Here is a 72,089-nt window from a genome sequence, read left to right as displayed (position 1 = left end):
CATTGTATTGCCTTATATCTTTCCTTGCCTCACTTTCCTTTTTCCTTTTCTCACTGACCTAGGTTTATACTTTCTGAATAAAGTAGTAGTATCTTTCTTTTTTTTCTTTTTCCGAGAGAGGGTGCAACCCAAAGTGGGGCTCGATGAACCAAACCGTGAGGTCATCATGCCCTGAGCCAAAGTCAGATGCTTAACCCGCTGAGCAACCCTGGGCGCCCTAAAGTAGTAGTATCTTAATCCTTGCCCCAGGTTCTGTTTTCTGAAGGACTCAGGCTAAGATACTTAAAATTCTTCTAGTTCCAAACTGCAGACTCTTAACATATGTGCCCAGGGAGGTATCTATATTAATTACAGCCATGTTTATAATAGTGAAAATTTATAAATAATTGGCTATTATAAATAGCCAATTGGATAAATTGGATAAATAGCCATTGGATAAATAATTGGTTATCCCTTGTTCACACAGAGGGATAACACAGCCCACTGAAAATAAAGGAACTAGAGCCGTATGTGTGGCATGGCTAGTTCTCAAAGTCATACAGTAGAGTAAAAAAAGTAGTAGTAGGGAAACGCATACTGTATACAGCCATTTTTATAAATCTTCCACACATATGAAAACATCATCATGGAAGTTCCTAGATATGTGCATTTGTAGTAGAAATAGAAAAATATTTTGGGGAATGACAAACACGTACTTCAAGATAGTACAGACAGTCACTGACTTATGAAGGCTTGATTTAGGATTTTTTGACTTCGTGATGGTGTGCAAGTGAGATGCATCCAGTAGAAACTGTACTTCAGATTTTGATTTTTGATCTCTTCCTTGCCTAGCAATATGTGGCATGATACTGTGGTAGTGATTCTGGGCAGTGGCAGTGAGCTGCAGTTTTGGTTCAGCCACGAGGTCCCGAGGATAAATGACCGACAACACTTACAATCATTCTGTTTTTCACTTTCGGTACAGTATTCAATAAAGTTATACGAGATACTCAGCACTTTATTGTAAAATGGGCTTTGTGTTAGTTGATTTTGCTATTGTTTAAGTATTCTGAGCATGTTTAAGGTAGGCTAGGCCAAGTTGTGATGTTTGGTAGGTCAGGTGTACTAAATGCATGTTCAACTTATGATACTTTCAACTTTTGATGGGTTGATAGAGATGTAGCCTTATTGTAAATCCAGGAAGATCTGTACCTGCCTTTGGAAAAGAAGGAAGGGAAATGAGATCTGAGTGGAATCTGTTGGGAGCTTCAATGATATCTGTAATGCTTTATTTCTTAAGTTGTATGGTGGAGTACAGATATAGTGGTCTGAAAAAAAGTTGTGCTGAATACCTTTATTTTGCTCCCCTAGATTCAAGGTCCCTTCTCTAGCCTTCTGTGTATCTTAAGAAACAGAGGTTGACCTATATGAACTGTATTAATGAGCTTCCAACTGGGTGCAGCTAGTGGGGAATATCCAAAGGAGATCAGAGAGTGGGATCAGCTTAGGTGTTACCCTAATGTTTCTCCTTTGCTTGGTGTTTTCTTATTTAACTTAAATATATTACATAAGTATGGAGAAGATATGGCAGATACTGTCCAGGTTGTTGACATGGGTTATGGTGGAGGTGGAGTGGAGTAGAGGTGCAGATACAAATGAAAGGGAAGGAAAGAGGGTAGGGGAGCCAAACTCAGGAGGAAAAATATATTTGCTTGTGAAAAAAAAAATCTGAAGCTCAGGCCTGGACGTTTTGTTAAAGCTCCATAGGGAATTGTGTTTCTTATCTAGATGGAACAGTCTTTGCAAACTCTTCTAGGTAGGAGTCCAGGGTGGCTGGATTTGAGTGACTGAGGGGCAGGGTAGTAGAAGCAGAGGTGAGAGGTAAGGGTGGGGTGGGTAAAGTGGGATACAATAAGAAATTGAAAGGACTTTGGCCCTTATTCTGATTTCTGAACTGACCCAAAAAATCACGTTCCTAATTTCATCTGCAAATTCTCTTATCACTTAGGAGGTAATTTGTCAAACCCTCTCCTTCACTCTCTCCACCATCCTCATGAGTCATTCTCACTATGTTTGAGGCTAAAGCGTGGAGTATCTCTAACCTTCGTGAGTGGTGCAAAGGACCAAGCGCATGGTGTTTAAGTCAAAATTGGAAGAACAAGCCAGATGTAGGTTGGCAGTCTAATAGGATACAGAAAGAAAAGGAATCCAAAATATGGAGCCAAGGGAAGCGCACTGGGCCTGGCAAGAGGGAGGAAGGGGCAGCAGTGCTGGCCAGGGAGAGGGAGGGTTCAGGAAATGAGGTGCAGATGTGGCCGCTTAGTGTGTGTGGGTCAGAAATCTTGAAATCATTTAGAGCAGCTACTTGCTCTGTCACAATCTTGCCATCAGTCTTGGGTTTCAATTTCCTTTGACCAATCTGCTTTTTTTTTTTTCTCTGAAGATATTCCTCTTGATAAAGAAAAAAGAAATGCAATTGTTAAAATGCCATTTTCGGTACGGTTTCTCAACACAGCCATCTCCAATCTATTTTCCTCTTGCAACCACGGTGATTTTTTCTACTAAGCAAATCTGATCATGTTTGGCTTTCTCTCACGGTGAGGATAAAATCTAATTTTTTTGTTGTTGTTGCCCATGGGCCTTTTCTAATTTTGTGCCCTCTTTATCATTTTGGCTTCATCTCTTGCCTCTTTCCTATCCTTCCCTGCAACTTAGCCATTCCAAGAGCTGCGGTTTGCCTCGAGGAGTTTCTCAGCAGTGTCTTCTGGGTCAGATAATCTATTTGCTGTGAGAGGGCTGTCTTGTGCATTGTATGATGTTAGCCTGCATACCTGACCTTTCCCACTAGATACTTGCAGCACCTACCCAGCTGTGACAACCAAAAATACGTTCAGACATGGCCTAATAACTCCTGGGAGATAGAATTGCCTTTGGTTAAACACTGGGACAGAGCATGTTGTTTTAAGTCTGTCCTCTGACCTTCCTTTCTACTTGGTATTCTTTCTGTGTGGAGGAGTAACCTTCTCTTGTGATAGTCCTGACCAACACCTGCTCATCTCTCAGAGTCTCTTCAGTCTCCCTTTCTTTGGTGAAGTCTTCTATGACTCCCAAGGTGGAGTTAGGTGACCTGGCCCTTACAGTTACATAGCACCTGGCTTTACTAGAGCAAGATCCAATTGTATTCTGATTCACTGGGTTTGCCTGTTTCCATATCAGACTGAGGGTTTAGAGGGCAAGACTATTTTTATTTATTTTTTAAATTTTTTAAATGTTTATTTTTGAGAGAGAGACAGACAGAGAATGAGTGGGGGGGGGGGGAGGCAGAGAATACGAAGCAGGCTCTAGGCTCTGAGCTGTCAGCACAGAGCCCGATGTGGGGCTCGAACCCACAAACCACAAGATCATGACCTGAGCCGAAGTTAGATGTCCAAACAACTGAGCCACCCAGGCGCCCCACAACCCAAACTTTTAAAACTTAACAATTCATACAAATCTTATAAAGACTACATAATACTATGTATATTTATAGATATGTGTCTCTTGACTTTGAGGATTTTATCAAAAAAGTACTAGGATATACATACTATTGAATAACCACCTTCATAGAGCCATACACTTATTTGACAGTAATTTAGTATTTCTGCATTTTGTTATTTTGTACCAAACATGCTTTAAAAGGTTTTTATTATTATTGTTATTTTTAGGAAGTTTATTATCCATCAGTGATAACTAAAAAATATTTTCAAGATTTCTGTGGTGCTATGCTTTACCAATGCTGCCATCTTCTGGATGCTCTTAAGTACTGTAATAATCAAAGAAGCTTCTAGTTCATAGTGGTATCCAAAAGTAATTGTGATACGTGATTATAAAAAAGCTTTTCTCTTCTTTTTTTGCTTAGTTTGAAGAAGGCCTGGATATATAATTTTTTCTGTCTTCCCCACCCTCCCTGCTAAAATATTTGACTATCTGCTTTTCCTCCTAACCATCTACTGCTGGAATCAGAATGGTATAGTAGTACTCAGGTCTACAATGAATATGCTAAATGCCTTGATTTTGCCACTCTAGATCTATTATTCACCCTCCTCTACTCTGCTTTGTGTCCTAGCAGGCAGAGGCTGACCTATATGAACTATATCAATAGGCTTCCTTGACTTTTAACTTCTAATTGGATCTGGGCAATAGGAAGCATTCAAAGGAAATCAAAGGAAAAGAATAAAGTAGAGCTAGAGTATTTATTTCCCCCAGCTTCCTTCTAATGATGTCATAGGGCTCTGTCCCTTAACTAAAGGGGCAAGGCCCTTATTCAAATAGCTCACTCAGTCTCAGGGAAATAGTAATCCCTTCCTCCCAGTATCCTTCAGGGCTAAGGATGTTAACAGTGCCTAAGTGTTGTGAAACTCAGAGCACTTAACTGTCCCCTGTGGTTACCCTCCATTCTGCTCACACCTTTGTAAGTGATCCTTTTATTAACATATACCTTAAAGCACCAAGCGCTAGTACATTTCCTGTGGGGCCCCTGAATAAAACAATGGGAATAAAGATAGCAGTTAGCCCACAGGTGTGCTATTAGGGCTTAATAAATGAATACCTGACTAATGTTTAAACAATGGCTGAGAAAAGAGACAAAGATGAAAGCAATTGGAAAGAAAATGATAGTGATAGAGGACAAAGATGATCCAATACTAGGATAATTGCTATTCTTTTAGTAGTTAGAAGCTCCTTAAATGGAATACTTATACTGAAATATCTTTATAGAAAGGATTCAGAGATATAAAAGAAGGATATAAAGGAGTAGCACATCTGCAGATCAATGACATGACAAAAAGAAATAATTCCTTTTTTAAAAATTTTTTTTAACATTTATTTTTTGAGAGATAGAAAGAGAAAGAGAGAGAGTGTGAGTGGTGGGGGAAGAGCAGAGAAAGAGAGGGGGAGACACAGAATCCGAAGCAGGCTCCAGGCTCTGAACTGTCAGCACAGAGCCCGACATGGGGCTTGAACTCATGAACCATGAGATCATGATCTGAGCCGAAGTCAGACACTCAACCAACTGAGCCACCCAGGTGCCCCCAAAAAGAAATAATTCTTAAAGCATCCAGCTCTCCCTAAAAAAAAAAAAAGTTCCCCAAGAGGAGAGAAAAGATTGGCTTTATACTAATAATTCAAGAAGACATCCAGGTTTACAAAGTTCTAAGGGAAAGAAATGTGATACAAGATTATAATCAAATACAACAGCCTTCCTTAACTACTGTCAGGGATTTCCTTGGTTGAAAAAAGACTAGACTAGGGCACCTAGGTGGCTCAGTCTGTTGAGCATCTGGCTTGATTTCAGCTCAGGGATGATCCCAGGGTCATGGGATAGAGCCCCACATTGGGCTCTGTGCTGAGTGTGGAGACTGCTTAAAATTCTCTCTCTCCCTCTGGTCCTACCCAGGTCACATGTGAATGCACTCTTTCTCATAAATAAAACAAATAAAAAGGCCTAGAGTATTTTATTTCACAATATTCATTTCCAAGGGAGTCTTACTTTCATCTGTGGGCACCAATGAATATTTTGGTATAATGGAAAAAAATTTACCTATTAGACAAGTTATAAACATATTTTCAGGAAATACCTGGTGAAATGATGTTGTAGCTTATAAACTAAATGATGCATTTGAGGGCATGCACCTCAAGTTTTATCAAACTTCAGCGATTTCAGCCAGGTGTCAGGGATATCATCTTTTGTTGTGATGAAAAAAAATCCCCAAATTTACATGGTGTCTTTTTACCTCTACTTGTTTATGCTCATTCATCTTCTTCATATGATGTGTTATTGTGGACCCAAATAAATAGGAGCACACAGACCAAATTATAGTCCGCTGTTAGGGGCTGAATTATGCCCCACCCCCCACATTCACATGTTAAAGTCCCAACCTCCAGTAACTCAGAATATGACTATATTTGGAGATAGGTCTTTAAAGGGGTAGTTAAGTTAAGATGAAGTTATTAGGATGCACCCTAATCAATATGACTGATGTCCTTATAAGAAGAGGCAACTTGGACACAGACCTGTTTAAAGGACAGATGATGTGAAGATACAGGCAATGGAGCAGGAGTAGGTGCCCTGGAAATCTGCTGCCACCTGCTTAAGCAACTCACTTAACCTTTTAACCTTCAGTATGTCTTTGAGACTGATATTGTATAGGCTATGATAATTCTTGTGTCTGCTGAACACCATATTTATGATGGACAGCTCAGTTCCCTTGGTCATTTGAAGGATGATGATCAGGCATTCAATCTCTATGAAGGCTCAGTGGATCTCCAGGGTATGTTTCTCCAAAGATATGTTATCTGCAGAAGAAAGCATAGCTCTACTCTCCCACTCTACTCTCCAACTGTACTTCTGGTGGTTCTACATTATGTTCAGTCTGCTGCAAAAGCTAAATATCATTGGATACACTAGGTCATAAGGCCTAAGTGACACAAGAGCTTTTTCATCTAAGAGCATCTAAGAGCATCTAAGACCTGTTGCAGAGCTCTTTGTGGCTCATGGGCACCTTCAGACTGGCAGTGCACTCAAATATGTATTTATTGTCCTTCAACTCAAGAGAGACCCTAGAGTGTCTCTTTCTTCTTGGTGGGAAGTGCAATGTTCAGCAACTGTTCTTTACTTTAGAAGAGCTATCCTAATATGACCCAGGCCACTCAATCTCTAGAAACTTCACTAAGGTGGCAGGGCTTTGAGTTTAGTGGAGTTTATCTCCCATCTGATGCTACATATGTATGTCATTCTGGCAAATAGGATACTTACTGTTTTGTTGCCTTATCGGTTCCACTCAGCATGGTGTCACCCATTTTGTGGACTGGCGTAAAGTTCAGTGGTATATCAAGGCAATCGAGGTCTCTGTGGACTAGATCAGAGGTTGACATTTTCTGTAAAGAGCCAGATAATGGATATTTTAGGCTTTGTGAACCATATGATTTCTGTTGCAACTATTCAACTCTGTAGTTGTAGTGGGAAAACAGCTATAAATAAGACATAGATAGCACACAAGTGTGGCTATGTTTCAATAACATTTTATTTGTCAATGCTAAAATTTGAATTTCGTATGATTTTTACATGTCATGAAATATTACTTATCTTTGGATTTTTGTTCAACAATTTAAAAATATAAATACCATTCTTAGCTTGTGAGCTTGGTTTGGTCTGTGGGTCGCAATTTGCTGCTGGCTGGATTAGATTATGGTAGAGAGCAAGAAAATGGACATAGATAACTGAGACAAAACCATGAAAGTATATTGCTGACCCTATCAAATGAAAGCAAACTGCTCCTGGTTATCTTTATATATTGTTATACAGAAATAAGAATACGACATGTCAGTGCTGCATACTAGATGCCAGGGGCTGTGTTGATTCTCTCCATTAAAGAAGCCAAGTCTAAAAAAGTAGCTGTAATTAAAATCACCACCTAATTAATGTCGTAATAATCCATGGTCATTCTCTAAGATGCTTCTTTCTTCTGAATATGCCATAAGGGCAAGTTAAATGGTAATAGAATAGGAATCCTTAGCTAAGGCCTTTCCAGTTTTTGAGGGTAGCACTAATTTCTTACATTTCCCCAGGGAATTTTAAAATGTAATAAGGAAAACATTCATTTATAAATTATTATGCAAAGTATAATAATAATTTCAATATATGTATATTTATATGTGTATAATATACATACGAATATATATTATTATGCTGTTGGAATGGTTATTACTTGGTTGTGTGATTATGGGTAATTTTTTTTATTTCTGTACTTTAAAAATTTTTTTTAAGTTTATTTATTTATTTTGGGAGAGAGAGAGAAAGAGAGAGATAGTGCGAGTGGGGGAAGGGCAGATAGAGAAGGAGACAGAATCCCAAGCAGTCTCTGCACTATCAGCACAGAGCCTGGTGTGGGGTTCGATCCCACCATGAACCGCGAGATCATGACCTGAGCTGAAACCAAGAGTCGGATGATGCTTAACCAACTGAGCCACCCAGGTGCCCCATCACTTCTGTACTTTTTAATATTTTCCATTATGTACGGTGAAAATATACTCCCTTTTGGCCAGATTAAAAAAAATCAAGTTTGTTTTTGGGAGGATCACTGTTAAAGTCAGAATGCTAAATTAATCTAGATGAGGTATGTGAACCTAATCCTGAGAATAGTTGATACCAGCACTAACCTCAGCAGATGTCAATCTTTGAGTTATAAGTCACTGTACTAATCACGCAATTTCAATTAGTTCAGGATTCTTATTATTTAATTAAATATTTGGATGAATGCGCATCCAGTCTATATATCTATCTATATACACACACACACACACACACACGCACACATATATATTCGCAAAGAGAATTCTAAAGCTCTAACTTCCAACTAAAAGCAAATTAATTAATGGAACCTATTTGTAAAGGCTTCCCAAGTTAGTATTAATGATGTGTGAAATATGTAACGGTAAACTATCCGGACAGTTCAGTGATGCTGTGTTCGAGCACCGTACTGTACAAGAAGATGTTTTCTTACTGCCCTGGTGTGGTAGGCATAGTGTGTTTGAAGGCTCAGTCACTGCTGCAGACCTTTAGCGCTACCCCTATTTAGAGTTAATTGGAGAAAGAGGAAAGAAAGATCATGAATGTTTTTCTTCTTTATTGTTTCCTTAAGTTTTCCTCTATTTTTGGTGGCTTTAAAATCCTAGACTTGGAATCATAGCTCATTCCTGGAGTCCCAGTGGTTTTATTGCTGATCAGCACAATGAACATAAAGCCAAAAGTATAAAGATTTCCAGCATGTGCTTTCTTCAGTAATGCCTTTCTAGGCTTCTCTCACTTGGGTATATTAACCGGTCTCTCAGTGGGAATGCAAGCGAGGTATTGTCAGAGAAGAGAAGTTCAGGGAAAGACTATGACCGCCTGCAGACGACTAGGCCTTAGACACTTAGACAAGTTATATGAAGTGGCAAAAGTCTTCCACAGTCCCTTGTGTTTGGAGGAGAAAGTACATAGACACAGGAAGGGAGCATTGGGCTGGGCGTAGGAGTTCTTGGTTTCAGTCAGACTCTACTAATAATTAGACTCTCTAATAATAAGTAGACGTGTGACCTTGAGTTACCACCAAATTTCGTTTTGTCTCAGCTTTTTTATGTTCAAAAACATGATGAATTATGTGCTTTCTTGTGCTCTTTAGGGTTTTAGCACCTCAATTCTCTGGCACCCTGGGCTTACCTCTCTCTAACATTAACCATGCTGTGTCCTAATTACTGATAAACGGGTTGGCACCTACACTTGCGCCCCCACCTGCTCACCAAACTGTAAGCTGTTTGAGATCAGGACCATGTGTTATTCAACTTTCTTTCCCTGTATCTAACAACTGGCATGAACAGGGCATGTGAAAACACAGCTTCTATAATGATCAGTTTGTGAGGACTCTGTTTGTGAGGACTCTGTTCTGGGAGAACTCTAGACATAGGCTTGATCTTCCTGAGTAGTGGGTGTTATCAGCGTAAGAGGAAGAAAGCGAACAAGTATCTACTGAGCTCCTACATTTATCCATTAAGCATTTTTATTTAATACATCTAAGATATGATATAGGTATGATCATGGCAATTTCACAGCACATGCCGTTTGCCTCAGCAAGTGGCCACCTCAGAATGTGGACCCCAGGTTTCTTAAAGCTTCATCACCCTGGCTCCTTTCATGCTAATGTGCCTTCAGTGGCAACAGTCGGTAGCAAGGTCTCTGTGGAATAAGATGATTGCTACAAATTTAGGAAAACAGACCCCAGGAGTGTTTGACCTGGAAAGAGCTTTTTTGAGATACTGTTTATGTATGGCTTACTCCAGCAGAGTCCTTATTTCTACTATTCATGCAAATAGCTTCAGAAGGGGGACTGGTACAGGGGAGGGAGGGGGTGGCAGGTACATTTAGTGTATTTCACCGTCAAGACCTTTTAGAATTTATTTATTTTTCTTTCCCCATTATACCTCTTCCTTCATGATCCCCCTCATCCTCAATTCTGCCTTTGCACTCTGGTACGGACACGGTTTCTACCACCCACAAATCATTGTTATCCTGCATTCTATTGTAAATGTTTATGTATCTGATTTTGACTCTGGCCCTGTGTCTTCTGGTTCTGACACTATGTAGCAAGTCGATGTTCAATAAGTGTTTGTTGAATAAATCTGCCATCTTTCCCTTTCAAATTTATCCTGAAATCTTCTTTAAACTACTTCAGGGATTTCTTTCTCCAGATAGAGAGGAATAACCTGAAAGAGATCTAAAAGGATGTGATAATACTGTGTGGGAACATAGTGGGCATGAGGATGCATTGCTCAGACTCCCCTTCAGTGAAAGCTTCGTGGCCCCAAATACTGTCCACTATTAGCGGACAGGTCCAGCTGGCAGTGTCTTCAGAGATCACTTCAGCCATAAAGAGCTGCCTTACCAAGGTCACACCCTTCCCAGGGTGGCCCACATTTAGTGATTGATCCAATGTGAGATAGCTCTGATGAGCCATTTTAGCTTCCATTTGTGAAACTGACCTAGGATTTTTTATTTAATTTTTCTGTCTCTTTAAGTTGGAATCAATGCATTAAAAATTAATGAGTGATAATTACTAATGTACAAAGTATTTTTGACCTATTACCTCACCTGAATAAATTGGGTTAAGAACCATTTACTTTAGGAAACCTCATCTAGGAAATTTTTCCCTTCTCTTCTGTCCCTTTCCTGTGTTATGTAAAAATTTATTACATTATAAATTTTATTAATGAGGACGCCAAGTACTTGATCCTTCTAGTGTTTAAAAACTGGATTCATGTGATACTTGCTCAGGGTCCATGATAGAATAGAAGAAAGTGGATATTGGAGTCAGACTGAGTATTAATGTCCCAGCTAACATGTTATATGTGTGTGTGTGTGTGTGTGTGTGTGTGTGTATATGACACCTAGCACATGGCAAATATTTAGTTAACATTAGTTTAATTTTTTTCTATATTTTGTCTTCTTAATTCTGCTGGCACCTTCATAATACTATTTAATCCCCTTGAATGCATTCTTTCCAGCCAGTATCTCTTCCCTTCCCCAACCACTAGTTCCAAACTATAGTCAAAATGATCTTTTTAAAATGAAAATCTGATTAGTCTCTTCTCTGCTTAAAATCCTAAGACTTCCTATTACTCTTAAGATACACATTGGGGCGCCTGGGTGGCTCAGTCGGTTAAGCATCCGACTTAAGCTCAGGTCATGATCTCACAGTTCGTGGGTTTGGAGCCTGCTTCGGATTGTGTCCTCCCCTCTCTCTGCCCCTCCCCTGCTCTGCTCTGTCACTCTCTGTCTCTCAAAAATAAACGTTAAAAAAAAAAAAAAAAGATACACACCAAAATTCTTACCTTGACTTCTAACAACCTGTATTTGTTATGTCTTTCTGCTGTTCCCACTGCCTGGAATGCTCCATTCCTGTCTATCCCTTTCCCCTGGTTGGTTAGCTCCTTCTCTTCCTTTAGATCTCAGCCTAGGAGAACCTCTGAATTGTCTCCCCTCCTTCCAATTCAAGTCACCGGTATCCACTGTCATACAACTGTGTTGCTTCGCTTTGGGGCACTTACCTAAATCTGTAACTAAGCATCAGTGTGATCAATTGATTTCTGTCTTTCCCACAAGACAACGTTCCATGAGAGCAGGAAGCTTGTTTACTGAATTCTTATAGCATAGTCCAGTGATTGGATCATAGGCAGCCAGTAAATACTACATGAATCAGGCAGCAGAAAACCCAGGTTTGTGAATGTGTATGTGTATAATTTATTATTGTTATTATTATTATTATTATTATTATTATTATTATTATTATTTACAAGTGAGGAAACTGAAGCTCATTGAAGTCCAAAGTCATACCACTTAATAGGTTCACAGTACCTTACATTTTTTAAAAAGCATATTTGTTTTTATGAATATTTGAATACATTTCCTTTTCTCTTTTGTATTATCCATGTATTAAAATATTCTTATTGTTGTTGATCTAGGTCAGTGTCTCACCTTCTTCTCAATTGCTTGGAACTCAGAAGTCTCTAGTATCCCTTAAAATTCACTTATGCCTTCTGACTTGTAAATGACAAAGAAGTGCTATGACCCTGAAATATAATTGCCCAGCCTGTTGACTATGGCTCTGGTAATCAAAACTGATTCCAAATTGATATTCAAGTCAATTATCGAATATTTGAGCCACACTGGTTTATGCTAATTATGTGATTTATGGTGGGTCCCTCAGGCCAGGCTGAATCAGTTTGACTGCTGGGGGGACTGGAGACTGAGTAAAGGTCAGTCACATGGGGGCTCTCTGCTGTTGTGACCAAATCCCTAATAGAAACCCTGGACACCAAGGCTCAGGTGACCTTCCCTGGTTGGCAATATTCTGTATATGTTGCCATACATTTGTTGCTGGGAGAAGTAACTGTCTGCAAGTGCTATCCATAGGTAGGAGTCCACCGGGAAAGAAAAACTAGAAGCTTCTTCCTGGTCTCCCTTGGACTCCACCCTGTGCACCTTTTAGTTTTGCTGGTTTAATCTGTATCCTTTTCACTATAGTAAACAATAACCATGAATTTTTCTGAGTTATATGAATCCTTGTAGTGAGTCATTGAAACTGAGGGTGGTCTTGAAGACCCCTATCATAGTTGCTTAGTAAAGGCATGGACTTTGAGATTGCTTGGATGGGTTTCAGATTCAACATTCACGTATGCTCTGTGATCTTGATCAAGCTGGTCAATCACATTGCCCCTTTATTTCTGCATAATTAAAACTAGCACCATAACATGTATATTAGAGTGTTGGTATGAGGACTAAGTGCATAATGTAGGAAATGTGCCTGGCATGTGTTTAGTTAAAGATAGTTATTATTACCACATCAGGGTCAGGGCTATAGGAATACAAAGATTATTAAGAAATATCCTCCACTACCTAGTAATGGAGTCAGGGGGGAAATCCTTGTCATGAGAACTGTGGGGAAATTAGGTTATTTCCCCCTTGGTCCACTCTTTGTAGGTTGATAACTGGTTGAATCAGCCAGGCAAACTGTCCCTCCCACTCATAGACACTGTGTCCTTGGGTGGGGATGGAATAGGCAAAGAAGGAAAGGATTTTCTACTTGGTTCTAAAAATATGTCTAAGATTCATACATATGTAGCTAGCCATACATGTTTCTTTTATCGTATCAGTACTAGGAGATGGATCCCCCAACAGGGTGTAGTTGGTTTTTGTGATTTTTTTTAATATTTAAGACTGCCCTAAATGTTCCTGGTAACCTTCTTTTGCCTGAATGACAACAACACTATCAGGTTGACCTCTGCTTCCTCTCCTTTCCAGCTCCTTCCCTCACATGCACATTCATATATACTGGGACAGGGGAACCTCTGCCTAGGGAAAGGCATGGAATTTTCCTCTGTAAAATTCCTGCTAGTTGCATAATAATCTCCGAACATCCATGTCAGGCCAGGTTATCCTTTATTTAAGGATTTCAGTTAATACTAGAACACGTATACAATCTCCATTTTACCTTGGGTTGTATTCTCTAAATCAGTTGTTTCAAATTGAAAATACATTTTCCATGGAAAACATGTCACATAATAGCAATAAAAAATTGGTTTTATTAATACTGTACCTGACATACAGTTTTCACTATTGCTACTATAGCTGAACTTGGCTTTTATGTATAACCCTTTGTCTCTTGACATAGCCCTAGGATTCCCAGTGACTTAATTATTTTAACAAGGACCCAGATACTCAGTTTTTGTGCTCCTGCTTTTTCAGGTATTACCTTCATTCCCAAGCTGGACAAAGGAAATATTTTCTAGAATTCCTACGGCCAACTTCCCCTCATGTCTCATTGGCCACAATTTGTCATTAGTCCCATTTTCTTTTTTTTTTTTTTAAAGTTTATGTATTTATTTTGAGACAGATAGAGACAGCATGAGCAGGGAAGGTGCAGAGAGAGAGAGAATCCCAGGCAGCCTCTGCACCGTCAGCACAGAGCCTGACAAGAGACTTGAACTCACGAAACTGTGAGATCATGACCTGAGCCGAAGCCGGATGCTTAACACTGAGCCACCCAAGAGCCCCTATTCCCACTAATTTCTAAATAGCAAAGCCTGCTCTGGGGCCATGTAAGAAGCACAGCAGAGTTTTGGCCTCACTGAGGTGGAAGTAAAAAAAAAATAGGGAATTCTCGGGCAAAGGAAGCTGAAAGAAAGTAGATCCAGGATAGAAATCAGAGGCTGCTGTATGAGAAGCCAAACAGCTTTTCAACAGGTAGTATGAGGTCCCTGGGACACTGAAAATCAACTTGCCTCCTTCTTAAGAATGAAGACACGTGTGTGTACTGCCCCAGTTTAAAGCCACCTACCCTCATTTTTCCATTTACACCCAGACTCATATTTCTGTTACTTCCCCACAAGCCCACGCCCACGCTCCCAGCACAAAGAAATGTGATCTCAGACATTTACAAGTTCACACCTGCAGTAGAGCTCCCCTTCCATTTACACCCTATTAAATACACAAAGTGCACATTTTATTGCTGCAAAGGCTGGGAAAAGACAAAGCGCTTTAGTCTGCCTCGATTCAGAAGTAACCTGAAAAGTTAATCTTTAGTCAATACTAGAAAACAATGTGAGAAAATTCTCACATATACACAAATTCAGGGATTATTGAAATTTTCACCCAGAAAGAAAGAGAAAAAATTTCTAAATCTAAGATATGTTCCCCAGCTCAGATGGGGAACCTAATTTTACATGTTAATATTTTCTGTGTAAACATACTGCTAGTTGTTGAACAGCTGGCTCTCTAAGGGAGAGGAAAAGCTGGGTTCCTAAAATCAGGAGTCTGCTCTACAATACATCCAAAAATGAGAAGGAGTGTAGTGAAATGGAGAGAAACCTGAACTGAACATCAGAGGGACTGAAGGTCACAACCAAGGCCAGCCTTTGTTTCAACTGAATCATGGTTCAACTTTTCTCTCTGCACAATCTCGTTTCTTTGTTTCCCCATAGAAGTTGATTTTAAGAGCACTTGCCAATAAAGCTCCTGCATGCAAATCTGTGTCCGAATTTGTTCTGGTTATAATCCAACCTGCAACAATTGGTACCAGAACTCTTAGAGAAAGACTTTGGAAAGGGATCCCTTACAAGCCAAATATCAATGAAAGCCCCATCAAGGGTAGCAGAAATAGCAGATAGTCCATGGCATGCAGTAACAGTACAGTTTTTAAAACTTTCACCATCAGTGAATTTGGATGGTATATCAGTGCAAGCAATGCACTGGTAAGGGCAGTGTATCACTCATTTGAGAACAACAGAGGAAATAGTAAATATTAGGACTATGAATTGGGATGGATGTTGTTGAGGGCCATGGGAGCTATGTAGAAAGATAATGAGAGGGGGATTAATTATCAACTCAAGGCTAAGTGTGAAAGCCAGGGAACCTCCTTGGTAGGAGACTCTTATCTCCTGTCGTAGGAGGCCCCTCAAAAGCTGAAGGTAACGAGAGTAGGAGAACTCCAGAGAAAGTTAAATTCTCAACTATAGCAGGTCTACTCTGCCAAAATCAGGGCTCTGATTGGGAAGGAATGGGATCCTGAGATAGGGGATGGATACATCTGGGTTGATGCACTTGACAATCTTAGGTCCCTACGTTTCTCTGCAGAAGTAGCCTACTCCCCATTAAAAAGCAATTCTTTCCCTTCGGGTCAATAGACAACGCTCTCCCCAAATAAGGAAGTAGACGTTGACTGGGCCAGTTGATGGCAGCCAGGCTCTGTCATCAGTGATCCCACTGTTGGTTTACTGGGTGCTTGAAGAGAGGAGTCATGATGACAAAGATGGAGCTCATACACTGGCCCAGGGGAATGGTTGTTAAGCACCAAGACTGATCTGGCAATCGCTGCTGCTAGATGCTGCGGAGACCAATCCTAAGCCTCTGATATGCCCCTTGGTGGCAGGTTAACTGTGTTGAATCCATTTTGGCAATTCATCTTGACTGGAATCGACACATATTCTGGGTGTGGGTTTACCTTTCCTGCCTGTAGTGCCTGATTCAGCACTACTATCTGAGAGCATACAAAGTGCTTCATTACTCAGGGACCCCCACTTAGCATGGGAAATATAGCAGTTCATGCATAATCTTAAGATCCACTAGTCTTACCACATACTATTCTACCCAGAGGCTACTGGTTTGGTAAAATGGAGCAGCTTTGATGAAAGCAGATCTAATGAAACCTGTTCAGGTGCCAACTTGGAGAGAACACTCAGAAGATGTGGGCACCATTCTCCAGAGTCAGTATATATGTTAAATCAAATAACATTATATAATGTTGGATCAGCAATAAGTGGATATGATTGATAGAGTTGATTTATAGCTGGGCTGGAAAAACTCTTTGTCTCTGGAGACACCAGGATGGCTAGTTTTTGGCTTTTAGCCAAGAAGGGCAGCAGGATTTATGATGTGCTATTAAAAGTGTGAAACTCCCCTGGTGACCACCAAGGTTAATTTCTTTACTGATGATCTTCAACCGGTATTCTGACCAGTTTGACAAGCTTGGCCAAGTTTTAACAAGGGTTCGTAAAAACTCCATGGGAGCCTTTACCTTTAGCTTTCCTAAAGCTAAGATTCCTTGCACAGATACTGGCCATTCATCCCTGATTCAGAGTGTAATTGTGTTTGAATAAGGGCCATGGGAAATTAAATATGAAATATCTCTTAGACCACTAATGCTTGCTTGTCTCTTGCCTCAATGTATTGTCTTTAAATACATCCTCAAATAAGTCTGGTAAGTCCTTTTAAATATATGAACTTGGGAAATATTTTCACTAAAATATTTGGGTCCAGGAACCAATGGATGATGGCAGGATTTGTTCCATGAACCATCACTCCTGAAAGGTTGTGTTTTATCCCTCAAACCGCAGATTTTTAAAAATGTTTATTTACCTTTGGGAGAGAGAGAGAGAGAGAGAGAGAGAGAGAGAGAGAGAGAGAGAGGATGCGCACAAATGGGGGTAGGGCCAGGAGAGAGGGGGACACAGAATCTAAAGCAGGCTCCAGGCTCCTAGCTGTCAGCACCTCTGTGCTCACAAACCATGAGATTGTGACCTGAGCTGAAGTCAGAAGCTTAACCGACTGAGCCACTCAGGCACCAGGAGTTTCATTTTGAAAAGACCATTTTAATGATTTAAAAAGCACTAAAGCCAGCAACAACTATTAAAAAACCATGAATACAGAAATGTAAACGTGTTATATACTGAGTTTTAAAAAGTTTGTTTTTTTAGTAATCTCTGTACCCAATGTGGGGCTCAAATTCATGACCCCAAGATCAAGAGTTGCATGCTCTTCTGACCAAGCCAGCCAAGTGTCCCTAGATACTGAATTTTACACATCTTTGACAGCATGTTAGCCAATGATGGAAGCTCCATCCTCAAGCACGCTGAAAAAGGCACTCATCTGCCAAAAGTCATGGAGAACTTTCTCCATTGTTCTCTTCAAGTATGTCCAAGAAGATTAACGGAAAAGGAAGAAACCACAGAGAAAATTAGACTGGAGCAAATGAGGTGTGAGGATCAGTTGAGGAGTTCCCTAAACAGCTAGCAGGGTTGGGGAGAAGAAGGATGTCTCTGGGCTCTGGGAATAAGTGGGGTGTCAGCCTCCCTGGCAGCTTCCTGAGAGGCAACAAGATCTCAGTATCTTGAACACGTGAGGGAGTGAGACCCTAGCATTGGATCGGCCATTAATTCCCTGTGGGTCCAAGGTGACAGAAGCTGTGTGCACTTGAGCTGTATCCTGTGTAGAACAAAACTGAGTACTTGAGGACAGACTTAGTCCTCAGCCACCATTACTCCAAACTCCCTCTTATGCAGATTGGCATTATACAGGGCTCCAGATGTCTGGGCTGAGTGAAAGCAACAAATACAATTGAGGCTGTATTTTCCCTTAGTCCATCAGAATTGAAGCTGAGAGTTAAAATGATGAATCGAATATGGGATACTCTTGTTTACCACAGTTTGTTGACGAAGATCCCTACTCATTGTAAATACATTCACTCATCCATTCATCAAAAATTTCATGAGTCCTTTATGTTAAGCCCTGAACTCGGTAGGATCTGGAAATACAGTGGTAAACAGAGTCTGGGCTGTGGAGTTTACATAGGATTTGTGACATTTGGCTGGAAACTTTGAAGTAAAGTTGAGTGTATTTGTTGGCATAACACTCTGTTTACTGAGTCTCACACCCATATTCAAGTAATTTACTAGCAAGGAGGTAGGTGTTATGTAGTTACATTGTTCCTAGAACTAGGTACAAGTTAACAGTTGAACAATATTTTCTGTATGTCAGGCTGGCTACACAACTGTTAGCACAAGCAATCTTTAGCCAATCAAGATTTAAAAGGGAACATAAACATTTACATGTAATAGGATTATATTTGGGTGGAGGCATTAAGGATATTTATCTCCCCTAGTAACTCTCAGAGTTAGTTAAAGTTAGAGAGCTAGAGTGGTTAAGATTCAGTTTTCATTTCTTCAGAAGAGATCAAATAGAATTCCAAGTAGAAGCCAGGAAGATTCTCTGTGTCAATCTGGCCTTCCCCAGTGCCTCATTTGATCCAGACATTACATAGAAAGTGTCCTTCTGTCTTATGCTTAAATTGTGCCAGAAACCAGAATTTTTGTTGCATGCTGACTCTTTAAAAATCGACAAAGGAAACTATCAGCAAAACTAAAAGGCAACCGATGGGATGGGAGAAAGTATTTGCAAATGACATATCCAGGGACGTTGCCAGGGCAGAAACGACACCAGTGCTGTGATCTCCCTGGAGGGCTGAAATGAGGGCCCATGTGTGGGTGCAGGTCAGGTATGGGGTTGGAATCCAAAATCTATAAAGGACTTACCAAACTCAACACCCAAAAACTGAATAATCCAGTGAAGAAATGGGCAAAATATATGAATAGACACTTCTCTAAAGAGACATCCAGATGGCCAACTGACACATGAAAAAATGCTCAACATCACTCCTCATCAGGGAAATACAAATCAAAACCACAATGAGATATCACCTCACACCTGTCAGAATGGCCAACATTAACAACTCAGGCAATAACAGGTGTTGGTGAGCATGTGGAGAAAGAGGATCTCTTTTGCACTGCTGGTGGGAATGTAAACTGGACAGCCATTCTGGAAAACAATATGGAGGTTCCTCAAAAATTAAAAATAGAACTCCCTGCGACCCAGCAATAGCACTACTAGGTATTTATTCAAGGGATACAGGTGTACTGTTTTGAACGGGCACATGCACCCCAATATTTATAGCAGTGCTATCGACAATAGCCAAAGTATGGAAAGAGCCCAGATGTCCATCGATGGATGAATACATAAAGAAGATGTGTGTGTGTGTGTATCATATATATCCATATATATATATATCATAGGATATATAAGATAAAGAAGATATATATATATCTATAAATGGGGAATTGGAGTATTGTATATTATATATATAATACTCCATTATATATATACAATATATAATATATAATACATACATAATACATAATAATATATAATATATAATATATAATACATATATAATATGTATTATATAATATATAATACTATATATACTACTCCAATTCTCCATTTAAATATATAAGTTTATAAATATATATATTTATAAATATATATAATGGAGATTTTTTAATATATATATTTATATATAAATTATATATATATTTATAAATATATATTTATTAATTTATATATATATAAAATGGAGAATTACTTAATGATCAAAAAGAATGAAATCTTGCCATTTGCAACTACGTGGATGGAACTAGAGGGTATTATGTTCAGCGAAATCAGAGAAAGACAAATATCATATGACTTCACTCATATGAGAAATTTAAGATACAAAACAGATGAACATAAGGGAAGAGAAGCAAAAATAATATAAAAATAGAAGGGGGACAAACATAAGAGACTCTTAAATATAGAGAAGAAACAGAGGGTTGCTGGAGGGGTTGTGGAAGGGGGAGTGGGCTAAATGAGTAAGGACCATTAAGGAATTTATTCCTGAAATCATTGTTGTACTATATGCTAATTAACTTGGATGTATATTAAAAAATAAGTAAATAAATGAATTTTTAAAAATTAAAATAAATAAATAAAACTTACTGAATTAAAAAAAGAAAAAGGACAAACATTAGGGGCACCTGCATAGCTCAGTCAATTGAGTGTCAGACTTCAGTTCAGGTCATGGTCTCACAGTTTGTGGGTTCCAGCCCCGTGTCGGGCTCTATACTGACAATGTGGAACCTGCTTGGGATTCTCTCTCTGCCTCTTCCCAGCTCACACTCTCTCTCAAACATTAAAAAAAAAAATTCTTAAAATAATGGACAAACATTATTAATGTGATTCCTTTGATGTAAAGATCTGATTTTTCTCGCTAAACAATTGAAACAGTAAATGCCTAAATAAAACCAATAACAGGGGCACCTGGGTGGCTCAGTCCGTTGGACATCTGACTTCCGCTCAGATCATGATCTCACAGTTGGTGAGTTTGAGCCCTGTGTCGGGCTCTGTGCTGACAGCTCAGAGCCTGGAGCCTGCTTATGATTCTGTGTCCCCCACCTCTCTCTACCCCTCCCCCACTCACCTTCTGTCTCTGTCTTTGTCTGTCTCAAAAATAAATAAACACTAAAAAAAAAACACATACACAAACAAATGACATAGTTGATTTTGCAAAGTACGGCATAGTAAAAATCTACATTTAGGCTGCCATTCTGCTTCTTTTTTCCAAGTTTCAATGCCAGTGCAATTCATCAAAGGAAAATGAGGCAAGGAAAAAAAATCTTTTCTTCTCCTCAGAAAATGAAGGGAAGGGATAAAGAGAGGAAAAAAAATATGTGAGTAAATATGGTCAGCCCAAAGTAGAGTTAATGTATCTCTATCTCTGAAATTACTTATCCAGACTGCTTTTTTGATGAAAAACTCCAATACTTATCAGTATTTGGCATCAAGGATTGCAAATTGCTTTGTGTGAGGTTAACATTTAATTTTAAATTTCCTCAGATATGACTTTCAAATGGAACGCCTCTTTGTGTGTTCTTAACAGTATTGTACTGTCTCGACTCTTACACATTTTTGTAGGGACCAGAGCTGGAAGTTGTCGTATTTGTTTTATTTTTATTACTTTGCCTGGTGAATTTATACTGGATTTGGTAATTATATTGTTTTGTTAAAATAACAGTGTTAATAAGCAGGTTTTTCACCATGGAAACTATTTTGAGTTTGGTGGGAGGCATTTTTTGGGTTACTTTACTTGGTGGTATATTTTGAGAGCCAGCTACAATGAATACAGACATAACAGGTTATGGAAATGTATCAAAATCCAGTGACTTGAGGACAACAAAATTTCATTGATTTAATAAGCTTTAGCGAGGCGCCTGGGTGGCTCAGTCAGTTAAGCATCTGACTCTTGGTTTCAGCTCAGGTTATGATCTCACTGTTCATAGGTTCGAGCTCCCCACTGGGCTCTGTGCTGGCAGTTTGGAGCCTGCTTGGGATTCTGTCTCTCCCTCTCTCTCCCCTGCCCCTGCTTCTGCGAGCTCATGTGCACCTGCACTCTCTCTCTCTCAAAATAAACATTAAAAAAAAAAATGTGTAAGAAAAAGCTTTGTAATCAAGTTCCAATGGTTAATTTCAATGTCTTGTCAGTATGGATTGGTCAATGAAATAATTTCAGATTTTTCATGTGAAATTGATTGACATTTTTAAAGAGTCTCAACTAAGCTGGGCTGCTTGGGTGAATAACCAAAATGCTTTCTTAATTTCTAACTTACTTGCTAAGTGGTAACTGATAGTGTTTCTGAGCTCTGTTATTTCTCATTCATTCTTCTTTCTTTTTTTAGGCTCCACGCTGTCAGCACAGGGCCCGATGTGGGGCTCCATCTCATGAACTGTGAGGTCATGACCTGAGCCAAAATCAAGAGTCTCATGCTTAACTGACTGAGCCACCCAAGTGTCCCTAATTTTTAAAAAAAATACACTTTATTTTATAGAGCATTTTAGGTTCACAGCAAAATTGGGTAAAAGGTACAGAGATTTCCCTCATACCTTCCTGCCCAGCTGCCCAGAGCACAATCTCTTTTGCTATCAAAATCCAACACTAGAGGGTATGTTTGTTACAACCAATGGACCTACATGGACACGTCATTATCACCCAAAGTATATAGTTTACATTAGTGTTTCCTGTTGGTGTTGTGCATTCTATGGATTTTGACAAATATATAATAGCATGTATCCACCATTATAGTATCATATAGAATCGTTTCAGTGCCTTAAAAATCCTCTGCAGTCTGCCCATTCATCCCTTGCTTCTTCCTCCCTAACCTCTGGCAACCACTCATCCTTTTACTGTCTCCATTGTTTTGCCTTTTTCAGAATGTCATATGTTAGAATCATCAGATAGTTAGCTTCATACATAGTTAGAAGCTAATGTGAGTTAGCTCTCACATGATCAAGCAGCCAAGCAGATGGAGGCAGGTTAGGTCAAGCAATATATTGCCATTTCATACTGGCTTCTTTCACTTAGTAATATGCATTTGAGTTTCTTCCATGTCTTTTCAAGGCTTGGTAGCTCATTACTTTTTAGCAGTGAATAATATTCTATTGTCTAGACATACCACAGAATATTTACCTGTCCACCCACTGAGGGATATCTTGATAGCTTCCCAGGGTTGGCAATAATGAATAAAGCTGGTATAATATCTATGTGCACGTCTGTGTATGGGCATATATTTTCTACTCCTTTGGATAAATAATGAGTGTGATTGCTGGATGGTATAATAAAAGTATGTTAATTTTGTAAGAAACTATCAAACTGTCTTCTGAAGTGTTGTACCATTTTGCAGTTCCACCAGCAATGAATGAGGATTTCCTATTTACTTTTCGACAAACTGCAATCACCTTCCTACTTTTACCACTCTACCCAAACTTCTTTTGTTAAGATTATCAATGGCTTCCTAATTGCTGTCAAGAGGCACTGTTAGGCCTTTACTTGACCTATCTGTTGGCCACTCACATCTGCCTAACCCTTTCCTATCTTGGTCTCTGATACTAATCTTTCTTGACTTCCCTTCTGCCTTTTAGAGGGGTCCCTTTCCTTTTCTGTCTCTTGTGTGTGTGTGTGTTTTGTTGCCATATATCCTTCAATTGTTGGCATTTCAGAATTTCTTCCTTCACCCTCTTCTAACTCTGCACACTTCCGAAGTGTAATTTCCAAAAATTCTAACTGAATCTCTGAATCCAGATTCGAAACTGAATTTTATTTTATTTTTTTCTTTTCAAAATTTTATTTAAATTCTAGTTAAATAACATACAGTGCAGTATTGTTTTCAGGAGTAGAATCCAGTGTTTCATCACTTACATACCCAGTGCTTATCACAAGTGCCCTCCTTAATACCCATCACCCGTTTAGCCCATCTGCACCCACCTCCCTCTATCAACTCAAAGCTTGTTAACTGAATTCTATTCTATTCTATTCTATTCTATTCTATTCTATTCTATTCTATTCTATTCTATTCTATTCTATTTTATTTTATTTTTTAAATGTTTATTCATTTTTGAGAGAGAGGGAGTGAGCAGGGGAGGGACAGAGAGGGGGACAGAGGATCCCAAGTGGGTTCTGTGCAGACAGCAGTGAGCCCATGTGGGGCTTGAACTCAAAAATCACGAGATGGTGACCTGAGCTGAAGTCGAAGCTCAACCAAATGAGCCACCCAAGACTCCCCTTAACGGAATTTTAGATACACATTTCCATCTGCTTATTGGTAATGTCCACCTAGATATCTCTTAGACTGCAAAAATTCAGCATAACCTTCTATCCCTGGCCACCAAAAATAAGCAAATCTCTGTTCCTTTTCATTTCCTATCCTGGTTAATGGTACCTGCTTTCTACCTAACTGCTCACATCGGAAACCTGCGATCCTCTTAGATGCTGGCTTCTTGTTTAGACCTCCACATTCAAGAAAATTGATTTTAATCAATTTAATGGATTTGTATCCAATCTGCCTCTTCTTTACATTGCCTGGGCCACTGCCTTAGATCAGCCCCTCATCATTCTTTTCCTTTTCCTGTACGGATACAATCACCTCCTAATTGTTTTCCTCACTTCCTGTCTTACTCTTTCTTTATATCCTTCACACCAGTGTCTGGGCTATCTTTTTATAATGTAATCCTTGATTACATTGTTCCTCTTCAATTCTCATGGCCTTGAGAAAAGAGTGCGCTCTCAAGTCTAGTGTGCAAGGTTCTTCATTTGACCCTGCCTATTCCAATAAGTTTGTGAGACTTCACTCGCTTTCTCAAGCCTCAATGGAATGTCACATCTCTGCCTTTGCCTGAAATGCCTCTCTCTGGTCCTTCTCAGCACTATCTGCATTTTAAAGGACCTCTTTTATTTGGGGCTTTTCCCTATTCTACTCTGATTCCCACTCCAGCTGAGTTAAGTGCTCCTTTCTTTCGACACCATAACCCCTTATAACTATCTCAGCAACAAGCCCTGGTCACATAATTTTGTACTTCTCTGTTTATTTGTTCAAGATCCAGTGGACTTTTAATAAGCAGAATGATTACTTTAACACAGATGGCTTTCCCATTTTCTATTTAATTTGATCTTCACAGCACTCCCTTTGTCTTTGAATAAAAAAGACCCCGAGACAAAGTTGGCATATTAGTGCTTTATTTGGACAAGAATCCCAGAACAGCAAGAGTGAGGGAGAAGGGAAGTAGAGTAGGGAAAGAAGATAAGAAAATAGAAGATGGTGTATAATCGAGCTGGGTACTGCTTCACAAAGAGACATAGTCAGTGGCTCGTTATGTGGGACATCTCCTAAGAGGCAGTATGGATCCACTATGTCTTAGAAAATTCTATTAGGTTTGGGAGGTAAGGAGAGTAAGGAATTTATTAGTCAGTGGCTTTGTATTTCCTGCTTCTCAATGGCCAAAATTCACCCAACTATTTAAAAGTTTCCTTGACTTTCAGATTGTGTTACCTGGCTCCTTTGGGCAGCTGTTGGGGAGGCCATGGCCGTGGTAGGTAGAGCTTGGGTGCTGTGGCTCCTGCCGGGGCAGACACGATGGAGGCTGTGTGGAAGCCCAGCCTCATTCCTCAGGGATGCTGAGACAGAGAGTGAGGAGAGGAAGCAATGGCAGTGGCTGGTCTGCTCACGTGATCCGGCAGCCAAGGGGATGGAGGCAGGTTGGGTCAAGCAGGTTTGGTATAGCACATAAACTGGGTCAAGTTCATCTGTATGTTAGCAAAACCCTATTTTCCTCATACTATTGATAAAGAAATTGAGATTAAAGTAAATTGTCTAAAGTCACATAACTATTCTGATTGAACGAGAGGGTGTTTCAAAGTATTTTTCCCTATACAGTTTATGCTGCTTTGCACTGAACAAATGTACTTCTTAAGTTCCTCTCTTTTCCTTTCTTCCTTTCTTTTTCTTCCTCCTAATTTAATCCCCAATTGGCAAGAGGAAGAAGAAAAGCATCTCACATTTAGGTTACAGAAGTTGTTGAATTATTCAACATTATTTTACTGTTTGATGTGGAGGTCTACCTGCATAGGCTTAAAGAATTGGGCAGAAATGTTCCTTAGGATAGGACTTTTCAAAAATGGAAGCCCTGATTCTTTTTAATTTGTATATCCAAGCTAGACCTTCTTGACCTCCTCGGATGGAACAGTTCTACCAAGCAAGGTGGAAAGTACTAATTAATTCAGAATGTGTTTTGGGAGGAGTAAGTTGATGATGCTGAGAGCAAAAGGTTCTTTCCTCCTCCAGCTAACACCCTTTTTACACAAATATTGTGTTTTACAATGAATATTAAATTTATTAGGTAGTATGAAAAAGAGATATGTTCTTAAGTTTTAAGTTTATTTATTTATTTTGAGAGAGACAGAGACAGCGCAAGTGGGGCAGGGACAGAGAGAGGGGGAGAGAGAGAATCCCAAGCAGGCTCTGCGCTGCCAGCTCAGAGCCCAATGTGAGGCTTGAACCCAGGAAGCTATGACATCATAACCTGAGCTGAAACCAAGAATCAGATGCTTAACCTCCTGAGTCACTCAGGCTCTCTCCGAAGAGATACATTCTCAATTTTAACTTTCTTCTATGTTTATTGCCTCAGGTACCAAGAATGAAATTCAAGCCATAGGTTAGGGCTTTAAATAAATCACAACTATCCTTGGTTCACAGCTATTTTTCCAACTTGGAAGAGGGTGTAACTTTCTTCCCGAGATCAAACAATATTTACTTTTCTTTTTCATGTGTTTTCTCCCTGGCCTTCTGTTCTAATAACAGGAAGCCTTAAAAGTTCATTCTCTATTATATGGACAGTATGAAAAGAAGTAGGAATGGTTTTAGTGGTCAACACAGAATTTGAATTTCCTTTCCTTTCCTTGTGCTATCTTTTCCTTTCTTCCCTTTTTCAAACACTGATGGCTTCTGATTTAGTCAGTAATTACCAGTCCAACCTGCTCTGTCCAAATGAATACAGCAGAATGGTTTAATAGTAGGAAGTCACGAAAGGCATTTTTTTTTTCTTTAAAAAGATTGAACTACTCACTTGATACAATGCCCCTCTCCCAAACACCTATCTGTACACCAAGTTCCAGGGCCTCATTTATTTCTGCAAAGGCCTCTGGAGGGCAGTTTAAAGTAGAGAAGTTCTTCCAGACTTTTTTAGGTCATCCTTGCTCAGAACTGCTGGGAAACGCTGGGGTTTGAGGTAGTGTGGGTAAGGCCAGAGGCACTGAATAATCCTGGACTTGTTAGTGACCTATTTGATTTGTAATAACCTAGGCTAAAAGTCCTCAGGTATATAAGCAATACATTTAGGACCAAAGAACATTATTGCTTTATTTGATTGGCTCTTGGTTGACTCCTTTTTTTTTTTTTTAATGTTTGTTTGTTTATTTATTTATTTATTGAGAGAGAGAGAGAGAATGAGCTGGGGAGGGGCAGAGAGAGAGGCATACAGGGGCTTGAACTCGTGAACTGTGAGATCATGCTCGGAGCCGAAGCCGGACGCTTAACCAACTGAGCCCCCCCCCCGGTGCCCCTTGGTTGACTTTTGATTGACAAAAAGGCAGAGGAAAGGAAAATTTGCTCTCTTATTAGAAGTGGAACATCCATCTTCTCTTGTCCTCAGACACTGGCCCTCCTGGTTCTTGGGCCTTTGAACTCGGACTGAAACTTCCCTGGTTTTCAGACCTTGGGTCTGGACTGGGACTATACCATTGGCTTCTCTGGGTCTCCACTTTGCAGACAGCATGTTGTGGGACTCCATAATCTTGTGAGCCAATTCCTCATAATATCTTTCTACATATCTGTATCTATATATCTACATCTGCACCTACACCTATACTTAGAGATAGATGTAGATAGATTCTGTTTCTTTGGAGAACTCTAGTATCACAAGGTGGAAAGGAAACTCTTTTAGAAAGGAGTTGGAGGCAGGACAGATCTCAGATGGATCCTATTCTAACTGAGAGCAAAAGTCCATTAACCAGCAACAGCTGAGTGAGACGAAGGTCCATTAGAACTTGTTGTTGCGACTGCCTCGTGTTTGCTACTTATTTCCCCATTTCCAGAGGGTCTGCTGCTTGACTTTGCGGGTAGATAAAAGGGGCTATGTGAGGTAGCTGCATCCTCCTCTTCTGTCACCGAGCTTGGTGGGTATGGAAGTTCCCAGTGTTAGCAGGGAAGTTCCCAGTGTGAGATGCAGGCAGAATTCAGAACCCTGATGTCTCTGGCCAGGAAAGAGCGCAAGGAAGCAGAATCTGGCAGCCCGAAAGGGGAGAGGCAGTGGTTGACTTTGTGCAGGGTTTCCTGATGCCACATTACCCTCTTCATTATTCTCTCTATTCTTCTTTCCCCAAAAGTGACAGTGCTAAATATAAACTACTCTTGTTGCACTAGTTCTGGTTGTAGGCTCAAGAGAGTTGGGCCCTTCTCCCATTCTATTATACACATTTTTCTCATTCGGCTTCCTTCAGGCCCAAAGGCCTGTATACTACCAGGAAAGAGAATAATGCAAGCCAGTCTTCGCTGCTGGCTCTGTGCATGTGGCCAAGTGACCACTCGCAGGACCGCTGTGAGGGTGCTAGTAGGCGATCACGGAGGTGTCTGCTAATAACATTATCTCGCAGGCTCATTTGGGACACTGCAGGAGTGCAGGGCTCTTCCAGATGGGAAGACCAATTCCACTGCCCTGAGGAGCTGTTATCCGCCCTTCTTGTCCCTTTTTCCTCTCCCCTCAGTCCATCCTGAGGTCCCATCCAGCGTTTTCAGAAAGAAACACTTTTAGATGATGACACGTGGAGGTCACCTGCTCAGCCAAGCAAACTCTCTGGGTGCCAGACAGCCATGCCTTTTAAAAGCTGAGCCTAAAGTTTCTGATCCGTCTTCCATCAGGGTCTGGATGAAACATGTAGAAACTTTTAAAGCCACTGACTGTAATTTTAAGTCTGCGGCACCTAATAAAAAAATCGGCTTGTATTCCCTATGTCTTAACTTCTTTTATTTTTCATTTCTTTTTGCTGTTGACTCATTTTTAGTATATTTTTATAAAAGTGCCAGGCTGAAAGGAAAAACAAAACAAAAACCCCACAACTCATCCTGATACAGGACTTTGGAGGAGCAGTGTTCTGTCATGCTGGTGCCTACCCTGTCTTCCCCAAGTTGATGTGGGGCTGGCCCTGCACAGAAGTTTCTTCCCGGAGTCTCAAAGAAGGAAACGAGCAAGGACCCTTCAGTCCCTGGTGTTCCCCCTCAGTCTGTCCAGCACACTTCCCAGAACTGGAAACACATCAGGGGGACTGCCATTCACTTTGGCCTCTGGTCTTTTCATTCCTTCTTTGACAGTCTTGACCTAATCTGCGGCATCCTCTCCCCCAGGATACTTTGGGTTTACTAGGGAGAAAGTCATGTTTCCAAAAAGGCAAAAATCACCTTTTGTTTTGTTTTGTTTGTTTGTTTGTTTTTTTTCAAAACGCTGCACAGTGTTAAGAATTAAGTTATGGCAATAGCATCGCTTCTGCCCTCACACAGCCACTGCTGACCCCCAATAGCATCCTAATGACAAAAAACCCTCTCAATATACAGCATGATTATTTTTTTCCGTATCTCTTATAGTGAACACAAGACAGGCTCGTTCTTCTTTCAAGTTTCAGCCTAAATGTGGCCTCCTGAGAAACATTTTTCTTTATGAGTGCCTTCCTCTCCTCATTCTGCTTATTTTAATGTTTATTTAGCTGTCAGCACAGAGCTGTCAGCACAGAGCCCAACGCGGGGCTCGAACTCATGAACAGTGAGATCATGCCGTAAGTCGAAGTCAGACGCTTAACCGACTGAGCCACCCAGGTGCCCCTCATTCTGCTTATTTTAAATTCATAACTTTAATCACAGTGTATTATGTTTTTCTTTTCTGATAAGCTCTCATTTATTTCATCTTAAGTTTTTCTTTTTCTCATTTATCTATTTTATCTTAAGTATCTTTATTTTATCTTTATCCAGCTTTATTATCACTGACATACAACAGTGTATAAGGTTAAGGTGTACAGTGTGTCGATTTGATCCACGTATATTGCAAAATGATTATCACCATAGAGTTAGGTGACATCTCCATCATGTCACATAATTACTATTTCTTTTTTTTGTGCTGGGAACATTAAAGATCTCTTTTAGCCCTTTTAGCAACTTCATATACCACATGTCTACCCATTTATCTATAGATGGACAGGTAGGTTGTTTTCACATCTGGGCTATTGGGAATAATGCTGCAGTGAACATGGCAGTGCAGATATCTCTTTAAGATCCTGTTTTCAGTTCCTTTGCATATATACCCCAAAGTGGGTTTGCTGGGTCATGTGGTATTATCTTGCTTATTTATTTGTTTACTAGTTGTCTTCCCTATAGAAATGTGAGATCCACAAGCTCAGGAATCTTTTACTTTCATTTATTATTATATCCCCAATGTCTAGCATACAGGATGGCAAGTAGTGGGTATTTTAAAAATCTTTGTTCAGTAAAGAGAAAGGCACTAGAGAGACGCTGTGTGGCTGAGATGATGAACCCCTATTGAGGCATGGATGGCATTGCAATCTCCCTCCCATTTGGCTTTTTTTATCTGGGAAATTTGAGGTCCTATAGAGGTGATTATATTTTACTTGCTCAGGAAGGAGGGCTAGTTTCAGCTTGAGATGTTCAAGCTTCATAAACTTGAACATAAAAAGTGACCCAAGAGAATTCAGGTCACTAAGGGATTGAGGGATAGGGTTGTTTCCTTTTTCCGAGAAAGGGATGAGTCACCCTTCTATGCTTGAAAACACAAAAAAAGAGAAGTAACTGGCCCCAGAAGAAGATAGGGGAAGGGAAAATGGTCGTGATTCAGGGGTCCACATTGTCTCTATTGAGTCTGTTGTCTAATTTGAGGATTGTTTTTGTGGCCCAGAAGGGGTCTGGGCAAGTGATCAAGGGAAATGATTGTTGCAAATGAGCGTCATGCCGGTGGCCACGACTGTGGCTGGAGTGGAGGACCTCGTAAATTCCGCATTCCAGGGTAAACTGGCCCAGGCAGGCGGCCACCCTCAACAGCATGCCACTTTATGGTTGCAGCTGAAGATGACACCTGCTCTTTCTCTGGGGTGTTTCGTGAGACCGTGACTGCAGCCAGCACAGTCGCTCCTCTGTAGGATGCACCCGAAATGCATTGCTGCAGCCCGAAATCTGGGATCAACCCCGGCCGACCCCTCCCTTTCACATTTGTCAATAGGCAGTTTCTACTGATTCCACCTCCAAACTACCTCTTGACTATGTTTTGCTTTCTCCTCCCTTGCCTGAGACCAAACTATCATCTTCTTTGCTTAAATGATTTCAAGGGCCTCCTGAGAGTTTCCTCCAAATAAAATTCGATTTCTTTTATTTCACGTCTCACATTCAGTCAGCAGATCTGAAGCAAATCCCTCCCCAGATTAAATTCTTCAATGGATTCTTCCATTGCTCTGCCGTTCAGTGATCCTCACCTTTGTTCTCAGTCTCTTCTTTTATACCTACCCCCACCCCCCCCCGCCCCCCCCAATACTGAAGGTTATTCCTTATGTCTAGAACCTATCTCTACTTGTTCCCAGCTCCCCAACACAGCCAGCAGGTTGTGTCCATCCCACTCTTCTTTACTCTTCTGATTCTAGCTTAAATACTTTTTCCCCGGTACAATCCTCAAAGAATCATATGTGAGCAAGAGTTTAAGCTATATTTAACTCACCGATGAGGGAATCAGCGGGAATAATACCGGTTCCAAGATGTTCTGAAGAGCCGAGGTTTATGTGTTCTGGTAAGAAAAGAATGCCCAGATAGCAGTGTTAAGTTTTGTGCAAAACTGGTCAATGTCCTACCGGGTCATAAAACCATGGCTGTTCCTTCTTACTTACTATAAAACAATGACACCTTATAGGATAATGTCTATTGCTTCAGGTCTGTAAAATGTCCCTTGTCAGTGGTGGATTATTTCGTTTTTTTTAAGTGACATTTTCTGGGAGAGTCACATGAAAGTCAAGCAGGGTTATTAAAAATTTACTCCGGTATGAAAGGTATGGCATGCAGTCAATGGTGTTTGTATTATGTTATATATTGTATTATATAGTCAATGGTATTGTAATAGCATTGTGTGGTGACAGATGGCAGCTACACGTGTGTTGAGCATGGATAGCATAACGCATAGAGTTGATGGACCCTATGTTGTGTGCCTCAATCTGATGTAACATTGTGTGTCAACTATACTTCACATGCACACACACTGGCATGTTATAAACGTATCAAGTAGTCATCATTTGCCTTAGTTCCAAGTTTTAAATAAAATAGTTTTAATTTCGGGTAGTATTTTCTCCTTCCCTCATCTAAATTAGACCATCCTCCTGAGATATGTTCCCTGAATACCTACACACATGCTTTGTAGCACTTATCACAATTAGAATTTTATGCGTTACTTTTATATTTTTTTGTTAGGGATTGGATCACATGATTATGGAAGCTGAGAAGTCCCAAGATCTGCAGTTGGCAAGCTGGAGACTTAGGAGAGCTGATGGGGTAGTTCTAGTCTGAATGCTTGAGAAGCAGGAGAACTAGTGGTATAAATTCCAGCCCCCAAACCAACAGGCTTGAGACCTAAGAAGAGTGAAGGCAAGACAGAGATTGATGTAGTAGCTCAATGTAGTCAAGCAGAATGAGTTTCCTCTTACTCAGCCTTTTTGTTCTATTCAAGGCTTCAACTGAATGGATGATGCCCACCCACATTAGGGAGGGTAGTCTGCTTTACTCATTCTGTGGATTCAAATATATATTTTTTAAACGTTTATTTATTTTTGAGACAGAGAGAGACAGAGCATGAACGGGGGAGTGTCAGAGAGAGAGAGGGAGACACAGAATTGGAAACAGGCTCCAGGCTCTGAGCTGTCAGCACAGAGCCTGACTTGGGGCTTGAACTCACGAACAGCGAGATCGTGACCTGAGCCGAAGTCGGACGCTTAACCGACTGAGCCACCCAGGCGCCCCTGTGGATTCAAATATTAATCTCATCCAGAAACACCTTCACAGATACACACAGAATAATGTTTGATCAAATATTGGGAACCCCATGGCCTAGTCAGGTTGACACATAAAGGCAGTCATCACAGATTATAAAACACCATGGGAGCAGGGACCTCTAGACAGATCTGCAGCTACCTTTGACAGCGTCCGTTAGATATGTCTTATTAGTATCTTAAACTTGAATAAGGCTGAAATTGAACTCCTGATTTTTCTGTCTAATCACAGATACCTCCATATTCCATTCAAAGGCTTAAAACTTAATTGATGTTTTTGATTCTTCTCTTTCCATTTTCTTATTACTGTGCCAGCAAGTGTATTTGGTCCTCCCACTAAAATATTTTACCAATTTATCTATTTCTATCTCTACTAACTACCACTCTCATCATTTGCCTAGTTCATTGCTGTAGTTTATTTGTATTTACTTACCTGCCTCAATTCTTGATTTTAAGAATTCTAAAATTTCTAGAATTCAATTCTCAATTTTCAGAACTTTTTCATCTCCTCAAACAGAAACTCTGTACCCATTAATCAATAACTCCATTCCTCCCTATCCTCGATTCTACTTTCTATAATTTTGTGTATTCTAGGTAGCTCATATAAGTGGATTCATATCATATTTGCACTTTTGTGCATGGTTTCTTTCCTTTAGTATAATATTTTCAAGGTTCCTCTATATTGTAGCATGTATTAGAATGTCATTACTTTTTAAACTTGAATCATATTTAATTGTCTACACGACATTTTGTTTATCCGTGCATTTGTTGATGGGCACTTGGTTTGTTTCCATCTTTTGGCTATTGTGAATAATGCTGTTACGAACATTTGTGTACAAGTGTCTGTTTGAATCCCTTCTTTCATTTCTTCTGGGAATATACTTATAAGTGGAATTATTGGATTATATTACCATATGAGCATAGTAAAATAATTCCTTGTTTAACTTTTGGAAGAATGACTTGACTTGGGGGTTCACTTTTTGTATATAGGTATCCAACTGTTCTAGCACCATTTGTTGAAAAGATCATTATCCTCATTGGATTATCTTGGCATTCTGTTGAAAATTGAGTGCATCTTTTTCTGTATCTCTATTCTGTTCTCTTAACCTGTATGTCTGTCTCTCCTTATGCCAGTATCATATCATCTTGATTACTATAACTTTATTTTCAATCTTGAAATCAGGTAGTACAAGACTTACAGACTTGTTCTTTTTCTGAAAATTATTTTGGCTTTTCTAGGTACTTTACACTTCCATATACATTTTAGAATCAGATTGTTAATTTCTAAAAAAGTCTGTAGGGACTTTTGATTTGGATTGAATTGAATCTATAGTTCAATCTGGGGAGACTGGCATTTTAACAGTGAACCTTCCAATTTATAAGCATAATATTTCTCTCCATTTAATTAAGTCTCTGATTCTTCTCAGTAGTGCTTTGTAGGTTTTAGTGTGTGGGTCTTGCACGTGTTTACATATTTTGTTAAATTTGCCCTAAATATTTCAGAATTTTAAATGTTATAATAAATGGTACTTAAAGCTTTAAAAATTTTTTAATTGTTTGTTTTTGACATATAGAAATACAATTAATTTATGAATATTGGCCTTCTATTCTGGTACTTTGTTGAGCTTACTTTTATTTCTATTTAAATATTACATGGGATTTTCCATATAGATAATCATGTTGTCTGCAAATAAAGACATTTCTACTTTTTCCAAAGTATATGCATTTTCCTTCTTTTTCTTGTCTTAATGTTCTACCTAGAATCTTCTGTACCATGTTAAATAAATGTGGAGAGAGTAGACATTATTCCTAATCTTAGGGGGAAAGATTCAATATTTCACTTTTAAGTGATGTTAGCTGTGTACCTTTCATCAAGTTGAGAGAATTCTGTTTTTTCTTAGGTTGTTGAAAGGTTATTATTTTTTTTAAATCATTAATATGTGTTGAATTTTTGTCAAATGCTTTTTCTGTCACTATTAAGATAATCATATGGTTTTACTTTTTATATAGATTGATTTTCACATGTTGAGCTAACCTTGGATTCCAGGATAAAGTGCGTGCGTCTGTGTGTGCGTGCATGTGCATGCAGGTTTGATGTTTAAGTATATTGTTAAGGATTTTTGCATCTATGTTCACGAGGGATAATGACATATACTCTTGTTATATCTTTATCTAGTTTTGCTATCAGAGTAACAATAGCCTGATAAAATCAGTTGGGAAGTGTTTCTTCATCTTCTAAGTTTCTGTAAGAATCTGCGTAGAATTGGAATTATTTTTGTTGAAAAGTTTCAAAGCCGTCACCATTGAAGCCATCTGGGCCTAGACATTTTTCTGTGGGCAGATTTGTAGCTATAAACTTAGTATCTTTTTAAAAAGTTTATTTATTTATTTTGAGAGAGAGAGAGAGAGAGAGAGAGAGAGAGAGAGAGAGAGACGCAAAGGGAGATAGAGAATCCCAAGCAGGCTCCACGTTGTCAGTGCAGAGCCCAACATGGGGCTCGATCTCAGGAACCATGAGATCATGACCTGAGCTGAACTCAAGAGTTGGACTCTCAACTGACTGGGCCACCCAGGTGCCCCTGTACTTTCCTATTTTCTATTTATTTCATTTTTGTTTATCATTTACTTTCTTCTATTTGCTTCGGGTTTAATTTTTTTTCTTTTTCTAGTTTCTTACAGTATAAGTTTAGATCATTGATTTAGACTCCTTTTCTTTTCTAATACAAGCATTAAATATGACATATAGTTCTCTCTAAGAACTGCTTTAGCTGCATATCTCAAAATTTTGATATGTTGTGTTTTTGTCTTTACTTGCTTCCAAATGTTTTCCAATTTCTCTTGGGTTTTATTCTTTGACTCTTGGATTATTTAGAATTATGTCGTTTAATTTCCAATTATTTGGGGATTTTCCAGATACCCTTCTTTTATTGGCTTCTAGTTGTATTTGGTTGTGGTCAGAGAACACACTGTAGATAATTTAAATTCTATATTTATTGAAATTTGCCTTACAGCTGAAAGTATAGTTCATCTTGGTGAACGTTCCGTACATACTCAAAAGGAATGTGTCTTCTGCTGTTGGCTGCAGTGTTCTGTAAATGTCAGTCAGATCAGATTGGTTGATTGGTGTTGAGTCATCTACATCCACGAGTGTCTACTTGTGCTACTGCTTACTAAAAGAGGAGTGCCTAAATTCCCAACAGGTTTGTAGGTTTTTCGATTTCTCCTGTCGATTTTGTCCATTCTTGTGTATTGTCAGACTTTCTCATTAGGAATATATATTTACAAATTACTAAATCTTCTTAATGAATTGGCCTCTTTAACTTTCAGAAATGTTCCTCTTGGGGCACCTGGGTGCCTTAGTTGGTTAAGCATCAGATTCTTGCTTTCTGCTAAGGTCATCATCTCATGGTTTGTGGGATTGAGCCCCACATAGAGCTTCATGCTGACAGTGTGGAGCCTGCTTGGGATTATCTCTCTCCCTCTCTCTCTGCCCCTTCCCCACTCTCTCTTTCTTTCTCAAAATAAATAAATAAATAAATAAACTTAAAAAAAGAAATGTTCCTCTTTATGTTTTTTTTTTTTATATATAATCTATTGTCAAGTTAGCTAACATACAGTGTATACAGTGTGCTCTTGGCTTCAGGAGTAGATTCCCATGATTCATCACTTACATAAAACACCCAGTGCTCATCCCAAAAAGTGTCCCTCTCAATGCCCAACATTCATTTTCCCCATCTACCCCCTCCATTCCCTTCCACCCTCAGTTTGTTCTCTGTATTTAAAAGTCTCTTATGGGGGCGCCTGGGTGGCGCAGTCGGTTAAGTGTCCGACTTCAGCCAGGTCACGATCTCGCGGTCTGTGAGTTCGAGCCCCGCGTCAGGCTCTGGGCTGATGGCTCAGAGCCTGGAGCCTGTTTCCGATTCTGTGTCTCCCTCTCTCTCTGCCTCTCCCCCATTCATGCTCTGTCTCTCTCTGTCCCAAAAATAAATAAACGTTGAAAAAAAAATTTAAAAGTCTCTTATGGTTTGCCTCCCTTTTTGTTTGTAACTACATATGTATATATATTTTTTCTTTCCCTTCCCCCATGGTCTTCTATTGTTTCTCAACTTCCACATATGACTGAAAACATATGATACCTGTGTTTCTCTGACTGACTTATTTCACTTAGCATAATACCTTCCAGTTCCATCTACATTGTTGCAAATGGCAAGATTTCATTCTTTTCATTGCCAAGTAATATTCTATTGTATACATACATCACATCTTCTGTTCCATTCATTAGTTGGTGGACATTTGGGCTCTTTTCATAATTTGGCTATTGTTGATAGTGCTGCTATAAATATTGGGGTGCATGTGCCCCTATGAATCAGCACACCTGTATACTTTGGATAAATTCCTAGTAGTGCTATTGCTGGGTTGTAGGGTAATTCAATATCAAATTTTGGGGGAACCTCCACACTGTTTTCCAGAGTGGCTGTACCAGTTTGCATTCCCACCAACAATGCAAGTGGGTTCCCCTTTCTCCACATCCTCACCAACATCTGTTGTTTGCTGAGTTGTTAATTTTAGCCACTCTGACCAGTGTGAGATGGTATCTTAATGTAGTTTTTATTTGTATTACCCTGATGATTAGCAATGTTGAACATCTTTTCATGTGTCTGTTAGCCATTTGGATGTCTTGTTTGGAAAAATGTCTATTCATGTCTTTTGCCCATTTCTTCACTGGATTATTTGTTTTTTGGGTGTTGAGTTTGGTAAGTTCTTTATAGATTTTGGATACTAACCCTTTATCTGATATGTCACTTACAAATATCTTCTTCCATTCCATTGGTTGCCTTTTGGTTTTGTTGATTGTTTCCTTTGCTGTGCAGAAGGCTTTTATCTTCATGAGGTCCCATTAGTTCATTTTTGTTTTATTTCCCTTGCATCTGGAGACCTGTCTAGTAAGAAGTTGCTGTGGCCAAAGTCAAAGAGGTTGCTACTTGTGTTCTCCTCTAGGATTTTGATGGTTTCCTGTTTCACATTTAGGTCTTTCATCCATTTTGAATTTATTCTTGTGTATGGTGTAGGAAAGTAGTCCAGTTTCATTCTTCTGCATGTCACTGTCCAGTTTTCCCAGCACCAGTTGCTGAAGAGACTATCTTTTACCATTGGATACTCCTTCCTGCTTTGTTGAAGATGAGTTGGCCATACATTTGTGGGGCCATTTCTGGGTTCTCTGTTTTGTTCCGTTGAACTATGCATCTGTTTTTGTGCCAGCACCATACTCTCTTGATGATTATAGCTTTGTAATACAGCTTAAAGTCTGGAATCATGATGCCTCCAATTCTTTTTCAACATTAGTTTGGCTATTCAGGATCTTTTCTGGTTCCATACAAATTTTAGGATTGTTTGTTCTAGCTCTGAGAATAATATTGGTGCTATTTTGATTGGGATTGCATTGAATGTGTAGATTGCTTTTGGTAGTATTGACATTTTTAACAATATTTGTTCCTCCAATCCATGAGCATGGAATGTTTTTCCATTTCTTTGTGTCTTTTTCAACTTCTTTCATAAGCTTTCTGTAGTTTTCAGAGTACATATCTTTTACCTTTTTGGTTAGGTTTATTCCTAAGTAGTTTATGGTTCTTGGTGCAATTGTAAATGGGATTGATTCCTTGATATCTCTTTCTGTTGCTTCATTATTGTTATATAGAAATACAACCGATTTCTGTACATTGATTTTGTATCCTGTGACTTTGCTGAATTCATGTATCAGTTCTAGCAGTTTTGTGGTGGAGTCTTTTGGGTTTTTCCTGTGGAGCATCATGTCATCTGCAAAAAGTGTAAGTTTGACTTCTTTTTTGCCAATATGGATGCCTTTTATTTCATTTTGTTGTCTGATTGCTGAGGCTAGGACTTCTGACACTATGTTAAACAACAGCGGTGAGAGTGGACATCTCTGTCGTGTTCCTGATCTTAGGAGGAAAGATCTCAATTTTTCCCCAGTGAGGATGATATTAGCTGTGGGCCTTTCGTATATGGCTTTTATGATGTTAAGGTATGTCCCTTCTATCCCGACTTCCTTGACAGTTTTTATTAAGAAAGAATGCCGTATTTTGTCAAATTCTTTCTCTGCATCTGTTTACAGGATCATATGGTTCTTATCCTTTCTTCTATTAATGTGATACATCACATTGATTGATTTACAAATGTTAAACCAGCCCTGCAGCCCAGGAACGAATCCCACTTGATCATGGTGAATAATTCTTTTAATATCTGTTGAATTTGATTTGTTAGTATTTTGTTGAGAATTTTTGCATCCATGTTCATTGGGGATATTGGCCTGTAATTCTCCTTTTATTGGGGTCTTTGTCTGCTTTGGGTATAAAGGTAATCCTGGCTTCATAGAATGAGTCTGGAACTTTCCTTCCATTTATATTTTTGGAAGAGCTTGGAAGAAGAGGTACTAGCTCTGCTTTAAATGTCTGGTAGGATTCCCCTGGGAAGCCATCTAGCCCAGGACTCTTATTTGTTGGGAGATTTTTGATAGCCGATTCAATTTCTTTGCTGGGTATGGGTCTTTTCAGGTTTTCTGTTTCTTTCCATTTGCATTTTGGTAGTGTGTGGGTGTCTAGGAACTTGTCCATTTCTAGCAGGTTATCCGGTTTGTTGGCATATAATTTTAAAATTTTTCGTAGTATTCTGTAATAATTGTTTTACTGTGGTGTTCGTTGTGATCTCTCCTCTTTCATTCGTGATTTTATCTGTTTGGGTTCTCTCTCTCTTCTTTTTGAGAAGTCTGGCTAGGGGTTTATCAATTTTGTTTATTCTTCCAAAAAACCAGTTCTTAGATTCATTGATCTGTTGTACTGTTTTTTTTTGGATTCTATATTGTTTATTTCTACACTAATCCTTATTATTTCTCTTCTTCTGCTGGCTTTGGGGTTTCTTTGCTGCTCTTTTTCTAGTTCCTTTAGGTGTGAGGTTAGATTATGTATTTGGGGTTTCTCTTGTTTCTGGAGATAGGCCTGGATTGCCACGTATTTTCCTTTTAGGACTGCCTTTGCTGCATCCCCAAGGGTTTGGACTGTCGTGTTTTCATTTTCATTTGCTTCCATATATGTTTTAAGTTCTTCTTTATTTTCCTGGTTGACCCATTCATTATTTAGTTGGAAGTTCTTTAACCTCCATGTAGTTGGAGGCTTTCTAAATTTTTTCTTGTGGTTCATTTCAAGTTTCAAAGTGTTGTGATTTGAAAATATGTATGATATGATCTGAATCCTTTTATATTGTTGAGGGCTGTTTTGTGATCCAGTATGTGATCTATTTTGGAGAATGTTCCATGTGCACTCAAGAAGAATGTGTATTCTGTTTGTTTGGGATGGAAAGATCTGAATATATCTGTTAAGTCCATCTGATCAAATGTGTCATTCAGAGCCATTATTAATGAATTGGATTTGCTAATATCTTGTTGAGAATTTTTGCATTAAGCTTCATCAGGGATATTGGCCTGTAATTCTTGTTAGTTAGTGGGGTCTTTGTCTTGTTTTGGAATCAAGGTAATGCTGGCTTCATAGAGTGAGTTTGGAATTTTTCCTTCTATTTCTATTTCTTAGAACAACTTGAGAAGAATAGGTATCAATTCTTCTTTAAATGTCTGGAAGAATTTTCCTGGGAAGCCATCTGGCCCAGGACTCTTGTTTGTTGGGAGAGTTTTGATTACCAATTAAATTTCTTTGCTGGTTATGAGTCTGTTCAAATTTTCTGCTTCTTCCTGTTTCAGTCTTGGTGGCTGTGAGTTTTGTCCATTTCTTCCAGATTGACCAGTTTGTTGGCATACACTTTTTCATAGTATTCTCTTATAATTGTTTGTATTTCTGTATTGTTGGTTGTGATCTCTCCTCTTTCATTTGTGATTTTATCGATTTGGGTCTTTCCTCTTTTCTTTTTGATAAGTCTGACTAGGGCTTTATCAATTTTATTAGTTCTTTCAAAGAACCAGCTCTTGGTTTCATTGATCTGTTCTACTGTTTTTGTTTGTTTGTTTCTATATCATTTATTTCTGCTTTGATCTTTACTATTTCCCTTCTGCTGGCTTTAGGCTTTAGTTGCTGTTCATTTTCTAGCTCCTTTAGGTGAAAGGTTAGGTTGTGTATTTGGGACCTTTCTTACTTCTTGAGATATGCCTGAATTGCGATATACTTTCCCCTTAGAACTGCCTTTGGTGCATCCCAAAGGTTTTGGACTATTGTGTTATTTTCATTTGCTTACATGTATTTTTTAAACTTTCTTCTTTAATTTCCTGGTTAATCTATTGATTCTTTAGTAGGATGTTCTTTAACCTCCATGTATTTGAGGGTTTTCCAAATTTTTTCTTGTGGTTGATTTCAAGCTCCATAGTGTTGTGATCTGAAAATATGCATGGTATGATCTTGATATTTTTGTACTTGTTTGTGAAGGGCTGATTTGTGACCCAGTATGCGATCTATTCTGGAGCCTGTTCCATGTGCACTCAAAAAAAAATGTGTATCCTGCTGCTTTAAGATTGAATGTTCTGAATATATCTGTTAAGTCCATTGGGTCCAGTGTGTCATTCAAAGCCATTGTTTCCTTGTTGATTTTCTGTTTAGATGATTTGTCCGTTGTTGTAAGTGGGCTGTTAAAGTCCCCTAATGTTATTGTATTATTATCAATGAGTTTATTTATGTTTGTTATTAATTGACTTATATATTTGGGTTTCTCAAGTTGGGGGCATAAATATTTACAATGTTAGATCTTCTTAATGGAGAGACCCCTTAATTATGATATAATACCCTTCTTTATCTCTTGTTACAATCTTTGTTTAAAATCTAAAATGTGCATATTTAAAGCATATAATTTACTATTATTTACATAACCATGTCTGTGAAACAAATACTATAGTCAAGATAATAAACATATTCATCACCTCGCAAAGTTCCCTATATGCTTCTTTCTAATCTCTCCTTCTCCCTCTGCCCATCTCTGTTGAGATGATCTAATGATTTTTTTCTTTTATTGCCTGTTAATATGGTGAATTACACTTTCAATCTTCTAGTCCTTTTTTTTTTGGTTCTTTCCCTAGCCTTGGGTAGTTTCCTCACATATATGCACCTTTCAAAACTCAGCTGAGTACTTGCCAGGACCTTCTGCAGATGTCTGTTCTGTCATGCTTAAGCTGGCTCCTCTCCAGGACTCTGTCATGCAAACTCTAGCCACCATGGCCTTCTTGGACAACTAGCAGCATCTCCCCAGCTCAGGAAGACTACTTGACTCTGCCTGGCTTTCCCCTCCCTGTGCAATAACCTGAAAACTGATGGTTCTTGATGTATAGGAAGCAATGCTCACAGAGATGATGTCTGGCAGAGACTATGAGGATGGGTGGGACATGCAGTGAGATATAGGACAGTGGATTGAGGGGGTTGCAAGGTTGAGGGGCAGTTATTTAAGGGGGAGATATTGAATCATGTGTAAAAACCTTAGAGAAGGAGGCCAATAATCAGAAGCTGGGAAGGGAAGGGAAATGAACACGTATTGAGTATAATACTGGCCACACGATCTTTCAGCCAGCCCAATAATGAGTTTGTACCTAAATTCACTCTAGGCAATTTGCAGATAAGTGTCTTCCTTTAATTGCTCTTATCCTCATGAAACTGAGTGACTGTTAGAGACTCCTTAGATATCACTACGCTGTTGCCTAGGAGGGAGACAAGTGTTAAGGCTTCAGAGAACCCTGATCCACTTAGGATTGAAGCTCCTTTAAGAACTCCAGAACCTCCCCCAAACCCTACCTCTTGCCAAAAGAACAAAAGCAAAAACAAAAACGAAACCCCTCCAGAACCCTCTGGAATTGATTAGGATGGTACACTCCATGTTCTTGGCTACTGTGTGTGGCAAGCCTAATTCCTCTTGTTTTGACTTCTCTAGAGAATCCTTCTTTTATAGTGGAATATTAGAACTTTGTATCCTCCTGGTAGAGCAGGTACTTGAGGGCTGATTCTGTTGCAGGAGGGAGGAAAAAGGCTGGTAGAAAAGTGTAATTTTTGGTGGATGATGCAGATGGAATGTAGATTAGCAGTTGGCCATGCCATGGAGGTCCAACAAGAAGTAACAATGGAGCGTTGGCAACAAGTGGGGCCCCTCGGGGCACTTCAAGAATATTATAGATCCAGATCAGCAGTCAGCAGCCTGCATCAAGGCTTGCTGACAACACAGAGGAAATAAAGATTTATCACTCTCCTGGGCACCATATTATCTATCCCAGGTGCCCTGCCTATCATTGGCTCCTTGGATACAGAGTTTTGGAACATGGGATTATTGGCAGTTGGTGGAATCTAAATTATTCATGCATTCTTTCTCTTAACAGCTTGTAGAAACCACAGCTCCAGTCTTTACGGTCTTTATAGGAGCTCTGCATTTGAATGGAGGATCTCACTGATTAAGGTTAAAACTAGGAACAGTGAGAGGATTTTAGGGAGAGGACAAAGTGATTCTTCTCCCTTGCACATTATAAAACTTAAAACATTATGCTCAGGGATAAGTAATGAGGCAGGAAATAGATATATAAACAGATTGTTTTTTCTTGAGTAAGCCTGTGCCGCTTCTAGGGTCAGCATTTGATTGCTTTAGGGGTTACGCATAATATCCCGTATACATTGCTATCACTGCTTTCTCACATCGTCAAATAATCATTTATGCATCTGTTCCCCGCACCAGACTGAAATTTTTGTGGCTAGAAACTGAGTCTTATTAATCTCTGTATCCCTAGCACCTAGCAGCGATGAATGATAAAATTATTTTCTTACCAAGCATGTATTATTCCAGAAGTCATTTGCATTAGAAATTTCTTCATAGCCAACATCATATCTTTCTTTTCTAGCGTGAGTAGGAGGTAACTCGGAACAATACCTCACAGGCATTTAGTGAATGTTGATGATGCTAATGATGACATCTAGTTTCCATGGCAGCATGCACTTATACTTACAGTGTTTCTTGGACTATGTGAAATTTGGAAAAAATATATACTTCTTCCCACATTGTGAAAAAATCTTTTGTATTGCAGTATTTCCTTCACCTTTTCGTCTTTCTAAATGTGTTCATCCCAAGTAATCGAATCAATGATCGACATTGTGGTCGATCATCAGATCAGATTTAGGAAAGGTATTGGGTGGGGGTGGAGAGGAGAAAAAGAGGGGGTGAGGGAGATGGATTGTTAAAAATATGTAGATTGCAAACTCACTGCAACCCGCATTTCCTTTCTTTTTTGCCTTGCATTTCCCCATCAGTTCAACTAAATCCAACTTTCTTTTTTTTTTTTTTAATGTTTACTTTTGAGAGAGCACAATCGGGGGAGGGACAGAGAGAGAGGGAGACAGAGGATCTGAAGCGGGTTCTACACCGACAGCAGATGAGCCCGATGTGGGGCTTGAACTCACAAACCACGACATCATGACCTGAGCTGAAGTCAGACACTCAACTGACTGAGCCACGCAGGTGCCCCCAAATCCAACTTTCTTTAAAAAAAATTTTTTTTTAATGTTTATTTATTTATTTTTGACAGAGAGAGACACAGAGCATGAGCGGGGGAAGGGCAGAGAGAGAGGGAGACATAGATTCGGAAGCAAGTTCCAGGCTCCCAGCTCTCAGCACGGAGCCCAATGTGGGGCTTGAACTCACAGACCACGAGATCATGACCGGGCCGAAGTCGGACACTCAACCGACTGAGCCACCCAGGCACCCCCAACTTTCTTTAACCCTTGAAATCACTTTACTTTCTGTATAGACCATACTGGAAACTCTGAAAGGGGATCTAAGCTGCTCTCCCATTTAACATCCTTTAGAAGCTCCCATTGCCTTTAACCACAATAGAAGCTCAGTGGCTGGGCACAGCAAGCCCTTCTTTAAAGGGCCTGCACCTACCCTTTCTTCTGTCCCAGCTGCCTCAGTTTGCATCTTCTGCTCCAGCCCTCTTTAATTCTCTGAACCTTGCTGGTTAACTTGGGATAGGTTACCCTTTTCTCACCTGATTAGCTTTATATTTTATAGTTTATATTTCGCCTCTTACTCCAGGCTTCCCCTTCCCTGGGCAATCATTTTGGAGTCCCTCTCACTCCTGGTTTTGGTGCCGATCCGTGTACTGCAGGATACCTTGGGTTCCTTGTACCATTGAACTGAGGCCAGCGTGCTGTGAACTGAATCCCTCAGTGGATGGCCGACACTTTGAGAGCAGGAGCCGTGCCTTCTGTCTAAATCTCCAGCCCCAGAATAGCTTAGGGCTAATGGAGTCGGCTGTCAACTACTGCTTCTGAGTGAATGAGTGAAGTGGTCCAATAATGTCCAGGACTCCTTATGCTCAAGTTCTACCTCTCCCGGAGGTGTTTTAATACATTAGAGAAATGTGATATTGAAACTTAAATGTGTGGAAAAGAGTCAGAACATGCAGCATTGCTAAGAGGTCCAAATCTAAGAGGAAGCATCTGCCTCAGATCTTGGCAGATTTCCTTGCCTCCCTCTAATCTGTTCTTTTATCCAACAGATGTCTGAATATTGCAGCCTCAAAATGATTAATAACTCAAGGATTGGGGGAGGGGAGTGTTTTTGTACTTTTTACCAGTACTTTGGACTCAAATCTTTCCAATTTTTATGCGTGGTAGCAATTTTGTTTTCTCCTCTTGAGGTGTGAGCCTCTATAGGTTTAGCTATGAGTAACTGTTAAGAATGTATACTTATTAGTTGGTTATGGAGGAAATGACAGATGGGTGTAGGCCTCAGGGATCTGTAGAGGAGAGGGTCCACTGCATGCAGTGAGGACATTTAGGAAAGAAATTAGTTGGCAAGTAGTTGGTTTAGACCAATCTGAAAATAAATCAGCTCAAAGTGTTGAGGCCGCCCTTGGTTGATTTCTTTATTGAGTTAGGCATCTAAACATATGACCGTGACCCCTTGGGAGGCCTTGGAATTACTGTGAAGGACTTGAAATCCAAATGGAAACTGGTTTTTTTCTCAATCATTAGATAGTAAAAATACAAGTACTGGTATATGAGGGTTTCCATACGAAAATATTGGGAATGGATCTTGATAAACTAGTAGTTCTCATCCTGGGCTGTGAGCACTAATATTGTATTTGTGAAGCATCTCATAATGTACAAAGATCTTTTATCTACATGAATTTATTGTATTCACCATAGTATAATGGGTGGGTATCCCTAGTGTTTCAGATGTAGAACTCGAGGCTTAGGCTGGGATTCATATTTGGTTTCATGTATTTTATTCAACTGAGATCGCAAATTCCATGGCTCCTAGTCCAGTACTTATCTATATTATACAGAGGTCTGTGTGCGGGGGTGGGGGAGTGGGGTAGGAATCGAGAACGAAGGATTGAGAAAGATGGGACTAGATATAAAATATACACTTCTAAGGAATCAAAGAAAAGGATGGACAGGGCTGGGATCAAGACTGGGTTCTTTTGCTTAACAGTAGTATCACAAACTAAGGGATTCCGGAAGTATGACTCAGTTAAAATTGAACGAAGGTACATTATGGCCAACTAACCATAAATATTTATGTTTAAAAATAGTCCCTATTCATTAAACAGTGCTTTTTTCAAATTTTGTTTTGTCTTGCATTCAAGACAGACCCAAAATTATGCTGTTGAAGATTTATTTTGAGAATGGATATTAGAGATAATTGAAAAAGTTACATTCCAAAAGTTGTAGATCTAAGGATGAACTTCGAATTTCCATTCCAGTACCAAAGAAGGAAACGGATATGATACACATTTAACAAAAAAATTTAGTGCCTCTCTTGCATCACTAGAATTTTTTATTCTAGTCGGCAACATAATAAAGAATGTATAATTTCTGCAGGGGAATCTGTATCAGACCCAAACTGTGCTAATGTAAGCTTCTAAAAATTGATTATCCTCTCCTGTTTAGTTTATTTAGAAGAGTAGGGAGTAGCAACCCACAGAGAAATGGATATTCCATGGAAGTCCTCCAAGTAGCTAATAATAGAAATAACTATGATTTATTATTGTTTATTAAGGGCTAAGTAGTGCACTAAGCACTCTGTCTACTATCTATCTATATAGATTATTAGGAAATCCCTATTAGATATTAAGAATTAACCTTATTAAAAAAATTAAGATTAAATAATAATTACCCTATTTTTAGGAAAAATGAAGTTTAAGTAAGTAAATGACTGAAGTCACACAGGCAAAAAGCAGTAGGAAGTAGAACAGGGGTTTGAACTCAGACTCTGAACCCAGTGTCCATGCTTATGCTGGTTACTACTAAAATGAGTAATGTACAATTTTCTCGGGGATCTCTGGAATTAAATTCTAGGTCTGACCATTGTGAATACATTGTCTGAGTTTTAGTTGTCAATGCCATGGATCTGTTCAAAATGAGAAAGTTTGGATGCATTCACTTTAGCAGTCACTAGATGGAGCCAGTGCACTGAAGAGCCGTCAGAGTCCTTTTGGAGACCGGCACACAGGATTTATTCTAGGAAGTCAGCAAAGGCTGGTTTTGATTGGAAAAGTGCTAAAAAGATCACTCCCTCTGACAGCTGGCTTTTTCTCTTTTCTGGATAATGTAGATGAAGAGGAAGATGAGAGGTCTCTGGAGGTGTAGAGAATTGCTAGAGCCAAGAGCTATGTGGGATGAATGCATAATCAACGAATTCTGTTCTTTCCCAGGAGTGGTTTTAATAATCTGATGTGTGGCTGGGCTGGTGGGTTGTGGCAGCAGAGAATAATATTACCCTTCCCTGTGTGATCTGCCTTGGAGATTCCAGACTTTCACATTACATAAAACTGAGCATCCCTAATTGAGCCTCTTCCATCTTTACAAGCCAGCAATGGCTGGTTGTATATATAATTAATTATATTAATATTAATATACTAATTTAAATTTTTTGCATTTACAGAATACTTGTTCAAGGTCACACGGATAGTTAATGAGAGAACCTAGGTTCTTCATACTGCATCATACTGCCACCATACACATGTGCAATAATAGTCACTAGGACTAGAAGGGCCCAGCCGGTTATGTTGTGTGACATGTGTCTACACAGCCCAACAAAAATAGGAGATGTCAGTCCTGAGTGGGGCAATGCTTAGCGAAAGAAAAATAGGAAGGTGTTGAGTCCTTCCCACTGAAGTATACTAACCTGAATATAGCTGTGCTAGACAGTGGGGCAGAGTGGGAGGGCAATAATTGAGCCTTACGCTCCTGTGAACATTAGGCTTAGTAATGGCACTGTACTATCTGAGTATAATCCTGTCAAGCCCTAGCAAGTGGCTTTATCTCTCCTGCAGTCTGAGATATCTCAGGTGTATATCACTTCGGAAACCAAATACACAAGATAATAAGCAAGTTTTGTAAATGATTCTACAAATACATCTAAGTGAGGGCGACAGATCAGAGGCAATGGGAGCTGGGTCAGTTTATCCAGCCAGGGAATTTTGGCACTCCATGCTGGCCGTCAGAAACCCTATTGAGCCTGTTGTGTCAGCTGGGGGAAATAGTAAGGTTGAGTTTGGAATTTAATATGCGGACTTTTGGAAAACACGTGGTGCCATTTGAGTATCCACGATTTAGCCCCAAGTGAACTTGCTCAAAAAGTGCTGTACGTGAGAAATTTGAAGGGAAACTTAGAAAAAAGAGATACCTCTAACAGAGTTGTGGTAATAGCGGGAGGGTGGGGGGAAGAGTAGTTCCCCACGTTAAATCAAACATGGCGGATGGAAGGGCGGGCAGACTTCAGGCTAGTGAGTAGAACCGTGAGGTCCATGCAGGAGTTCTGGAGTGGAACAGCAGCATTAATGGCAGCGCGAGTGGTGGGGACATCTGTCATCAGTCGGGCTGGTAAGTTCAAGAGCAGCTGCAGATTTCTTTCACTAATGAAATTCAACTCAGTTCATTTGGGAGACATGTACTGTGCCCTGGTTATGTGCCAGGTGTAGAATGCAACATTTTTTTTTTTTTAATTTTTTTTTCAACGTTTTTTTATTTATTTTTGGGACAGAGAGAGACAGAGCATGAACGGGGGAGGGGCAGAGAGAGAGGGAGACACAGAATCGGAAACAGGCTCCAGGCTCCGAGCCATCAGCCCAGAGCCCGACGCGGGGCTCGAACTCACGGACCGTGAGATCGTGACCTGGCTGAAGTCGGACGCTTAACCGACTGCGCCACCCAGGCGCCCCATAATGCAACATTTTTGGTGCAATCCCAGAGAGATATTTAAGTTACACAAAAGCTACACAGAGACAGGAGATTACATTTATTGGAGAGTAAAGGAATGTAAGAGAAGACAACCCAGAAGACCTGTTATTGATTGGGGTTTTAAAGAATGCATATTTTCTTCAAGAAAGAAAGGACATTCCAAGTAGATAAGGAAAAGAAGGTCAGGGTTGCCTGGGTGGCTCAGTCAGTTAAGTGTTCGACTCTTGATTTCGGCTCAGGTCATGATCTCACGGTTCATGAGAGTGAGCCCTGCGTTGGGCTCTGTGCTGACAGTGCAGAGCCTGCTTGGGATTCTCTCTCTCCCTCTCTTTCTGCCCCTCCCCCTGCACTTGTGTACACAGGCTTTCTCTTTCTCTCTCAAAATAAATAAGCATTTAAAAAAAAGAAAAGAAGGTCATTTGAAACAACGTATACATAAAGGCATTTTTCAGATAGGTATTGTTGTGTTAACAAGCCATCCAAAACTTAATGGCCAAAGATGATGGCAGTAATTTATTTTGATTGTGAATCTAATTTGATCAGAGCTAGTCAGGGCTGGCTTACCTCAGATGAAGCAGCTGCATCTGAGACTGGTGAATCCACTTTCATAATGGCTTACTCACAATTTGGTCCTGGCTGTAGGGTAGAAACTTAACCAGGCTGGGGCTTTTGCATAACTGCTCGGGGTTCTTCATAGTATGACAGCATGGTGGCTGATTTCAAGAGAGTGTCCAAAGAATATCAGGAAGCTGTGTTACCTTTTATGGTCTAGCCTAGGAAGGCATACAGCTCACTTCTTCCATAATCTTAAACTAATCCAGATTCAAGAGTTGAGAACATAGACGCCACATATCAATTAGAAGAGTGTTAAGTCACTTGTAAGAAGATGTTATTGTGACTGTCTTTGGAAAATATGATTTGCTATAGGCACAGACGAGTGAAACACCATGGCATGGTCAAGGAAAAGTTCCTAACACAGGCATTTCTTCTTCCTAAAACAGTAAACAGTAAAGACTTTCTTTGTGGAGGAGAAGGATTCCCATATTAAGTCCAGCTGGGCAAATATCAAAACCTTTGGGCCTCAACATTTTATTTTTCAAACAAATATAATCATACTTCCTTTGCCTACTATCAGGATGCTCTCCTTCCACTCCCAGCTACATTGAGGTATAATTGACATATAACATTGTGTAAGTTTAAGGTATACAGTGTGATGATTTGATACACTTAAATGTTGTGAAATGTTTGCCACAGTCGCGTTGTTAACATCTTACCCCCTCACATAATTACTGTGTGTGTGTGTGTGTGTGTGTGTGTGTGTGTGTGGTGAGAACATTTAATATCTACTGTCTTAGCAAATTTCAAGTATATAATACTGTGTTGTTAACAGCAATTACCATGCTGTGCATTAGATTTCCAGGACTTACTCATCTTATAATTGGAATATTGTACCCTTTGACTGACATCACCCCATTTCCCACACCCTACAGCTCCCTGGCATCCACCAGTTTACTTTCTGTTTTAAAAAGTTCGGCATTTTTAGATTCCACGTACAAGTGTAGTACACATACAGTATTTGTCTTTCTCTGACTTATCTCACTTAGCGTATGCCCTCAAGGTCCATCTGTGTTGTTGCAAATGGCAGGATTTCCTTCTTCCTGATGGTTAAGTAATATTCCATTGTGTGTTTGTATACCTGTCTGTGTCACATCTTCTCTATCCATTCATCCCTCCATGGGCACTTAGGTTGTGTCCATATCTTGGCTATTGTGAACAATGTTGCAATGAACAGATGGGAATACAGATATCTCTTGGAGATCCTGATTTAATTTCATTTGGATTTGTATACCCAGAATCATATGAATCATATGAATCATATGGTAGTTATATTTTTAATTTTTTTTTTTGAGGAACTTCCATATTGTTTTCTATAGTGGCTGTACCAATTTACATTCCTACTAACAGTGTAGAGAGTTCTCTTTTCTCCACATCCTTGACAACACTTCTTATCTCTTGTATTTTTGATGATAGCCATTTTAACAGGTGTGAGGTGATAGCTCATTGTGGCTTTGATTTACATTTTCCTGATCATTAGTGATGTTGAGCGCCTTTTCATGTATCTATCTGTTGGTTATTTGATGTCTTCTTTGGAAAAATGTGTATTTAGTTCCTCTGCTTACCTTTAAATTGGATTAAAAATTTTGTGGTTCTATATGAACTTTATGATTTTTTTTTGTATTTCTGTAAAAAGTGCCATTAGAATTTTGATAAGGATTTCATTGAACCTGTAGATCACTTTGGGTGGTATGGGCATTTAAACAATATTAATTCTTACAATCCATGAATATGATATTTCTCCATTTGTTGGTCATCTTCAATTTCTTTCATCAAGGCCTTATGGTTTTCAATGTACAGATCTTTCACTTCCTTGGTTAAATTTATTCCTAAGTATTATTTCTCTTTATTTCTTTTTCAGATATTTTGTTGTTGGTGTATAGAATCACAACTGATTTTCATATTTTGATATTGTATCCTGTAACTTTACTGAATTCATTGATTAGTTCTAACAGTTTTTTGGTCACGTCATTAAGATTTTCTGTCCATAAGATCATGTCATCTGCAACAGAGACCATTTTATTCTTTTTCCAATTTGGATGCTTTTAATTTCTTTTTCTTGTCTGATTGCTCTGACTAGGACTTCTAATATTATGTTGAATAGGAGTGGTGAGAGTGAGTACCCTAGTCTTGTTTTTTTCTTTTAAATGTTAATTTATTTTGAGACAGAGAGAGTGCACATGGGGGAAGGAGCAGAGAAAGAGGAGAGAGAGAATCCCAGCACAGAGCCTGATGCAGGGCTTGATCTCACAAACTGTGAGATCCTGACCTGAGCTGAAATCAAGAGTTGGCTGCTGGGGCACCTGATGGCTCAATTGGTTGAGCACCTGACTTAGGTTCAGGTCATGATCTCGTAGTTTGTGAGTTCAAGCCCATTGGGCATACTGCTGTCAGGGCAAAGCCTGCTTCAGATCCTCTGTCCCTCTCTTTCTCTGCCCCTCCCCTGCTTGCGCTCTCTCTCAAAAAAAAAAAAAGAGTTGGCTGCTTAACTGAGCCACGCAGGCACCCCTTGTTCTTGATCTTAGAGGAAAAGCTTTCAAACTTTTAAGTATGATGTTAGCTGTGGGTTTGTCATATATGGTCTTTATTATATTGAAGTATGTTCCTTCTATACTCAAATTATTTTTATCATGAAGGGATGTTGTATTTTGTCAAATGCAATTTCTGCATCTACTGAGGTAATCATATGATTTATCTTTTATTCTGTTAATGTGGTTTATCACATTTATTGATTTGTGTGTGTTGAACCATCCCTGCATCCCAGGGATAAATACCATTTGATCATGACATATGATCCTTTTAATACACTCTTGAGTTCATGGGGTGCCTGGGTGGCTCAGTCAGTTGGGCATCTGACTTCGGCTCAGGTCATGATCTCACAGTTTGTGAGTTCGAGCCCCATGTCATGCTCTGTGCTGACAATGTGGAGCCTGGAGCCCGGAGCCTGCTTTGAGTTCTGTGTCTCCCTGTCTCTGCCCCTCCCCTGCTCTCTCCCTCAAAAATAAATAAACATTAAAAAAATAGACTGTTGAGTTCAATTGCTAATATTTTGTTGAGAATTTTTTCATGTATACTCAGTGTGATTTTGACCTATAGTTTTATTTTCTTACAGTGTTCACATATGGCTTTGGTATGTGGGTAATGCTGGTTTTGTAAAATGAGCCTGAGAGTATTCCTTCCGCTTTGATTTTTTGGAAGAGTTTGAGAAGGATTGGTGTTAATTCTTCTTTAAACATTTGATAGAATTAGCCAGGGAAACTGTCTGGTCCTGTATGTTAGAACCTTTTTGATTACAGGTTTAATCTCCTTAATTGTTATTAATTTATTTAGATTTTCTTTTTTTTTTAATAATTCAGTCTTGGTAGGTCGTATGTCTCTAGGAATTTATCAATTTCTTCTAGGTTATCCAGTTTGTATAATTGTTCATAGTAGTCTCTTATGATCTTTTGTATTTCTGTGGTTTCACTTGTAATGTCTCATCTCTTATTTCTAGTCTTATTTATTTGAGTCTTCTTTCTTAGTATAACTAAAGGTTTTTCAATTTTTAAAAATCTCCCTAGAAAACCAGCTCTTAGTTTTTTTTGTTTCTATTGATTTCCAGTCTCTACTTCATTTACTTCTTCTCTGCTCTCTGTTATTTCCTTCCTACTGTTAACTTTGGGTTAGTTTGTCCTTCTTTTTCTAGTTCCTTTATTTTTTTCTTAATTTAGACACTCATCATTTTAAACTTCTCTCTTAGAACTGCTCTTGCTGCACCATAAATTTTGGTAGGTTGTGTTTCCATTTTCATTTTCATTCGTTTCAAGATTTTTAAAAAATATTCATGCATTTTCCAGCTTTCTTCCTGTAATTGATTTCTAGTTTCATACCATTGTGGTCAGAAAAGACTTGCTGTGATTTCAGTCTTCCTTTGCTAAGACTTGTTTTGTGACCTATCAATAATTTATCCTGGAGAATATCACATGTACACTTGAGAAGAACGTGTATTCTGATGCTGTTGGATGGAATATTCTGTATATGTCTGTTAGGTCCATGTAGTCTAAAGTATGGCTAAAGTGCAATGTTTCTTTATTGATTTTCTGTCTGGATGATCTACCCATGGTTGAAAGGACTATTGACCTTTTCAACTGTTATTGTATTGTTTCCTATTTCTTCCTTCAGATATGTTAATATTTGCTTAATATATTCAGGTGGCCTGACGTTGGGTGTATATACATTTACAATTGTCATAGCCTCTTTTTAAAATTTTTTTTTTCAACGTTTATTTATTTTTGGGACAGAGAGAGACAGAGCATGAACGGGGGAGGGGCAGAGAGAGAGGGAGACACAGAATCAGAAACAGGCTCCAGGCTCTGAGCCATCAGCCCAGAGCCTGATGCGGGGCTCGAACTCACGGACCGCGAGATCGTGACCTGGCTGAAGTCGGAAGTTGGACGCTTTACCGACTGCGCCACCCAGGCGCCCCAACCTCTTTTTTAAAAAATACTTATTTATTTTTGAGAGAAAAAGAGTGTGAGTGGGGGAGGGGCACAGAGCAAGAAGGAGACAGATAATCCCAAGCAGACTCCATGCTGTCAGCCCAGAGCCTGGTGCAGGACTCAAACTCATGAACTGTGAGATCATGACCTGAGCCAAAATCAGGAGTCAGATGCTTAACCAATAGAGCCACCCAGGTGTCCCTAACAATTGTCATATCCTCTTGATGAATTGACCCTTTTATCATTATTATTTTCTTTTTTTTGTATCTTTTGCTTTTTGACCCCTTTATCATTATTATTATATAATAACCTTATTTGTCTCTTGTTATGGCTTTTGAGTTAAAATCTGTTTTGTCTGATATAAGTATAACTACCCTTCCTCTCTTTTTGTTTTCATTTCTGTGGAGTATTTTTTTTTCATTCTTTCACTTTGAGCCTATGTGTATGTATACTTAAAGGTGATGTGAGTCTTTGTAGGCAATGTTTAGTTGGGTCTTGTTTTTCTATTCATCCAGCTGCTCTGTGAATGGAGAATTTAATCCATTTACATTTAGAGTAATTATTGAGAGTAAGGACTTACTAATGCCATCTTACTGTTTTCTGGCTGTTTTATAGGTCCCTCATTCCTGTCTTCCTCTCTTGCTGTTTTCCTCTGTGAATTGATGATATTCTATAGTGGTATGCTTTGATTCTCTTCTCTTTATCGTCTGTGAATCTACTATAGTATTTTGCTATGTGGTTACAATAAGGCTTACATAAAATATCTTATAGATATAATAGTCTATTTTATTCTGATGATGACTCAACTTCAGTTATATACAAAAACCCTATCTTCTGGTCTTTCCCCTTTGCATTTTTGATATCACAATTTACCTCTTTTTATATTGTATATTCATTAACAAATTATTATAGCTATAGATATTTTTTAATATTCTTGTCCTGGAACATGTATACTAGAGTCAAATGGTTAACACACCACCATGTTGCAGTATTAGCATATTCTGAGGTTTGACTATATACTTCTACCAGTGCATTGTATATTTTAATATTACCAATTGGTGTTTTTTCATTTCAGCTTGAAGAACTCTTCAGCATTTCTTGTAAGGTAGGTCTAGTGGTGATGAACTCCCTTAGATTTTGTCTGGTAAAGTCTTTATCTCTCTCTTATTTCTGAAGAGCAACTTTTCCAGATACGATGTTTTTGGTTGGCAGTTTTTTTCTTTCAGTGCTTTAAAAGTCATCCCACTCTACTTGCCTGTAATGTTTCTGCTGAAAAATTCACTGGTAGCCTCATAGGAGTTCCCTTGTAAGTTACAAGTTTCTTTTCTCTTGCTGCTTTGAAGACTCTCTTTGTCTTTTATTTTTGACACTTTTATTATAATGTGTCTTAGAGATTTCTTTAAGTTCAGTTTGTTGTGGATCTATGAGCTTCATGAATTTGGATTTCCAAATCTCTCCAAAGACTTGGGAAGTTTCCAGTCATTATCTTTTGAAATAATCTTTTTGCCTCTTCTCCCCCCTTTTTTTTCTTTCTAAGACTTCAATAATTCATAGATTGTTTCTTTCGATGGTATCCCTTTGGTCATATAGGCTTTCTTTATGCTTTTTCATTCTTTTTGTTTTTTCTCTTCTAACTGGAGAATCTCAAAGTTCCTGTTGGCTGATTCACAGATTCTTCCTTCTGCATAATTCATTCTGCCATTTATGCTCTTTATTGTATTTTACATTGTATTTATTGTATCCTGCTCTGAAACTTTTTTTTTTAAATGATTCTGTCTCTTTGTTAAACCTTTTAATTTTTCACGTATTGTTTTCCTGATTTGTCCAATTGTCTTTTGGTGTTTTCTTGTAGCTCACTGAGCTCCTTTAAAAGAGCTATTTTCAGGGATGCCTGGGTGGCTCAGTCAGTTAAATGTCCAACTCTGGATTTTGGCTCAGGTCATGATCTCACAGTTTTTGAGACTGAGCCCTGTATCAGACTCTGCACTGACAGTGCAGAGCCTGCTTGGAATTCTCTCTCTCCTTCTCTCTGCCTCTCCCCTGCTTATGCTCTCTCTTTCTCTCATAATAAATAAATAAATAAATAAATAAATAAATAAATAAAAAATAATAAAGAGATATTTTGAATTCTTTAACAGGCAAATTGCAGCTCTCCATGTTTTGGGGGGTAGAATATTAGAAGACATTGTGATTCTTTTGTGGTGTAATGTTTCCTGGTTTTTCATGTTTCTTGAGGTCTTGCACTGCTGTCTTCACATCAACTAAGTCACCGTCTCCAGTCTTTACTGACTGTCTTTGGGAGAGAAATACCTTCTGTCAGCCCCACTAGGAACTCTGAGGCTTTCCCAGATCTTCTGTGGATGTGTCTGCTCCATACTTTTTGCTCCCTCTTGTGACAGAATTCTTAAGCTTGTATACCTTCTCTTGATCCTGCAAAGTGCCAGGCTTGGTGCTGACAGTGTTCCTTTTGGTTTACCAAAAGTGATGCTAAAGTTGAAGTTTGTGGCCCTGACCCACAGATTCAGGTTGACTTTCTGCATGTGCTTACTGGTAGTCTACCAAAGCTTGCTCTTGCTGTCATTAGGAATGTGCACAGATTGGGCTGGCCACAGGGTGGTGGTGTGTGTGTGGGTGAAGTGTGGAGCCTTGACGGTGCCCATGGGCCAGTTGGGGGGCAGAATCCAAGGGCAGGGCATCCCTGTGGTTCACAGGCAGGCTTCTTAATAGAGTCCATGATGCTGTTAGTAGGATCTGCATTCCTTTAGTGCCCTCCCAGAGTCCTTCCCAGTCTCCAAGTCTCTTCCTGGCCCCCCCCCCCCCCCCCCCGCCATCATGTGGATCTCATGATTCAGTACTTTGGATGGGGTGAGAGAGAAATGGGCCTCTTTGGAAGAGTCATGCACATCTAGGGAAACGAGGTGCTCACTTACACTCTCTTTTTCCCACATAGAGGGGAACAGAAGGTCTCTCTTGGCACTGAGCTGTGCCACCTTGAGGGAGAGGTAATGTGGGCAAGTCATATTGTCCTCTTACCCTCTCTAGTGCACCTAAACTCTAGTGCATCTGAACTGTTGGCTTCAACAGTTTGCTGGGACTTCTCTGCTTCCACAAAGGCTGTCTCATCTGTGGGTGATTATCTAAGATAGTGTTCTCCAGATACTCCTGGACCATGACTGAGCAGGGCTGGAACTAGTTCACAGGCCACTGCAAGGTCCACAGCCAGGACAAGGTCTGTATGCCTATGACCTGACACATAGGTGGGTGAGACTCCTATCAATGGGCCTAGGCTTGTAGTGTTGATCCCACAGATCCTGCAAAGGCATTTTTGTCCACTGATGTATACAAGTTTGTTGAGGGGAGATAGAAGTGAGGGATGCCTTTTTCAGGCATCTTCCTCAAAGGATGCTTTTGAGGGTCAAACTATTTGAAACTGGTAAAGCACATTCATATTTATTTATTCAACTATCTATCCATTCATACACCCAACCTTGATCCATCCATTTTTTGAGTTATCAAACATCTATAATATATCAATCCTGTACTATGGCATGGACACAGGGTAAGCAATTATTAGTGGCCTGATGAATATTCCTAAATACCATTTAGGTACAGCAATGCCAGTAAATTAGAATCACCACTGTATCAAAAATATTTAACCAGTATATGTAAACTAATTGGTCACCAAAGGTAATTTATATTAATGTTCAAATTTTTGTTTGTTTAAGCTTCTTATCAAAGGTAGTGATATTTAAAAGCCTTTTCTTGAATACATTCTCAAAGCAATTCTATTTCTATAATAACAATACAAATAAGCTCAAATAGTCTCCTTTATTAGATTTATCACAAATAGCAACTCTGTGCTCTCTTTGGCCAGAATTGTGGGTTTGTTATCACAGCATCTTTTCAGTGTTATACATCTTTCAGTGGCTGCTTTCCAACCTATTCTTGGTTCACATTATAGTATGGCATTACTCAGGTTATAAGCAAATTAAGAATTAAGTATCTACATTTTATTTAAACAACAGTATCGTAGGAGTTATAGTAGCCAAGGAAGAAAATTCTACAACAACTTTTTATTTTATGAATTACCAAATAGTATTTACACCCAACACCACACAAATCCCTTTATACAATATAAAAATTATAAGACATTTTACTGCAATTCAATATATCCCACATCTCCACACAAATACATCTTTGCCAGAAGAACTTTTAGGCTGGTGTGATGTATAGTGGTTAAGAGCATGGCTCTGGAGTAAGACAGACTAGAATCATGGTGTTTCAGATACTAGCTGTATGGCCTTGGACAGGTTATTTAACCTCTTTAAATCTCAGCTTCTCTGCCTTTTAGATGTGAACAGGAATACCTATTTATGGGGCTGTTATTGAGAAAACAAGAGAACTAATGCTTATGAAGCTCTTGGTAAAATTACTTGTGTAAGGTCTCCATAAATGTTGGTTTTTAGTATCCATGCTATTTTGACTAAGTTAAAGTGAAGAGGTATAATGCAGTTTTTATTTTTTCTACATTTGAATTTATAGATTATTTTTTATAATAGTATATTTTGCATGTATTTCATATAAAATTAGGTTTGGCTAATTAGGTGAGTTACAGAGGCCTAAAGTAACAGTGGCTTTAAAAATATTCTTTTTTTTTTTCTTTTCGTAGAAAAGTTAGGCTGTCCAGGGCCAGTATAGTAGTTCTCTTCCAAAAAGTTCCCAGCAATCAAGAATCCTTAGAGTTTACCTCTCTGTCATCTTGAGGCTGTGGCCGTTATCCTCATGATATAGAATGTCAGCTACAGTCCCAGTCTCTCACTTAGGCAGCAGATTGGGAAAAGGGTTGAAAAAAGAAAGTGGGTGAGGAAGGCAAAGGGTACAAGATTGTGGTCTTTGAAGGGAAGTTCTCAAAAGTTGTCACATATTTCTGTGTTTATTCTATCCCTAATCTACACATATGGTCAAACCCAGATGCAGTGAAGGATTAGAAAATGTATTCTCCATTCTGAGGGGATATTTGCTCGGCTTAGAATTCCAAGTCCTCCTACTATGAAGGAATGGGGAGCAAGGATACTGGGGGACACTGGTACACATCTCCCACAATGTAACTTGTAACTTGTTTATTAAACCTACAGGTATGAACTCATTAAAACTGACTCATTAAATTCATGTGGTATATAAATATGAATGATTTGTGTGCCCAATAAATTCTACCAACTTTGTCAAACCGCCATTTCCTCCTGTAAACCAGCTCCCCTAATGATATTTGTACTTTGGCCACTTTAGGCCATGCAGAATGGTCTTGTTTCAACTTGTGAGCCCCAGTCTCTTCATTTAAAAACATCTGTGTGATCAGACCAAAAATACAGGACAAACTGATGGTTGCAAGAAGAAAGGGGGATAGGGGGCTGGGCAAAACGGGTGAAGGGGAGAGGGAGACACAGGCTTCTAGTTGGGGAATGAATAAGTCACAGAAGGCACAGCCTGGGGAATATAGTCAATGGTATTGTACTAGCCCTGTAGAATGACAGATGGTAACTACACTTGGGTGTATTGCATAATGTATAGAGATGTTCAAGCACTGTGTTTTATACCTGAAATTAATGTAACATCATGTGCCAACCATACTCAAATAAAAAAAAATTAAAATAAAATTAAACACCCATCGATCTGATCATTGATTGACAGCTTTACCCTTTCTCCCTCCCATTCAGATTAGACTAGTAGTTCCAGGATTCTAGTGGGAAGAGGCATCACTTGGTCTTTTTCATCTCCCTCCTTCTTCCTGCTTACCTTTCTGAGAGTGAATCAGGGACAGACTGAGGGACACAGATGGTGGCATCTTCTTACCTTTCTTTTGACCATTCTCACTGCTCTGGCTACTTGCTTGAAGGTCCAGTGGTAGCAGTGGGCATTCCTTTAGGCTCTGCTGATGAGGCTCTGTCCTACACGCTCCATTGGCATTAATAGTCCTTTGTGAGTTTCACAGCTACCTGCCCGCCATGGCTCCCTACTCAGGATCTGCAACCAGTTGTGGAATTGATTTTCTGCATGCTTAAGGAAGCAAGAACCCAAGGGGACCGTCTGTCCCTCCCAGCCTGGCTATGCCCCTGTGCCCCATCTGTGGTGCTCTTTCTCCTGCTCTGGGGGCAGGTCAATGAGTCCAGTGGCCTTAGGCTGCTTAGATATCCAACTGGGGCAAGTTCTGACCTCTGCTCTTCATTTTTTTTCTTATTCTTATATATGTGTGTGTATATATGTGTGTGTGTGTGTGTGTGTGTGTGTGTAGTGGGAGAAGGGGGTGGGTACACACACACACACACACACACACACACATACAGAAAAACATACACAGAGAAACTTGCCATTTTCACCCTTTGAGTGTTTAAGTTAGTGGACTTAATTCCATTTACACTGTTGTGCAGTCATTACTATTTCTAAATAGTGTTTTTGGGTGTTTTCGTCACCCAAACAGAAACTCTGTATACATTAAACAAAAACTCCCTGTTTTTCCTCCCCTTAGCCCTTGGTAACCTCAAACCACTTTGTGTCTCTGTGAATTTGCCTGTAACAGACATTTCAACTAAGTGAAGCCACACCGTATTTGTCCTTTTTGTTTGGCTTGTTTCACTTAGCATTATGTTTTCATTGTCCATCCATGTTGTAGCATGTATCTGAAGTTCATTCTTTTTTACGACTAGCATTCCATGATATGTATATGCCACATTTCACTTATCCACACTTTTTGGCTATTGTGAGTAACACTGCAAAGAACATTGGCATCCGTCTGAGTTCCTGCTTTGAGTTCTTCTGAGTGTGTATCTAGGGGTGGCCTTGCTGGGTCATATGGTAACTTGATGTTTATCTTAGGAATTGCCAACCTGCTTTCCACAGCATCTGTGCCAGCACTGTGCAAGTTTCCCAACTTCTCCATATCTCACCAACACTTGTTATCATCTTTTTGGACTATAGCCACCCTGATAGATTTGCAGTCATGTCTCACTGTGGGTTTTTAAAATTGAAATATAACTGATGCACAACATTACATTAGTTTCGGGTGTACAACATAATGATTTGACAACTGTATACATCATGTCGTGTTCACCACAAGAGTAACCACCATCTGTAGCCATGCAACACTATCACAGTACCATTGACTACATTCCTTGTGCTGTGCCTTTATCCCTGTGACTTACTTATTCATTCCATGACTGGAAGCCTGTACTTCCTACTCTCCTTCCCCCATTTTGCCCATCTTTCTACCCCCTTTGTCATGATATTGATTTGCATTTCCCTGATGGCTAAGGGTGTAAAGCATCTTTTCACATGGCTATCAGCCATTTGTATTTCTTCTTGGAGAAATGTCTATTCAAGTTTTAAGCTGGGTTGTTTGTCTTTGGGGGCATTCCTCCCTTCTTGAGGCTGCCACAGGGGAGAAGAACTGCATCCTGCTGCATTTGCCAAGAGATCATCTTCTCATGCCTCTGGTCTTCTTATGGCTGTTTGTTGATGAATCAGTTCAGGCTCTCTCTTGTAGTGGGAGAAGGGGGTGGGTAATGGAGGCTCACAGCAAGAAGTAGCCTTTAAGAATTGTGTTCCCAGGGATCACCTCTGGAGGATCAAAAAGATCCTAATCAGATCTTACATGAACCTGTTTCATTTATGCATAAAATAATTCACTCTTAAAACAGAAAGAGACCTTAGAGTTCATTGGGTCCAACTGCATTATTTTACAGATAAAGCACAGGTCCTGAAAGGTGAAATAACTTTCTCCGTTATTTTGCTAGTTTAAAACTGATTTTTTAAATGCCTGGCTTATGTGTCACTACAATTGGCTGCAAAAGTGTGTTTTCACTGGAGAGGACACATTAGAGATATGACCTATTTTTGTTTTCCTTTCTGCATGTGAAAGAGAAAGATTCAAGGTGAAAATATTTTGTCATCAACTCTACTATATGAATGGTTTCTAGGCTTTTGGGCCTCAGACTATTATTCTAAGTGAATATAGATGAGCAGTACGCCTGGCTAGCTCTCTACACTTTGCAAAGTGGTATCTTAGAACATCCTGACCATCAGTGAGCAGGTGTTAGTACTCCTATTGGATGGGTGAAGACATGAGCAAGACCATCAGTAAACTGGGGGCAGCTTTTGGAGCAGATCAGTTTCTCATCTCTGTGAAAATGATCTGGCTGTCACCCTACTGATTACCCGCAAACTAAAGTAGACAGAACATCAGAATGTGGGGTGAGAGAACCCAGCCCCCTCCCTCACTAGTTGTGACCTTAGGCAAGTCACTTTACCTTTCTGATTCTCGGGCTCCTCATGTGTAAACCAGAGACAAAAATAACACTTATCTCTCCAATTGTTGCCGGAATCAACACAGAAAATGGAACAAAAGTCTTCTGTGAATATAGAGAACTATACAAATGTTGGTGATTGCTATTATCTGGCCTTCTGGGTAGAGGGTCACTCTGTGTATTATAAATAAGACTTTGTAAGGCTGAATGGCATTGGAAGCTTAGGAGAGCTTCAAAGGGCTCCCGCAGAGTAAAAGATGATGTTCTCTTCATCCTCAGGTCTTATCATAGCCCATAACCATTGTTATTTAGAATTCAACAGACATAACAAGCTAAGTCTTCTTGAAATATTCCCCACTTTGTAAATACAGCTTTGCTTTTACAGTTCTTTTACCACCAGAAAGATGCAACGTTTGCTCATTTCACCTAGCATTTGAAAGGTCAGTGGTGAAAATCTGAAAATCTTTCCAACACAGAAATCCAGTCACGACGCTCCTATTATTAAAACCTTTTAACTCCCTGTGGCTCACAGGATAAAGTCCAAATACCATAATGGCAAATCTTTTTTCTATCCAAGTGAACTATTAACATGTAAATGAATCTTACACGTTATTTATTACTCAAACCCCTGTCATGGGTGTATGAGGCCCACTGTGGTCCGGCCCATCTATGCTTTCAGCCTAATCTCCTACCTCCCTTTACACACTCTCTTTGCGCCACTACCCCTGTCGCCCAGGACCACAGATGCTCTGCTTGTCGTGGCCTCCTCTTGGTCCGCATGTGCCGCCTCAGCCACATGGGGTGCCTTACTCCCTTTCTGCCTGTTTGCCGCTTTCGTGTTGATCCCATAAGGCCTAGCTCAAAAGCCACCTCCTCTGTGAAACCATCTTCTTCCTCACAGGGAGGATTAATCATTCCTTCTCTGTGTGAAAAAAAGCATTTCCCACATGACTCTGTCTTTTGTCCTGTTTCATTGGAGATTTTGCTCAGCCGTTAGTCCGCAAACATTTTGAGGGCTGGGTCAGAATCATATTCTTTGCATCCCTGTACCCCAGTACCCAACGCCGTATGTGGAAACAGCAGGTGCTCCATACGTGTTTGCTACATAAATGTTTGTTGAAGCCCATAGGGCAGGATATACTGATATGAAAAACAAGAACCCATTTATAACAGGTGATTTAAAACTCACCAACAATCTCTATACCCAGAACTATGCCCATTATTACTTCGAGTCTTCCATTTACTCTGTCCAAGACTAAAGAGACTTCACCATTCTCTGACTAGACATGAATTAGACAATGAAACAAAGCCTTCCTTTAAAGTTCTACCTTCTAAGGCTTTCTTTTAGTCAGTCAGTCCATTAGTTGGAGAGCTGGGGCCTGGGACATGGGTCCCTCTCTCCTTGTAACACTAGCAAGCTGTGTGACTTTAGCCAATCTCTCCTGGTCTCTGGGCTTCTGGTTTGGAATGAGGGAGTTAGCCTACATATCCTCAGAGGTTCCTCTCGGTCCTGACCATTTATCTTCTACATAGAAGATCCTAGAAAAGCTGAATGAGGCAAATAAAAGGCAAATCTACTTCAACTGGGGGCAGAAATACAATGCAGAGACACACTGGCAGGAGAGGGGGTAGGACAGAGGTAGGAGAGGAATCAACATGAAATTCTGCCATTCCTTCAAAATTAGCATGTTCTGTTGTGGCTTCCTCATTTCTTCCAGCACAGGGTAAGTCCTTCTAGCTTGAAATACATCTTCAGAATACTTACCCCTTCCCCAGGATGCTTCCTAACCCTGGAAGTTCTTCCTCAGACCTGGTCACAGAATCCTGGAGAATAGCCCCCCTTTGAATTCTTGTGAATTCTTTTCCCGCACCTCCCCAGCATTTCAATAAGTCACTGCCAGTGAGATCAGGATGGGAAGCAGCAGAAGGGTCAGGTGAATCCAAGCAAGAGGAATAGAAACACCAGGCTCAGTGGTTTGAAAAAGCAGACATGGAAAGAGAGGAAGAGTCAGTGATGGAAGGGAAGGGCTTGGGAACAAGACACATTTAGGAATTTTACTGCAGATCTGTTGGGCTGCAGAGTTTTTGTTTTTGTTTTGGTTTGTTTGTTTGTTTTGATTTTAAGGAGGAAAATTCTGAAAAAAAAAATGGAAAACATGAGGATCGCACACCAGTGCAGAGGGTGCGGATAAGTGCATAACGTTAAATATTTTACAAAAGGCCTCATATTAATTTTGATGTGTCTTTCATTAAGTGAAAAGTAGGGACATTTATTGGATGGACTGGCTATGAGTAAGTTCTTAAAATAAATCCTAATATTAACTGCTCCAAAAGGGACAAAGTTCCAGCACCAAAGCAAAGAGGAGAGGGGTGCGGTCAAGAAAAGGGCTCAAAGAAGCAGTATCTTCTTTTATTAAAGTGAAGAAAATGGAAGACAAGATTGAGGAAAAACCACAAAAAAATGGAAAGAGGACACAAAACATCCAGCAGGGAGATGGCCATGCGGCAGCCATTGTCCAGGGAGCCTCAGTGCAGCACTTCCTCGCCCATCTCTCATCCCAACCATCACCCCTTACGTAATAAGAAGAGGATAACGCTGGGTAGTCAGAAAAAATGTTGCTCACAATTCAACTAAAGATAAGTAACAGCAAAGATATATCCAGTCCCTCGGCAAACTACTGATGTTGCATAGCAACAACTGCCTAGTTTTATTTCTGTCACAGAATTGCCATAAGGGAGCTTTGAAATTAAGTATTTTTTAGAAATTTAAACAAACAAGGTAGCATACCTCGTCACACCTATCCAAGTCACCTGCTTCCTTCCAAAATTAGAAAGGCAGCCTCTCAAAGGAGATAATTAAGATAGTAACAAGGGAAACAAAAATTCATTGGGTTCTTACTAATAATCTCTTTCGGATTTATCCCATTTAGTCCTGACAAGAACCATGTGAGGCAAGTCTTCTTCCCATTTTGCAAATGGGGAAACAGAACATGGAGTAGCCTGGCCAAGGTCATACAGCCAGTAAGAGGCAGAGTTAGGATTTGAAACATTACCCCCATCCTTTTCCTGCCTGTCTCACAATCCAGTGCTTTTCCCATCACTCTGTGCTACAGTGAGGTCCGTGGCTGGCTGTACCAACAACTCTCACCCTTTTGGAAGGTGTCTGGGGTTGTATCCATAACAAGCTGGCAATACTTTTAGAAGACCATCTGGAAAAATCTGGACCTAGGTCTGACCCTATGGGCCAGTTGTTTCAGGTACAGATTTACCTGAGAATAGCTGAGTGTATAATCAGTCTAGTGCAGGAAACTCAGAGAAAGGCAAAGATTGTGAAAACACAATCTCTCTTCAGGGCACTTGTGTGCTGACCTGTTTGAGGGGAGTCCCTACCACAATTCCTGGTATTGGCATTTGCAGGCAGGTATTTAGGAGTTGTTCAAGAAATAAGTTCTTTTGTCTTTTCTTTGTTTTTTTTTTAGTTGTTGGTTCTGTATAGGCAAGAATAACAAAACAAATACAAGGAATACAAGTTACAGACATTTTTCAAATCGCTTCTACTTATGACTTGGGGGTGTATCATGGAAAGATCCCACCTCTGATTGCCGACCACCCATTTGGTTCTTACACAGAGGAGGAATTTCTTCAACAAATATTTCTGGGCACCTATTGTGTGCTGGTCATTGTGCTGGGCAACAGGATACAAAACTATATTATCATGATCTCTGACATCAAGAAATTCTTCAACCTAATTTGAAGAGACAAATATTATACAAATAGTTAATACTGTGTGATAGATAAGTATTAAAACAGATTAGGCTTAAAGCCTAGCACAAAAATAGGTGTAATCTGGTCTGCTGCATCAGAAAAGGTTTTTGTTCGAAGAGAACCCACTTACTCATGTTAATGCAGGTCTTAGGATCATTGTGTCATTCTAGGTAGAAGGACAACATGGGATCATGAAACCACAAGCAGTTCAGGAAGGCTGGAGTATGCATTGTTGGGAGGGAGATGACCTTAGAGAATAGGTAGGAGTCAGTGATGGTGTGGTGTCTGTGTAGGCTGAGGCTGGGCTTATGGTATAAGGTTAGGGAGGGGTGTTTGTTCTATGGATGATGGGAACCATTGACTGATATAAGCAGGGAAGTAATATCTGGTGGCAATCAGGTGCAGAAAGATTAGATGCTGAAAGATCAGGAAAACACTGAGTAGAACAAATTTAAAGGAATTTCTTTGCCAGAGTTCTTTTAAAAGTATTTTAATATGCAGATGAATACTGTGAAACGGCTTTGTGGTGGCTATTCTCCTTTTGTCCCTCCAGATCTATTCTCCACCCTTTCTCTATCCTGACTCAAGGAGGCTGACCTCTGAAAATGCCCCCTGCCCTTTGGCTTCTTGTTGGGTTCAGTCAGTGGTGGTGAGGGGGAGTTGGGGGGGAAGGTGCAGTAGGGGATTAGGGGGTGGACACACAGACAGGGCAGGAAATTTATAACCCCCTCCGTTGAGTCTCAGTTTGCCAATAGCTCTGCCTGATGTCACAGTTCTAGTTGGGAGATCCCTTTTCCAGAATAGCTTGTTCTGGGTTGTAGAGCTATGAACTAGACCTCTTGTCTAGTTCCTCTTGTCCCTTTAGACACAGCAGTGGTAACGACTTCCTGCTATTGCTTGTCTAGGGAAGGATTGTTGTCATCCTTTGTTACTTCCTGGATTCTGCCTTCAACTTTGTAAATAGTCCTTCACTCAAATATCTTCAGTTGCCACTTTGGAGTGTGATCCAGTTTCCTGTGGGACTCTGACTGGTATAGTCATGGAACACTGACCTTGAGAAACACCTGTCCTTTTCAAGAAACGTGCTTAATGTGGGGCTGAGAGAATGGGAGTTTGAACCAAGACTGACATAGTAAATATGAAGGGAAGGACACAGATTGGAGAGATGGACAAGTATTCAGGAAGGGGGATTGACAGTGCGAAGTGATTGATTGGGAGGTAGGAAGGAAGAAGGAGAAGAGTCTAGGATGGCTTAATGGCTTTGGACTGAGTTGAGTCCTGTCATTTACCAAATGGACAGAATACAGAAGGATGGACAGGTACTAAGGAGGATATAACTAATACACTTTGGGACATAAATTCAAGAAGCCCTTAGGAGTGGAGAGGGGCTCCTTCCCATCTACTGTCTTGAAGAACATGCATACCTCAAATATTTTTTTCGTTGCTCCTTGGAATTTTCCCTATTTACTTTTGCCAGTCCTCCTCTTACAGTTCTCTTTGAAAATAAACATATGCTTGAATGGGCAAATGCGTAGTTCCTGATATCTTCAGTGTGGCTTTGTGACAAGAGAGACAGACAGCTAAACATACTGAGAACCTGGGGCCATATTGATCTTCTTAAAAGGCCTACATTTGTCTCCATACTCTATCAAGTTAAAACAAGGTCCCTTTAAGCCAGGCGTGAAAAAGCTTTCAGCTCCCAGCCAGTCAAGCACTGCTAAACTCCCACTATCCCTTTCTAGTTTCCACTTCATAGGGCTTGCAGCCCATGCCTGTCACAAGGGGGCAGTCCTGCCCAGCTGACCTGGTATGAACCTGTGGGTGCTGTGTTGACATTAATGTTCCTCAATTCTCATTCCTGATGCAATTGTAGCTCAAAAACTTTCAACCGTTATAGAAATGGAGTTCAAATTCCTTAGCCAGACAGCCAAGTCACACCCAAAACAATGAAGTAGTGTCTTCAGAGGCCCATGGTGTTTGCAATGGTAATTAATGGAATATGGCCCCCAGGGAGAAAGAGATTTAGGGAATGAGTGGGAATTTCTAGGTCTAGATTCTATTGCCTGAGATTCAGGTAGGATTTAACCAGGAACCAATGGGTTTCCTTTGTTCTTTATTATTTTTAGTCTGCAGTTCTTTTTAAATGCTTTTTGTACATATTGTTCCCATTGTTTATTTAGTAGGCAAACATACTGATTTTATTGTAATTTTTCATTGTATTTGTCTTTTATCCCTAATTAGACTTTTCAGTCCCAGTGCTTTATATTCCTTACAACCCATAGATTATACTATGCTTAAAGCAGGTGTCAAAAAAACCAACCAACCAAACAAAAACTTGTTGACTAAATGGATGAGTATGTTGTGAAATACAAATCACCAAGATAGAGCTCACCTCTATTAAAGGCCCGAGGCAAACACCCCAGCTTACTCTTTAAGGAGAGCTCTGGTTTCTTTTAATCTTTATTCAGCTAATTATCTCAAGGTCAGTGAAGCTTGAGAGTGGGAAAAAGATTATTATAAAGAATGGAATCATGTTCAATAGGTTAGTGCAGAGGCTCAGCTACTTGCTTGTTGTAGAATCTTGAGCAAATTACTTAATCCACGGGGACCTTATTTCTTTATCTATGAAATTAATCTATTACGGGGAGTCGGCATGGTATAGTGAAAGGAACGTCAAGCATAAATCAAAAGACATGGGTTCTAGTCCCTGGTCTATTTTCAGTAGTATCCCATTAACTTTCTTGAGTCTCAGTTCTACAATTCTATGTATTTTAACTCTTAAGCAATTCAGACTAAAACCAATCACGTGTGTATGTGTGAGTGTGGAAGATACCTACATTAGTTATCTATGTCTGTACAACAAATTGCCACCAAATTTAGCAGCGTAAAAGCAAATGTTTATGATCTCACCCAGTTTCTGGGAGGCTCTGGCTGAGTCTCTCCCAAGGCTGCAGTCAAGCCGTTGAGCCCGGGCTACAGTCATCTAAAGGGTCCCCTGGGACTGGAAAAACTTGAGCTTCTCTGCTCATTCATGTGATTATTAGCAGGCTTCAGTTCCTTAGTGGCTGAAGGCTGAAGGCTGAAGGCTTCAGGTCTTCACCAGAGGGCTGCTCAGATCCGGGCACCTGGATTCCCCCAGGGCAAGAGATCTAAGTATGTGAGAGCTGGAGCTAGAGTTACAGACAGGTGAGGGCGAAGGGGAGTACCCAAGACTGAGGCTGCAGTCTTTTATAACCTAATAAAAGTGACCCACCGTCATCTCTGCTGTATACTGTTGGTCACATAGACCACCTCTGGTAAAATGTGGGAACAAATTCCATGAGGGTGTGAATATGCAAAACAGAGATCACGGGGGCCATTTGGGAGGCTGGCTACCACAGCACTCAACGGCAGAATTAACAGTATTTTCAAGTGTCTTCCCTGCCAGAGTAGAATCTTATTTCCCACTCTGTCCCCATGGGCCTGGTGCATGCCATGTGCTCCACATTTGTTGAAATGAAATGAATGAATGAGCACTATACTTACTTTATCCATGTTCGGTCCTACCATTTTTTTATGAGATGGAAGGAAACTTAGAGAGTCCCTAATATACCTCCTCTCTTTATAGATATGGAAACCAAAGTCCATAATGGTTTCCTTATTTGTTAGCAGTGAGCTAACACTAGAATCTAGTCTTTAAACTCCCCATTCTCTGTACTTTCCACTTCACTCTCCCTTAACTTCAGTCTTTGTAACTTGGAATTATCCTTGACACAGAATTTAGTAGCTCTGTTAATAAATCATCTGCTTCTGCAGCTCTGCCTTTTGTGCCATTGCCTTAGTTCCACTTCTATTGAAATATTCAGTAATGCTTTCATCTGATTTTGTAATTTTCTCTTTCTGTTCACCTTCTGGTTTCCTGGCCCTAACCCTAAATGTACTGAATGGCCAAGGTTTCATGGATATTAAGTTCCAATATTAACTTGCACTATCATCTTCCATGCTCTGTTTATTTTTTTATTCTTGTAATACAGTTCATAATTATGTGTCTGAAATGGCTTCTAGTTTAAGAGGCGAAAGCAAAAATCCTTTTGCAATAGGTCCTATTTAAATTACAGCCCTCCTTTTTGCTTCATTTCGCCATTTTCCCCCTTATCTGGTACCAGCCTCATTAATTTTTTTTCCTTTATTTGAGATCTCAGAATTCTAGAGTGAAGATGTCTTTTTCACACTTACGATGTTTGAAGTAGACTCCTTTACTCTTTCCCTTCTGATGATGGCACTTTGTACATAAAGCTATCATAGCATGTACCACATTGCATTATTTACATGTCTATCTCTCTTATTAGACTGGGCACCTTGAGGGTAGGCATTACATCCTACTAATTGTATACGCCAGTATTGCATAGTAAGCTCCTGAGAGGATCTCCATATATATTTGTCAAGTTGAACCACCCAACTCTTCATGTCATTTTGAATATTAGTTAAAAGTACTCTCTTCCCGGTAGTGATCTTTCTTACCTGAGATCTTTTTTGTGCTTCTCTGAGTTAGAGACAGGAATTATTATTTTTTCAGCCCATCATGTGTTATCCCTGGAGTATTCTGTAGCCCTAAATCTGACCTGAACAAAGTCCTCCTGCCCAAGGCAGTGTAATTTGAGATGTGTCTGGAAAAACCTCTCCCTCACAGGTACAGTCCTTTTTCAGATAAATGTAAACCCTTTCTCACTGGAGACCGAAGACTTCGTTTACAAGAGCCTCCTTTTGAAATCCACATAACTTGTCTCTCATGTGCTGGCACCTTAGCAGGATTAACATTTCAGTAGAAAGGACCAGAGGAGCCAGAAGATTCGAAGGGTTGTAGGGACCGCTTGGTTCAGCAGAGGGTGCTGTACAGGCAGCCTCCCTCAGTATAGAGGATGGTTATTTCTCAACCATTCTAGTTAGCTGCTAGTTGTTAAATTTTGTTTTGTTTTTCCGGTTTGCTGCACGATGTAACCCATCTACTGGATGACAAATGTTTACTTTTTAAATTAAAGGTTAAAATCATTAAAATTATTTTTATGGGTTTCATTTTTCCCTGCTAAACCCTCAGATGGAGTTAAAGACTCAGGTGATGTCAGGATTGGATGCTGACTGTCCAACTTTTGTATCAGGTGGGTGTGTTTGCTGCCCTGTAGACTGATGGCTGAGTCTTTGCTCTCATGCAGGCCACCCAGAGACCTGGGGTCTCAGGCAAGTTGTGTTGTCTTTGAGGATTTAGGTTGTTCCCAGGCTGAGCATACTCATGATAGTCCATTCCTCTGCTCTTTAGGAAGAGCCTAGCTCAAGGTAGAGTCTCCATAAGAGGTGCTGGGCTGATGTGGTTCTCCCCAGGGGATATTCATGGCCAACCTCATAGTTTCAGGCACATTCTAGGCCTTGGCATGGTGAGGAGAGAGTGCCTGTGCAATGACTGGCCCATGACTAACCTATCACCTATCACTGATGAACTTTGGGCAAACCTAGAAGCAAGTAGAGTAAACCTCAGACACTCTTTCACTTATGCCTTGGAACTTATGTTATATTATTCCTGGGAATTGCCTTGGATGGACACCAGATCCTTAACCCCTTGGCTTCTCAGAAGTCGCTCTCCAGCTTCATTTAGACCTTATGAAGCAGGAGCTGATGGAACTGCCTAATGCTTCTTAGCATTTCAAAGTTGTTGCATTTATAATGTTATTCAATTTAAAAATAAATGCATTTTCTACTTTGCAGCTCTTATGTTCTCTTTCACTCAGCTGTTTAATAATGTCAAATGCTTAGAACCCAGATTAGAATTTCTTACAATGGTCTCTGATTAAACCCCAATAAAAGCACAGTCAGGAAAATTCATAATATAAGGCATGCTAAATAACTCTTGGAAGCTCAATTTACATTTTTTCAGTCTTAAACTAATTTGAGGATTATGCCTTAAACTGAAAAAACTTCATGGGTACTTTGGCAAAATATTAACAATAATAATTTTTTTTTAATTCAAGAACTTGGATGGTTTTGTTCATTCATTTGTTACTTTGCCTACTTTCAAAA

The sequence above is a fragment of the Prionailurus bengalensis genome, chromosome B4 (assembly GCF_016509475.1).
Source record: "Prionailurus bengalensis isolate Pbe53 chromosome B4, Fcat_Pben_1.1_paternal_pri, whole genome shotgun sequence".
Taxonomy (NCBI): domain Eukaryota; kingdom Metazoa; phylum Chordata; class Mammalia; order Carnivora; family Felidae; genus Prionailurus; species Prionailurus bengalensis.
Note: the sequence above shows the minus strand (reverse complement) of the source record.